Source organism: Styela clava, chromosome 3 (assembly GCF_964204865.1).
Source record: "Styela clava chromosome 3, kaStyClav1.hap1.2, whole genome shotgun sequence".
Taxonomy (NCBI): Eukaryota; Metazoa; Chordata; class Ascidiacea; order Stolidobranchia; family Styelidae; genus Styela; species Styela clava.
The window spans coordinates 5,948,233-6,012,300 of NC_135252.1; the positions used below are offsets into that span (position 1 = coordinate 5,948,233).

General features: G+C 35.1%; 4 protein-coding genes across 6 annotated transcripts; 2 read left to right on the top strand and 2 right to left on the bottom strand.

Moving 5' to 3' along the window:
* Positions 1–2,377: 2,377 nt before the first annotated feature.
* LOC144421030 (uncharacterized) lies at positions 2,378–4,708 on the bottom strand. Its single transcript, XM_078111096.1, has 4 exons — positions 4,619–4,708; positions 3,918–3,982; positions 3,753–3,830; positions 2,378–3,200 (listed from the first exon to the last, which is right to left on the bottom strand). Exons 1-4 carry the CDS (start codon positions 4,619–4,621, stop codon positions 2,987–2,989), a joined length of 360 nt encoding a protein of 119 aa, XP_077967222.1. The 5' UTR covers positions 4,622–4,708; the 3' UTR covers positions 2,378–2,986.
* A 15,098-nt stretch (positions 4,709–19,806) lies between these two features.
* LOC120343489 (prelamin-A/C) lies at positions 19,807–35,596 on the top strand. Of its 3 annotated transcripts, none has more exons than XM_039412681.2 (12): positions 19,807–19,948; positions 20,179–20,374; positions 25,685–25,821; positions 29,456–29,586; positions 30,091–30,242; positions 30,879–31,049; positions 31,438–31,563; positions 31,799–31,903; positions 32,248–32,363; positions 32,603–32,726; positions 33,399–33,527; positions 34,317–35,596. In XM_039412681.2, exons 1-12 carry the CDS (start codon positions 19,917–19,919, stop codon positions 34,359–34,361), a joined length of 1,464 nt encoding a protein of 487 aa, XP_039268615.2. In that variant the 5' UTR covers positions 19,807–19,916; the 3' UTR covers positions 34,362–35,596. The 3 variants fall into 3 exon arrangements, with proteins under 3 accessions (XP_039268615.2, XP_039268616.2, XP_077966717.1); XM_039412682.2 differs by having other exon boundaries at positions 33,399–33,497; XM_078110591.1 differs by lacking the exons at positions 19,807–19,948; positions 20,179–20,374 and adding an exon at positions 25,140–25,284.
* Positions 35,597–36,976: 1,380 nt separating this feature from the next.
* Positions 36,977–49,494, top strand: LOC120343475 (uncharacterized). Its single transcript, XM_039412664.2, has 20 exons — positions 36,977–37,764; positions 38,362–38,435; positions 38,696–38,945; positions 39,397–39,528; positions 39,634–39,746; positions 40,242–40,363; positions 40,778–40,812; positions 41,201–41,326; positions 41,401–41,451; positions 41,738–41,849; positions 42,226–42,275; positions 42,510–42,584; positions 43,027–43,227; positions 43,545–43,632; positions 44,026–44,292; positions 44,861–45,831; positions 46,125–46,377; positions 46,924–47,087; positions 47,708–47,771; positions 48,721–49,494. Exons 1-20 carry the CDS (start codon positions 37,048–37,050, stop codon positions 48,957–48,959), a joined length of 4,104 nt encoding a protein of 1,367 aa, XP_039268598.2. The 5' UTR covers positions 36,977–37,047; the 3' UTR covers positions 48,960–49,494.
* A 1,108-nt stretch (positions 49,495–50,602) lies between these two features.
* On the bottom strand, positions 50,603–57,106 carry LOC120343482 (ABC-type oligopeptide transporter ABCB9-like). Its single transcript, XM_039412673.2, has 12 exons — positions 56,290–57,106; positions 55,516–55,719; positions 54,875–55,080; positions 53,964–54,161; positions 53,571–53,721; positions 53,286–53,455; positions 52,864–53,037; positions 52,526–52,691; positions 52,287–52,423; positions 51,909–51,967; positions 51,450–51,572; positions 50,603–51,280 (listed from the first exon to the last, which is right to left on the bottom strand). Exons 1-12 carry the CDS (start codon positions 57,077–57,079, stop codon positions 51,223–51,225), a joined length of 2,436 nt encoding a protein of 811 aa, XP_039268607.2. The 5' UTR covers positions 57,080–57,106; the 3' UTR covers positions 50,603–51,222.
* Positions 57,107–64,068: the final 6,962 nt, after the last annotated feature.

The following is a 64,068-nucleotide window of genomic DNA, read 5'->3' on the forward strand; positions in this document are numbered from 1 at the left end:
AGCAAGGGTTTGCCTCAAAATTAGATAGCAGTTATTGGAAATACACAAATAGTATTCAATATATAAATATGAATAAATAAACTATTATTTGACTTAGCAAGGGTTTACCCCAAAATTAGATGGCAGTTACAGTGGATTATGGCAGAACAGTGGATTCATTTTAATGTTTTTTATTATCGTGTGGACAATTTCTTAATCTCAGGGTAATTAATAGTAGGCTACCACCCCATATTACTGCATAGTTTGTATTGCAGTGAATTCTTTCGGTAGAATATGATTTTGAAAGCGTCACCTACTATGCCAATTCCAATATAATACCAGATGGTAACTTTTCACGGGAACTTCTTTTCAAAATAAAACTGGCATAATGCCGATGTTAATTCCCCAAATAACGACGCGGCTCGGAAGAAAACGATCGGCGATGATAACAAAATTAGCCTGTAATATTCGACTGTCTTTATTAGTGGCGTTTTCGAAAATTTTAAAAAGAGAAGGGGGAAGGGCTGTTATTACATTTATGGTTTCCATGGAACTTTCCCAAAACAATTTGTTTGCAAGATGGTCCATAATATTTCAGCAAAGTTTAATTTGACAGACTTTGTATGGTGTCATGTTTTCCATTTACTCACCTAGGGTGATAAGTAAAGTTGTTCAAAAACTGGTGCACCATTGTTTTGGCTCTGTTAATTTAGTTTAAAAGGTGTTCGAATGGAAAAAGATTTGAGGTTGCGGCCTAGTTAGTACAAACGTGAGAATATTTACAGTGACATGTTAAATAAGTGAAGTTTTCAAATTAGAAGAAATTTCTGACTAGTTCGGTTTTTTCAAAACCATCATTTTTCTTTGTTATTAAAAACTTTGTTCAAATTACTAATATTCCCTATACACTTTCACGGTCTTTGTCCCTCCTGTATTCTTTTTTTTTCGGATACTTCTCTCACCGAAATAAAATGCATGATTTTTTGTGTTTATGATTTCATTTATATGTACCGGTATGCTCTTACGGTATATGTGTACAAAGTTTATTTCGTCGTGAAGGAAATCACAAAATAATATAGAACACAAAATACTATACATGACAATAATAAATTTTATTGCAATTGATAGGAAGTTGCGAAGAATCAGAAATGGTCATCGTGAGTCTGCGACACTGAAATTTACTACGAGTACAAAATTCAAAGAAAAGAGGCTCTAGCTAGACACAAAAAGAAACTTCCAAAAAATTGTAAAAATAAAGTAAGAAATAATATAAATCTTTACATAAGATTTGAATAGGAGCAAATAACGTAGCTGTCGGAAGGAAAGACAATTCACAGTATTTTTTTTAAATGTTTCGTTTCATTATTCCGCTGTACATCGGTACGATCACAGAACTTAAATTATTATTTATTGACACATGCAACATCAAAATACACAATCATTCTTATCAGAGAAAAATATGTGTGTATTCACAATAGAACTGTGTGGTGGTTTATAGTCAATTTACCGCAAAAACCTTGTGAAATAGGTTCACTAAAATTAGCATTGAACATCCGGTTAACCGGATATTTAAAATACGGAATACCCGGATATATCCGTTATCCGGATAGCGAAAATTATAGGTATCCGAACTAACCCTAGTGGGCACACCGCGGCTCGCGAGCCGCATGCGGATGGATAAATTATTATCCAAATTTTAACTAAGAGAAAAACTCTATTGTAAACTTTTTTAATTTATTAAAAGTCGTAAAGAAGTTTTCGTCAATGATTAAGACAAATTATGTTTTCGTCACAATGGTCGATGTTTATTGATGCGTCGGCGGTATTGCAGCTTGATTGCGGTTAGTTAGTCCAAGTTACTGTGCGATATGTCCTCAATTAAAAAACGAAAGTACGAAGAGTTGTCAAGTCAGAATGGGAAGAAGAATACGCATTTACCAGTCAGGAGAATAAACCTTTGTGCTTAATCTGCCATAAGCTACTAAGTGAGAATAAAGTCAGCAATGTTAAACGGCACCATGAAACGAATCATGAAGACTTCTTACGAGACTACCCTCGTAAATCAGCTATAAGGAAACACAAATTAAATGAGCTCAAATTGTGCATATATTTGAGCATAGCTGCCTGGTATATCCATTTATTGTTATTAGACTCTTGTGTGAATTTCTTTCTGTTCATGGTATTTTGGTAATATTAATAAATTCACAAATTCTGCGGCTCTTTTAAAATTCTGACTTGCAGCATGCGGCTCTCATACTAAAAAATTGTACCCACCCCTGCCTTAGACGATGCGGAAAATATTTTTCATATAATTTTATTACGAATTCTATTGTATCACAAAACTATAATATATAAGTTAGTTTTCAATTTTATGCATAATTAAATATAAATAAAAAAGGTTTTGGAACCAATTGGGGTTAATTCGGTCAACAGTAGAAACTGAGCTAGTTTTCAAATAGTAAAAAACACTATAATTTTCCCAAGAAAAGGAAAGCCGGAAAATTTTATCATATTTCGAACCAATTTCTCTGGTCGGTTACCATGTAAGATCGGGCATGGGAATTGTTATCAATTTATAAGTTTTTCGTTCCAGATGAATGGACTTGGATGGGGGAGAAGCTGTGTGACCGACCAGCCGCCGTACGACGGCGAGGAACTAAACAATCCTCTAGAATTTTTTTTCTATTTCCCGCTGTAATCGAGACAGCGAGCATGCGAAAAGTAATAATAGATTGCAGAGTACAATGACAAGCGTGTTTCTAACGATTAGCACGGTGCCCAGGATGGATACGAGGTTACTGCTCTAGAATTCTCCTATGGTATCATAAAAAAAAAAATAAACGGAAAAGTTCACGGCATCAAACATTAAAAAAGCACGCGAAAAATCAAGTGCCACGTAAGTTGAAAAATTAATATTTTTTAAATCAAGGGTGAAAACGCTGAACACCACTCAAGAGCGAAGATATGGCATAAATTCGGGCAAGAACTTGCAAGCATATCGTTCATATCACTTTTTTGTACAAACGTAGGCAATAGGAACGTCCATTCTTTTGTACCCATGTTTTCTTTGTTTAAACTGTACAGAAACATCTACAGATCGTATTTCGTAGAAGTTTTCGTTCAAAAAAATCCCTGTTGCAGGATGTTGGCAAACACCAAGTCTGGCACACTCGAGAACATCTGGACCTTCGTAGCTGTAGTTTTTCTTGGGACATCGGAATCTAAAACATTTAAGTATTTGACTCAATCAATGTAAGTTACAGTATATTCTGAAACAACGACATTTATCTCGTGTACTTCATATTACTATCTAGGAGGCGCACAGACCGAATTTCCAATTATAGATGGCGCCATACATTACGTGATATTCATAGCATTTATATATTAAATCTGCAAAATGAAGATAGATATTTTTTAATCTGTTATGCTCTTAATAGAACGTCTCAAGAACGAACTAATAAACGAGACGTCAAATTATCAAAAAAGATATGACAACACTTTTCGATTCCCTCATTCATCTGAATTCTAAAGCCTATTATACGATAGCCACGAAGGTGACATTCGATGAATTTAAAATACAGCAGCCCGTATATCTGAATTGACCTCACCTTATTTTTGTTGTGCTATTGGAGTTTGATATATACAGAATCAATGAGCCATTATTATTAATGAGCTGTTGTTTGCGTTCCCAGCATCTCAGTCACAAAAATATGCTATTTTTTCAAATATTCGCGGCGGATCGCATCAGTAGCAGAAGATAATAAAACACATACCTTAATAATTCGTATGATACAAAACCATCTAGTTGCATGGAAGCTCCGATAGGCTTGCAATATTTCAACAAACGATCACTTGAAAAAAATAATAAAAAGGGAAGAATAGAATTTGTGAATTATTTGTATTATATATTTATCACATTATTTTAAAAATCTGCTCACCAGTGATCCTTCCGTCCTTGGCAAAATATTGGCAGCAATAGAAGAAATAAGTAACCTGTTCGTACCTAATATATATAAAATATAACATAAAGATATGAGAATTGAAATAAATAGAGAAATTTTCGAAGAGAATTCAAAACGTTGATATTTTATATCAAAAGAAAATCTCTACTATACTTATCGTTAGTGGGAAACAGGAGTATGAAGTTAGAGACGATTCACACAAAACGATAGGACTCGAGCTCTAATTCCGAGATAATAAAAATTTAACTTCGAAAACCTTGCTGTAACAAGCTACTATATCAGTTTTAAATTTTTACTAGGCTATCTGGTCTTGATTGATCAATATTTTGAATTCCGAATGCGAGGAGGGGAATAATTTTGACTTCTAACTCCAATTTCAGAACCGTATTTACAATATCTTAAATGTCCACAAGTTTATGCAGATTCAAGTCACCTTGAATTGACCTAGAATATCTGTTGATTCTAGTCAGAGTAGAACACAATAAGAAAGAAAATGCTACAAAGAATTGATGAATTGGCACGTAGCATAAAACAAACAATTAAATAATACTAGAACGAGGTGTCATTACTTTGAGCCAATAGACGCGAGTGTTCATACGCCGAAAATCAAATTGTAGAATATATTTCGCAAAGTAAGCGTACGAAATACGAGGCCGGAATCATTAACGTCTACTTACCATTTTGTAAATATAATTAATGTTCTTATTAATTCGACCAGTTGCAACTTAATGAAGTGCATCGAATCTAAGTCCATTTATATGTCCCTATACCCTTGATATATATACAGAAACCAAAAGTGAAAAAGCAATTATGTAAGATATAGATATGAACCGAAAGGAAAACAGGGAATTTTTCATTTTTGTGCTATTTATGATCGACATATGTTAAATGAATTTGAATGCAAAAGCCGTAACCGTTCGCCGTGATTGGATTTGAACGCAGTTGATTCACAACACATCAAATATTCAAGCACTTTTTATTCACATTAATTGAATGAATGGGCAACGAATTCTATTTTTGTAAATGTGATTTATTAAAGAGGAAACAAGTTGCCCTGATAAATGGATCGGGCTGAGGGGGGGGGGGGGGGGGGGTTAGTACTTTATATACATCTTTCTCAATAGATAAGTTTCGACGTGTATGAAAAATTGATCTTTGGGAATATATACGCCATTGTCATGCAACGTTATATTTCTTTCTGGGCTATTTTAAAATCAAGCATAAAGTTTTGCCGCGCAGAAAATAAGAAAATTTTTCAATTATATAAAGACTAATTCAATGTCAAACTATCTATAGAGTTGGTCATGGTATAGAGCCTGGGGCTGATTTGTCATAAGGCCAATTCAATATTATTCTCGTGTATGTTGGAATTTTCAGTAATATTTGAAGTTTCCAGTAATATATTTGAATATGGATAAAAAAACACAAAAATTTAATCCTTATTGAGAAAATACTTACAGGCCCAGAATACTATTTTAATAATAACTGTTAATAAATTCGTTAAATATTCCTCGCGATATCGTCCAGACAAATGTGACGTTTAGAGAGATAGAGAGATTTTATTTCCACAAAGCAATGCTAAAAAAGAACATAGTACAGTACAGTTTTTTATATAAATACAGTGCAGTGAATATTTAAATATTGAATCGTGTTGGTCAGTATGCATGACCTTTACAAGTCACCGAGGCTCCTGACCATTTTATTTACGCTGTGATCAAAAAATCACCTGCGATTTTAATTGTCCCTTCACCTAGCACAGTGGTTCTCAAAATTTTTGAAATATTATGCATAACGGTCCCCATTCAATTTTTCCAATGACTCGCGGTCCACTAAAGAAATGGAAGCAAACAGCAACGCGGTATATAAAGCATTCATATATTGAATGACATTGACACAGTTCAATGAGATGGGTGCGCCTGCTTGGCTTCTACTTAGGCTTACCATAAATCTGAAACAAAAAACCGGGACGGTGAGATTTGGCAAACATTCGGTTGATTGCCAGTCTTTGTAATATTGAAACGTCTACCATGCCATTGTGGGTATATACGGCTGTAAATCTCTATACTGATCATTGAATTAGAAAAAACACAAAAAAATAGTTTGTATTATTTATTTAGACCAAAAGTATTTGTTCGCAGATGGAACCCTTCTCAAAAATTCTTGTTTTGATTTTGTCATAAAACTGATAACAAGAGACATCAACATTAAATTTGCAGGTTACGAGTGCTTTTATATTTTCTTCTGGCATTCTGAACCTGCTTTCAGACCAGAAAATTTTACCAATGGAGAAAATCTGTTCAACAGATGCCGATGTTCCGGCAAACAAAATCAACGAGTTTCTGCAAATTCGAAATGCTAATATTTCTGTTAGAAAAAACGTTAAACATCTCTGTCCACTTAAATTCAACCGCAAAGTAAGCCAAATTGCATTTGAACCGTGCTCAGATAAATATCTCTTTATCAGTAGTCGTCGAAATGTGCATCTCTATTCAAAGCCTGACTAGCTAACCGAACATATCATTTATCAATTTTGCAAACCAAACACTTTAGACCAGTTTAAATCACCCTTCGAATTTGTCCATATGTGGGGCCTGGGGAGCATTGTAGGCTTCATCATGCAGCTCTATATACCGCAAACATTCTTTTTAAATACAGTTACGTCGATTTCGCCAAAGCGTTCCAAGGATTCCACAGGCTTGCAAATCCGCGCCCGAAAACGAGAGTCTAGGCATACTCTCGTCGACCTCCTAACGGAATTCGAAAGTTTCAATGACGTCATAGTGACGTCACATATACTCCCGTCCCAGGAAAATGTTACGCGAGTCAGGTGCGAGTCAATCAATGTGTCTAATTATATCTACGCACACACTATCTACACACCTACTTTCGCTCGATAAACACTACGTCGGTACCCTCGTTCTGCGATATTGCTACTTGCGAGCGTCTCGTTAAATACTAATAAAGATAGCTGCGTGCTCTGCGACGCCGTTTTCCCCGCACGTCGTAAATGACCTAATTATATATCGGGGTAATCAACCATTTTGCAGGTTTTGCTGCAAACTGTGGACTGTGAATAACTCTCAACATGTTACCCTACAAAGAAAATAATAACTCTAGTTTTGCAAAATAAAGGGAGGAACTTTAATAAACGGCAGTCGTCGTTGCCATCGCCTGTTTTTTTTTTTTTTTCAATAAACAAAACCATTCATGCAGTCTGACATTTGCCGTACAAACTGAAATCTATAAAATAAGTTCGCATGTAGCAGATGAGTTCATGCAAAATAAACATCGCACAGAAAGAACGAAATTGAATATTAAACGCTAATCGCCGCCCGTCGACTTCGCATCATTTAAAATGTATAAAAAGAAAGGTTAGAAATTATGTCGACGAACAAAGAAATGCGTGAGACGCTTTCAGGTTCACATATCACAATTTTAGTCTTCTTCCGACGAGCTATCATCGATGTTTATTAGTTGAGGCTGTACCAAGCTGGGCTTTGCTGTTTCCAACCCCCCTAAAATTGAATTTATACGTCGTTTCACGAGACCTCGTTCAGACGTCCCATCGCTTCCCATAAATCGGGCGGAAGCCTTGTTGACCAGATTTTCTCGAATGGCCCCGTCTTCGAACTGTTCTTTACGCGTGGCAATTAATAGAAGATCTTTTATCATATTGTGTCCGAGATGTGATCGCCAATCAGTGAGAATTCGCCGTAAACAACTGAACCCTCTTTCGACAACAGCATTTGAGAATGGTAAGCAAAGCACTAACTCGACAACGATCAACAAATTTTTATACGCCTCCTTCTTTCGCTGGTGCAACTTGTGCCAAAAGTCGGTAGTGCTCAAATCTTTGTAAACCTCATTTCCCTGGACGTCATACTTCAAATCATCCCATTCTTTCAAGCATGCACCCTTCTCGCACCCAGCTGCGTGTAGAGGTACTTTGAAGTACTCAAAGACTTGTGAAAGATCTTGATTGCCATATTCAGGGACGGACGCATTAATCCCGCCATCCGACATCAAGATTTCAGGGTTCAGCCATGATAACTTACTCAAAATGTTTTCTTGTTCTTCTATTTCTGTAAATCGCTCGTCCAGGCAATCACGCAGATTTCTTATGCATTGCGATCTTGTTGTTTGGGATCTCTGGATGATGGTTTCCTCTGCAAAATGAAAAACCACGCTTTCCTCGTGTTCCAGGAGTCTGGCGGTCGGTGTTTCACGCCTTTTACAAGTAATGCGTATTGCCTTCGTTTGTCCACCATCTTCGTGTCTGGTAAAACGAAACGGAAGCGGAGTGCAATTTAGGTCGCCCCTGTCATAAGCATCGAGTGCTTCTCGCTCTGCAGGACCGCCGCGAAGTTCCATAGAAGTTAATTTCATTTTCAACCGTTTTATCTGCTTGGTAGCGTCAATAATGGATGACCCGTCATGATCTGATTGTATTGCGATTGACGTGGCAGATACCCAATTTACGATATCCTCGTATTGGCGAAATAGGATATAGAACTTGGGGCTGTGAAGATTAACGAGAAATTTCTCAGCCTTCATATCTGACTCAGCCTCCCTCTGGTTAGTGAAATGATGTATGTAAACAATCCAATTTGTTTTTAGCGCATGGAGTGCGTTGAGTGTGTGTGCCACAAATCTTGTGCCTTGCGACTTTGGTACACTAACAACCGCGGTCTGCAACTTTTCTGCCGCATTACATACGGCGGCCCATTCTTTAGGGCTATTCCGAAAATGATAATATATGTCAATAGGAAGTCAATAACTTGTTTGAAATGGGGGGTCAATGCGTCTTTCGATGCTAGTTCAATTCGATGTGAATAGCAATGTACTTTGATTAGCCGACCAGGGCACACGTCCTCCCATTTTTTAAGTAAACCCGTTTTACGCCCAAAGTTAACAGCAGCGCCATCGGCGCCGGCCCCGATAATTTTTGAAGAAAAAGGCTTAATAAGTTCCACAAGATATTCAATAGGTGTCTCACAATTTGTTGTTATATCGGGAATCAGGAAACTCAACAGAGAGCGCAATGTAGCGTGGTACAAATTGTTAGCGTCCACTCGAACATATTCCTTCATTGAAATCAAGTCAATTTCGTGTACAGCTGGTTTGCATTCGTGCGCTATTCTTATGTAAATTAGTTCCGACTCGTACGATAACTTGCGCTTGGCGACTGTTGACCCATCCACCATCCAGCTAAAAAAATTTACTTTTTTGTGCACTTCATTTCTTATTGAGGACAATATCTCCTCCGCTAGAATATGTATAAAGGCTTTACAACCTTCTCTGTTGCCATATGACGTGGTTATTTTGCCGCCATTGTCTGCGCACAGTTGTAATAAGTCCGCAAACGCATTGAAAGGCAGTTCCTTCCTAGAGACATACAGTGCAGTACGAACAAGAGGTTTTATGGCGTTCTCCGCCCTCTGTTTTTGGCAGCCCCATAAGCGAGCGATACTTGTTTGCGTCGGGAGCTTCCCATTCTCAATTTCGACACACTTCAAGTGGCCCTCGGAATTGAGGTGTCGTTCTAAATTATATCTTAAAATCCAGTTGGTGCCATTCTCCCCGTAAGTCGTCACATCATTAACAACTTTGCCTCCATAGCCGCGCTGTATTCTGTCACAATGTTTTTTGCATACAATGTATGCTGCATGTACGACTTTGGTATTATCTTCGTTGAAACCGAACGTCAAACTGTCCTTTAATCTGTTTGGCCAAAACTTCCAGGCCGCTACAGAGACGGACCTTGATTTTTCCTCCATTTACTCTGATCATACAAATTATAATATCTCCTGTGGTATTTTTAAACAAAAAAAAAACGGTGTTACGCAAAGATACCCTTTTACCGGTAATTTACAACAAAACAGCCGTTAATATAACTAATTAATTACACTAGCCCTAATCTTACCGACATCTCATCTTTGTTAGTCTGCAACACTTCTATTAAATTCATAATACGCATTCGCAGTCTGCCTTATTACAAGGGAACATTCTGCATTCGCCAACGCCAAGTCGTCCGGAGGCGTGCCCGTGCTTGATTCCTCGCTTTTCGCTCTTATGTACTATTGTGACATCATAAACCATCGCCCGCAAACGATTTTACGTCACTAAAGAATAAAGAGAGAGAGGCGGCGGAAAAAATCGCCTCGGACTCTCGTGTACTGCTGGACGCGAGTAATGACGTTTTTTACGGGAGTAATAGCTAGACTCGGGTAGGGCAAAATACGCGAGTCTAGACTAGAGTATGACTCGCGTACTCGCGTAGATTGCATGCAAGCCTGATTCCAGAAGTACAAGTGATTGCGACGGAATTAACAGTCTTCACCCTTTTTCCTTCAAATTTAGCTTCACCTCTACATCTACGGCAGGGATCAGCAACCTTTTGTCGCCGTACGTACATATTTTTAGAAAGCTGAAACCGAACGGATGATACTTTTTATAATAAAAATCAAGCAGTAATACATCTTTCGAATAGAATATAGATTTATTTCCTCATTGCATCGCAAAAAAATTGCATTTGAATATTTTCAGCGCCATTGAACCCTTTGCACTTCGCATCATTTTTTTGCGTTTTGTTGCCATTTGTCTAATTATAATTAAATTATAGGCTCATTAAACGAGTAGTTGTGAAGTATATACTTGTTAGGTTATAATATAATTAAAATAAAAAAATATAATCGTCAAAACGGCTGTTTTGTTACTATAATTTAGTTAAGCGTCACGAGCCGGATTATAAGATTCTGCGGGCCGGATCCGGCCCTGGAACCGTAAGTTGCCGACCCCCTGATCTACGGCATTAGTATTATCTTTTTTCAAAATTAAAATAATTTTGTTGAAGTAGGTGAGCTGGCCAAGGACAAATTTCAAGTGAAGTTCGTACGCTGGAACATTTAAGCATAAGAGTAAGACATCCTTCTTGAGAATTTGAATAACTTATCAAGCTTTCAAACAGTTCCGTAATCCTTTGCAAAGCAGGTAATAAAGGGAAAACCCGAGTGTTGCCATGCTGTAATAGCCGTTGATACTCACTATCAACAAAATCGCAGAATGATTTCTCCTCTGTTACTCGGACAGTGTAAATGTAATAATATTTATACATTTTGACAACAACACAAACAGGCAAAGTATCTACGACATGTTGAAAATGGCATCGCAGTGCACTGTTGAACTACATGGACGCACAATCTATACCGGTTATATTTCTTTTAATTTGAAAAAAAAAGCATTATTTGTTTTTCGTCTTTTTACGCCTCCAAAGTTGATGTTGCAATTATCCGCACAGAATCCAACAACTTTTCCGAGAAAAGAGAGCAAGTATTCAGTAAAAGTTTTGGCGGTTTCCCTGGGTAAAGATTTGAATTCTAAGAGTTTTATCTTCACATTAACATCAGGTAAAAAAATAACGAACCACAACTGGAACAAGCTTTAAATTCTTTCTGTTTGATGCATCGAAGGTTACTGATACGAAACTGGTTTAAAGTAAATCATCATTAGGTTCAGAGGAAGACAGCGGAGCAATTCAATTAAAAATTACCGACTCTCATTTATTTCTGGCTAAACGTGCAAAATCAGCGAATCCGCTTATCAGACAGCGGATATCAGAAATTCTAACTGTGTATATTTACAAGTTAATGCAAATTTAGGCTAAAAAAATTAAAATCAATTCAGAGGTGCAGTCGAAACTTTGTGTGATAAGAAAATGTCGGCTGCCAACGACAAACAATCATCCGAATTTGTTATCGCAAAAAATTGGTCAGTCGAGGTGATGCCTCAATTAATGTTTTGTGTTTCCTGCTTTGGATAAGACCGTTGACATCAGAACGACCGTCTTGACTGATAGAAAAACAGATCTGCAATGCGTACAGTGTACCTTTCCTTCTTCAGTTTGCGCAAAATAAGGAAAATCTCCTTTCAACTCATTAGAAAATTTGTACTTTTTTATGGCATTTCGACAACTTAACGGCATTGTAGTTAACGCCAGAAAACGCATTAAAACATATACCGATTGTGACATAACAATAGAGCAATTTTTTACTCTCTGAGCTAGCGAAGTGTGTCACAAAACAGTGGTAAATGGGCTGCCACCGTTAAAAAAATTTTAACAATGAGGAATATGAATTTTTCATCCATGACAGCCGTGCTGACAAACCGGGTCATTTGAGTCGACCGGCCGGGACAGCTCGTCAAAACCGGGACTGTCCCGGCTAAACCGGGACGTATGGTAAGCCTACTTCTACTAGTTCTTCAATCTTGCAGTGGCGGCGCGTGGTCATTTTGACAACCGGGGAAAGCTACTGCGGGAACCCAGTCACCCCCATCTACGGGGACAGGATGAGCGCTGTAAGTTCTCCCATCATTTTATGAGTATAAAAACCATTCCATCGGTAACAACCAATCGGCAAAAGCGACATTTTTTAACGATAAGAAAGTGTCTTTAAAACCGGTCCAAGTCAAGGGATTAATAAATATAGACATAGTTTATTTTGAAACCTCTTTCAAAAGGAAAGGCAATATTTATCCAGATAAATACAATGCCATATTAACAGAAACTTCGGGAAAGCAGACAAAACCTAAAATAAGGTTTAAAACGTTACTATGAAGAAAGGAAAGTTAATGCAAAGATAAGGACATGCGTCGCTCACTCATAGATATATATGCTGCTAGACTTCTACTGCTTGAACATATATGCAACACGCCGCGGTTTCTTGGAAGCAAAATGCTCAATAACGCGCTGATTAAAGTCATGCATCCCAGAAATAACGTCTCTGTGAATGGATAAAACAGCCAAGGAATTTAATCTATCTTGCTTCATTGTGTTTCTGAGATACGTTTTAATACGCTTCAGCGTGCTGAATGTTCGCTCTGCGTCGGCGGAAGAAATAGGAGTCGTCAAAATGATGTCCAGAAATTTGATGTGATGTTCAAAAAAGTTTGATTGGTGCATATACATCGCAATTCATTTTCCAATTTAACCACGTTTATCATGGGGTAAAATTTGGAGACAGTAGCCAACAAATGGATGGGAAATTGACGTGCAAATTTTGAAAAATTTTTGGGGTTCATCAAAGAGAACGCGGCAAGGTGTTCAGTGCGCAGACGATCGCCTATTTGATTCACCAGAATGTCACAGCATTTCTTTGCAGACAAAATCAAACGCTGCGTTGTTTGCCCGCGGCGTAAAGAAGCACTCCATGTGTCGTCGTATTTTATTGTTTCCCGGATACGAGATACAGCATCGCAGAAGTCTGAAATACACGACTGCACAGACGCTCCATCCATTAGCCTTGACTGCAATGCGCCGTATAATACATCCACTTGATAGAATATTGTGGAGAAAAAATGAAAACTCACCATCTTCTAGCAGACGCTTTAGACCTGCCGCCTCCCTCACAGAGCGTTCGTCCCAAACCGGAGAGCTCTGAATGCCATTGGAACACTCAATGAGCTCAGACCTAATTTCGGACACGCCCTGCACCACGCATGATTGGAAGTTCCAACGTGTTGGTGCACAAGCTGGGATACGGCGGCTACATATCTGGCAAAGGAGGTCAGAGCGCTTCGGCGAAACGGAAAAAAATGAAGAAAACCCCGAAACATTTGCAAAAAATATACGGACGAGAGGGGTATCAAGACACATATTTTTAATAACGAGGTTGAATTGGTGTGCATAACAATGTAAAAAATGCGCATGAGGAAAATCTTCTTTTATATAAACTTGAACACATGTTTCGACCCACTCATGACAGCATGACTGCCGCGCCGTCATAAGTTTGAGCTATCAATTTTGACTTCGCGTTGTAAGGCTGTAACACTTCTTTCAGTACAGAAGATATCCCGCAAGCCGTGCGATCAACGATTGGTACAAAGCTGTGAAATATCTCGGTAGGTTTACCATCTTTCACAAACCGAAAAATCACAGCCAGTTGGGAAACGCACGTGATGTCAGTTGTCTCGTCAGACTGAATCGAAAGGAACTGGCAATTCTCAATTTCCAGAGCCAAATGTTGTAAATAAATTTTATACATTGAGTCGAGCAAATCATTTTGGATATCCTTAGATGTCCCTTTCGAAACAGTTGCGACATCAAGATGATCTCTCAATACTGTATCTAGGGATGCGGTGTATTCCACCATATCCAAAAATACCCCTCTATTAGAAGAGCCAGCCCGTTCATCGTGCCCACGGAGGGACAGCTCGTGACAACTAATGGACTTCAAAACATCTATCAATCGACCGAGAACATGGCGGTTTTTCTCGACGTTTTGGTTGTGCCGACGAATAGAAACCGCGCGTCCTTCATCCAACTGTGCTGCAATATTAACATTTCCGAATGTTCGGTATTTTACTGCATTGTCCAGATGCTCCATAGAAGATTGATGATCCCTGGCACGCTCGGAAAGATGTTTAAGATCTCTAAAACCAAATTTACACCAACGTGAGTCACGGGCGGTAGCAAAAAGTAGGCAATAAAAACAAAAAAGTGCATTTTTGTCCTCGCTGTAACACAACCTTTCGTGTTTTTTATACCAAGTTTCTGCGCAGAATGTACGCCGACGCTTTCCTCCGTCATGGGATTGTTCCAGTGAACAATTTTTTGGTTGATAAGGCCCAAGACGTTGTGCCTCTAATTTTTGTTCCAGCGGCAGCTGCGAAAACGGAGTGCGAAGTAGTGCATCAACCTTATTCATTATGAGGTCTAAGGCTAAGAAATGCGAAGCCGGAAAGAAGTGAGGAGCTCAAAAGGAATGTGGGAAAACGAAAGCAAATGGACTAAAGGTCTCTAACTGATTCAAATAGCGAAACAAGCGACAAAAACGAAGGCGAGGAAACTATCAACTCTTCAAGCAACCAACGAACGAGAAGGAATGCGTGAATATGTCAACACGTTGTTGTAAGAAACGTCGGCATTGTGTCGTCATAATTTCGGGGCTAGCCCCGATCGGCCCCGATGATTTAGTAAAAGAAACAGAAAACAAACGAGACAAACGCGGCGAGTGGAAGATAAAAGAGAGAATACGATATACAATGAGCAACCGGGGCAAAATCGGCGTCGCCCCGTCGACGTTCGGCGAAGGCTTTGCGAGCGAAAAAGGAACCATGTCGGGAGAATATGGCTAGTGTAGACAGTCTGTGCACCGATATTGAGGTATTTTTCCGAAAAAACAACCGGGGCATTGCCCCGGTTGGCCCTATTGACGCGCCGCCACTGCGTATCTTGGGTTCTGTTTTGTATAATGCACTCTCATATCGTAACTCACGTCCATTCTGTTTCAACATTCATTTTCAATTTCAAATTGAATTTCAATTGAAATTCAAATTCTCATTTTCAAATAACCACGAGAACATTTAGAAATCAGATGCACACGCCTTCCATAAACAATACGCTCTGATCTTCTGACGTGCCACGTTTACCATCGTTTGTTACGTAATAATGTCTTCTTTAGAGCGTGTCTTGCTTTGGACAAACACTGTAAAAGCATGACATCAAAATTTTACTTCAAATCAAAGTGCTTCTGCGTCGAGGTTAAAGTTGTCTCTCGTTCCCCCTAAAATCGCCCTGCAGACCCCTAAGCAACCGCGGACCCCAGTTTGAGAACCAATGACCTACCATGATGCAACATCCAATCGATTGAATAATACAAAACAATATTATTCGTTACGAACTTTTGTGTAGTAACTGCTCGGTGGTGAATTTCAGTTTCACATTACAGTTATTCCTCGCTGAAGGCTGATTGAGCCTCACTGCTGTGAGTTTTTTTTTAGTTCGTATTGATTTTCGTATGTTATTAATATTCGGTATCCGTATGCCAAGATTTTATATTTATACCGTAGTTCTTTGACCAATTTTGAGTTACACATTATTTTAATTTCAATTATGTAGTTTTAATTCATTCAAGTTACAATTAAATATTTCACCAAATATTAGCTTATTCGTGTGAACTAGTGTTGAAGGCTGTTCTACTACTTTAGTCACACAAAACCATGTTCGTAGTCCCTGATGCCGGCGTTACCATTATCCTGCCAATACCATTATTAATGAGATTTTCAATATATACCTAATAATGGGTGGATCTAAACGTGAATTCGACAGACCATCTACCTCGAAAGCAGAAATATGTATACAGCACTTCAATGTTGGAATAAACTTGATAAAAACTAGTTTTCCTTTAACAGATGTTTTAACGTTTAGGGGTCTTCTGTAGAATTTTAGACCTCTCTGCATCGGCGAACCGATAAAATGTACCGGCGGGCGGCGACATAATATTGAAACGAATACAACAAAAAATATGAATCTGTTATTACGTAATATAATGTATAATTTTGACACAGACAGTGCATACAAAACAAAATTTTAGCGAATTGCAAAAAAAAAATAATCTAAACACCAAGCTTTCATTTAGAGAATTACTCTCTAATGTGCTTTTACATTCACATTGTAACATCGTTTTCCTGACTCCGTCTGACCGCCAGATCGTAACGATCTTGAATGCGGCTCCACACCAATGTTTTTGATTTTGGCGACATCATCACACTAAAATTCAGATTGGAAGAAGAATCCCATAGCCAGTGGTGGGATTCAGTCGGTGCGCTCCGGTTCTATAGAACCATCGCGCGGAATTTTATGAGATCAGCAAACTGGTTAGCATTACTAAAAAACATATAACAGAACCTGCCGAAAAATATGACTTCTATGATGGAACCGGCTGACAAAAAATTTGAATCCCACCACTGGCCATAGCCCATAGCGCGCATGCGACAACAACAATCTTTAGCGGCTGAAAATTTTTAAGTAATTGATCCAGTAGTTGAGAGAAATGGGATTTTTCACAACAACAAAAAGAACAAGAGAGCTACGCCCAAATATATGGACACGTCTGTTCGCAGTACAGTACGGTTTATCGTACCATCAGATCACGATCTACAAATATATTCACACCAAGCGAAGTAGTACAGTCGGACCCAAAATGGCGTCCGATGTCCACAGAACGTTCGGTGAAATCATAGCAAACAAAAACAAATCTCACAGAGCTAACAGAAATATTTTAAATAAATAAAAGTAATAGCCTTCTGGAGAAAAATTTTATTTGTAACCACTGAAAATTTCAGAGCAATTGGTCCAGTAATCAAAGAGAAATGCGACTTTTTAGATTTTCCACTAGGTGTTCAAAAAGTGTCAAAGAACAACAACAACAACAACATAATACTAAAACGATCGCTATGTCCACTACGTGTCCAATAACAAAACGATTCTGAGAACCTTTCGTGTCCATAAAAGAAAACCTGCGCATGACTTGCAAAAATGACTGGGCAGTTAGGAACTCTCCACGGGGCGGCGATAGTACACAGCGGAATGTTACGCCAGTATTTATAATAGTTCCAACCAATGGACGCGTGAATGCGGCTCTCTTCGCGCCTTTGCACGAGGCGGCGCCGAGGAATAATCTCTACAAGCAGGGTAAATGACAGCATTAATTGGACAGAATAGTGTAAGTGTAACCAATAAAAAATTATAGGAAGAAGCACTGGTAGCTTTTAGAGCAGTAAAGCCAGGACAGTATCCACGGTTCAGCAATTTGATGTATTTATGGCGCGGTTCTGTGACTACAGAACACGGTCAACCAATTCTGCAATTGCAGAATTGATACCGTATTCTGTCAAATTGCGTGCGTTATTGGGTTACGTTTTGCTATGGGGCCTACAGGAATAAATGGTTTTATAGTGTATAGTTTATTTAAAAAATAAATGAGAATTCAACTAACTGGTATATTTTCGATAGGCCTAACTGCCTAAGGTTACAATATATGCTTAAATAGTTTGTAATGTAACACAGTAACATGATATGACCAAACGTCAGAACGTTTTAAAGGCGGCGAAACGTTCTCAAACCTTTATTTAATCGTGTCGGCTATTATTGTTTTTTTGGGTCTAGTATAGTTTAGTACCACAAGTACTTCCAGTGGGCGTATCATACCGAATTTTACATATGTTATTCCTAATCCCACCTTACTATGCGATCTAAAAATTCCGTCACAAAATTACCGGTAACTCGTTTGCTAGATTTCAGGTGATCCAGTGATCATCTACGCATGTGGACGACCATTCGCATAATTTGATAGGCCTTATTACGCCACTGTGACGTCGTGATGACATAATTTTTTGGTGGCGTAGTCAGGTGGGGGTTAGGAACGTTAGTTATAGAACGTTGAAACCTCAATTCTTACAGAACAGGAAATGTATTATTTGATAAAATGGTAATGGTGTTTTCTCACAACAACAATCTATTATACATTACAGCAGAGGTCGGGAACCCATGGCTCGCGAGCCGTATATGGCTCTTTTGGTGACGGCATATGGCTCCCAAAAAATACTCGAAATGACCTTGTAGCATGCAGTAAACAAAGCATGAACATAGTAACGAATCAGCATCCTCATAGTAACCCTCATAGTAACGAATGAAAATGAATTACAAACTCTATTTTATTATCTCAGACAAATTCAAAATTTTCAGGTACATCCCTACTGCTAAGGTTTTATTTATCAATCACAATTAATCAATCTTTAGTTAGAATCTTAAAGCACCCAAGTACTTTTAGTTAAAGTTGAAAAAGCATAATAGCATATGGTATGAAATGAGGCACACACCCCAAAAATTCAATAAATGATATGTTTTATTACAATACTAGCACAAAATAAAATTGCATATCAAATTACTTACAGCTTTATTGGATATTATTAATTAAATCAGGGTGGTCCAAGGTGGTCTGCTTCGAGGGCCACAAAATTATTTTTGCATTGTTCGCGGGCCACAACATAAAACATGCAAAAACCACCAAAAAACGTACTGAAACTAGCACAAAAGTGAGATATATCTACATTTAGTGTAAGATTTCAAACTCTTAATAACGGAAAATGTGCTTCTGCAAATGTAAGGACTTTCGAACGTCTATAAGATTTCCAAAACAAAATCCTAAAATTGAAAATTTGTTTGAATTCGTCAGATTTCAAATTCACGTTTACAAATTACCTGCAGATTGATTGATTACCAAATTTGATGTACAGGAGGGTAATTATCAAATTTTGTGACATATAGGCAGCATTTTTTGTAATGCTGTTCTGGCTGATTGCAAAAAACACCCGGCATAAATTGTATTGGTAGGCTATAACATTGTTATTTAGTTATCTGGCATAGCCAACCTATGCTAATAGAATCCGCATTCGATTTTTAGGTTTCTATCGATGCCAAAAATGTTTGCACATATTCCCGACCAAAAAAATAGAAAGCCAGATAACAATTTGAACTGCCAAGCACATCATTCAACTTCGCTAGTTGGCTCAGATAACCAGAGCACTAACCATAACACTAATCAATTCAGGGACATCAGTGGTGTAACAATATATCAAAAGATTTCTCTGGTTAATTTTATGACGAAATAACAGCAAATGCGATTTTTTGATTACTCCTTGAAAGCGATGCTGGCCGCAGATAATGAAGCCGCGGGCCACTCTGGGTTTGGACCACCCTGAATTAAATATATCATTGCTGAAAGCGACAAATAAATAAATTTGTATTGTTCAAAGGTCAAAACTTACATATTTTGAATTAACAATATTCGGGTTACTGCTGTTTTATTAAACATTTTCGATGATGTATTTGGTAAAGTATCCAGTATATCCATTTTGTACCATTACGTTTTACTCAAATATTTTTGGTTTGGCGGTCTCAATATCGTATGTTGTGAAGAGTAGTGTAGAAAGGTGCATAGTTGGACCAATACTATTTAAGCCAACATTAGTTTGCTTTTGCCCTTGACCTATTGGTATTTCCTCTGTTTTGTTTGAACAACTTTATTTTTATAAGCATTCTTTTATTGTTCCAGTTTACCTAAATTTGTAGGTTATATACATTTGTAGCAAATATCTTTTTTACCTGACAACGGTACAACACAAGACAGCATCAATATGAGTACACCAAGACAACAAAGCCGCAGGAAGTAAGTTTTAATCTTGAGTGAAATATTCTAATATAATTATTTATTAGAATACACCAGCTTTGTAATATTTGAATAACAAAATATTTACAAATGAGTTCAACTTTGCTGGTGTGTATTTATGAAAAATATTTAGCTTTAAAAAAGTGATTCTCATGTGTTTCTATCTGGATCTTATATTACGGTAGTTATATTTTTCACTCGTATTTTTAATGCTTCCTTGAATTTAATAGAGAGCAGAGTCGTCAACAGGGGTCACCGTCTACCCCATTGAGTCCTTCTGTTACAAGCAGAAGAGAAGAGAAAGATCAGATGATTAATTTGAACAATCGTCTTGCTGCATATATCGAAAAAATTCGTTCACTTGAAACTGAAAACAGAAGACTGCAGATCCAAGTTACAAGTCATGAAGAGACGAGCAGCAGAGAGGTTTGATAATTTTAATATTATGATGCCAGATCAACCATCTTATTTAGCATTAAATTTTTGCTGTACCTCTTTATGTATTTATCATGCGTGTAGTTTTTTAGGAAATTTCTATGCTTCCTTCATTGGAAGTATTCCTTTTTTGGAATACCACTGAGATAATTTGATAGTAAGAATGTACGGTCAACATGGAAGTGTTGAATGAATCACACAATTGATGTCAGCAAATAAAATAGCAAATTCTAACATATTGAAAAAATTTATTCAAAATTGGAAGTTGCATGCTGTAACTACTGCCTCATTATCAAAAAGCAAATCGAATACTTTTGTAATTGTTTTCAACTTGCATATATGTGTCGTAAAAACTACAACGATCTCTTAAAATCAAATAGCAACATTTAACAGCTGTGTTCAAATTTAAGTTTTCACATTTATTGCACCTGTCTTATTTTATACCATTCATAATGTTATTTACGATATAGTTTATGATCGCACGGACTCTAGGGAATAGAAATCTTGAAATTTTTATAGTTGTTCCCTAGACAAAATGATGCTATTGTTAATTTTATCTTCGATCAAATCAGTTGAATATCAATTGATATGGTATTATATCCATATATGGACATGTTGATGATTTGACTCATCTCCATTTGTCATTTGACTATTTCTATTTCTGAATATTGGTTTATGATCACTTAAATGCCGATTTGACATCCATTCCCTCATAGCCAGGCCACTCACTCCTGTTCCTGAATTGTGATAATCATGAATGTATGAGCGTATCTAGAACACACACATATGCTATTTAATATTCTTTTTCTATATCTTGGTTAAATGACTTTATATTAAATTCATGTTAGCTATTTATCAGAAAAGGTTAAGGATACACCTCACTGCAAAGTTGGAATTTTATGGTTTTGCGACACACAATAGATCTAGTTGTCGGGTATATGGTCAATTGGTCACACCCTTTCATGTCGGAATGATATTTCAGGTCCTCAATAATGCTACTCTTATACATTTACACATATCCTGCTTGTAAGCTTATAATATGAATGTAACTTGGTAAACACAAACCTTTTTATTATTATGATAGAAAGCCATAGAATTAATTGACGGAGAAATGTTAAAAATTACCACAATGGAAAGGGAATTTGAGTGTAAAAGCCTTAATAATTGTAGTGTGTTTAACATCTTATCTAGAGGAAAGATGGGAATGGAACACTTTATATAAACGACTCATTCCATTATAGTACTTGATAAAATAAATGAGTTACCATCATGCTGAATTATATGAATATATATCAGAAGAAAGGCCAATTACTGACATTTGTTGGATTTTGATAATTTACATTATTACTCATATAGTCATATGTACCGGTAATATATTTTGTCAAATAAAAGAATGAGGAATTTTAGCACCCTTGGATGTGGGCAAACCGCCAATCGGGAGCTCTTCTCGCTAGCATTAATTATTAACCAAATTTAACTAATAGAAACTGTACTGTAGCACTTTAGCGGTAGAAAAAGTTTTCATCAATGATTAAGACAAATTATGTTTCAGTATGAAAATTGTTGTAGCGTGGAATTTTAAATCAAGTCAAGCGACAAAACTTATGTCACAATGGCTAAATGTTTGTTGCTGCATTGGCGGTGCCGGTATTGCAGCTTGTTTGCAGTTAGTGTCAGTTACAGTGCAATATGTCCTCAAGTAAGAAGTGAAAATACGAATATGAGAACAGAGTTGTTGAGTCAGAATGGGAAGAAAAATACGCATTCACTAGTCGAGAAAATAAACGTTTGTGCTTAATCTCCCATAAGCTGCTAAGTCAGAATAAAGTCAGCAATGCTAAATGGCACCACGAAACGAATCACAAAAATATCTTACGAGACTACTCTCGTAAATCAACAAGGAAACACAGATTAAATGAGTTTAAATTATTAACAAAACGACAGCAGGAATTTATGATATCAATTGGCAAGGAATCCGATGTCACTGAAGCTAGTTTTGTTATATTATGGAATATTACTCGTGCTAAACACCCATACTAGAACTATGATTTTGTGAAGAAAAAAATATCGCTGATGCTGACGCTGTCAATAACCCAAACGCCAGTTTCGTGTCGCACTACGCAAAGGCGCATCTCCCAAATTATCAATGTAACAGTTACAATGCAAAATGATTTAATGATAATAATAATTTCAAGAATTATGCAGTTCTCACATATTTCTGACTTGCTGCATGCGGCTCTTATTGAATTCCAAGCTCTTTATTTCACATCCTCAATCTCATTTCTAGGCTTGCACGTAATTGACAAAAATCAATTCCGTAATTACGGCAAAATCAATTACGTAATGACCCCGTAATTGCGATATTTTTCCATGCATTTAAACCTATCATAACAACCAATTGAATCCACTTCTTTTCCGAATGGGACATTGAAGTTGGGTTTTCATATTCTTGGCAGTACTACACGCCGTCGGCAGATGTTAAAGGCAAATATCAAGGAGTGAATTCAAATTAATTTTATTCTGATTTTTATCTTTTGTGTTAGCTTTGGTTTTCCTTTATCACCTTCGCAAATTAACCGTCCCATTTTTATGCGATCAATTTTATTTTATTATTACCGACACTGGTATACGGATATTTATGGAAACGATAGTTTTTTAAAACCACCTTAGTGCTGAATAAAAATTACGGGTTTCTAATTTATTAACTAACGACGAGCGTATTCTCTCGTTTGATTATACTTGCGATTTCCTCGCGACGAAGACTTGTTTTTGCAGCGTCTTCTGCATTATCCGATATTACTGCCTTGGTAGCATTTTATAATAATAATTATTGATGTCGACTTATTGACGATATTCCGATTACCATGCTTCATTTTACATTCAATCATTTCGCGGACTGAATGTTTATAACATTATTTGCGATAAATTTAAGATCAAATATTATTTATTTGAGTATAATTTAAATATGGAGCTTATATGAAATGCCTTCTCCGAAAACACAAAGTTATATCGCAAAACAATGCATTTTGTGACATTTATTTTACACTCACGACATTTATTTGCTAACTCAAGTCGTCGATCCTATCGGCCAAGATTGACACAAGTTTGGTCAAGTGCCGGTGGTATTCAAGTCGACGATAAATCAAATTAAGTTGCCGCATTTGGTAAGACAGTTAATCATATATGGCCGAAATATTGAGAGGAATTGTGAAAAACATCATGAGCAAGGCCAAGTCCGGACTGATATATAACGATAAAACCGTTAACAGAACATCAAGATTTTGTAATAGAAAATGGATCTCGCACAGAATAAACACACTGGCTCATATTTGATTATATATGACCCGTCGTTTTGCTGTTTCTCTGCCGTCTCAATCGCTTTACCGATGCCGAGAAGACGAAGTTGCGTTGGTTCATTACGCAATCTCTCTTTTGTCGTCATATTGCTATTTGATAAGCGCGACATTAATTATCACGGCGAGGTATTGGCGCGAGTGATCAATCGCTCTTTTCGCTTATTCGGTTCCAATTCGTCGCGAAATCTCTTCGTTAAATTTCACAAGATCGTCGTGCTGAAATGTTATGGATATTTTCCTGTTTATACCCAAAGTCTGAAATAAAACAGCCAAAAACAGTATGATATTCCATGTTCATATATCAAGTGTTCATGTTAACAATAAAGAATGGTTAAGCATTGCTAATCCACACTTGGTGGGGAATTCCCACTATTTAAACGCGTGACTATAAAATAGAAACGGAACATATATATTATATACCATAAGTAACGGAAAACTGGAACAAGTAAATAATAAATAAAAGTAAAATGGATACAAATGTTTGATAGACCATGTTTGAAAGATTGCGTTCATTAGTCATTTCACCCGAAGAAGTTGAAACCGGGCGTGTTAACGTCCATCAGTCTTAACACAATTCTTCCCCCTATCTACGGTTATTATGTACATTGGCCATGGCCATGCTAGATAAGAAGCGAGAGAAGTTGAAACCAGGTGTGTTGGCTTCAATAGGCCTCAACGCAATTCTATCCCTTATCTACGGTTAAGTTACGGGAGAAGTTAAAACCAGGTGTGTTGGCGTCAAACGGCCCTACTCAGTTTTTCCCCCCTAACTACGTTAATAATTTACATTGGCCATGCCAGAGAAGTTGATAATAGGTTAGTAAATGGCAACGCGTCAGGCCTTCCTTCATCTACGTAACAAGAGAGAGAAAAACGGCTGCGAATACCGGAACTCTCTTCTACTTGTTGAGCTTTCATTTTTCGCAATCGACGAAATTGACTGCTTTGAAAAAAGCTCGTTTCAATGCAATAATTACGACTTTACGTAATTCGTAACTTCCCTTCCGTAACTCCAAATAATTACGTAATTCCGTAAATCCGTAAATTACGTGCAAGCCTACTCATTTCTAATATATTTTATAATATTTTATACAATTACTGCACATAAAAAAAGCTTTATTCTACTCATTGTTCTTACTTAAAACAGTGCTGTCATAAAAATTTCTTTTGGAAATACTAAATAAACTTTTTCTGATGCATGCTACATGCATTGTGTACTATCACTGAACTACAGTAGCATACGGTTACTATATTTCGGAACCACTGATTCACGTCATGCTTTCCGGGCTTTTAAACTCGAAACATTTCACGATTCAATGTACTCTCAATACTGCTAGGCCTAACAAATTTACTTTGTTGAATACGAGTTGTAAATGAATTGCTCCTAGTTGCTTGAAGCACAATTGGCTGCGTCATGTCATATTGGCATCTGTAATTCTATGCTATTGAATTCCATCTTCATACTACGAGCTGGTGATAGCAATTTAAAAAAAAAACATGAACAAGATAAAAGGTAGAAAGGGCGTCAGTAGAAATAATAAAGAGGTAATTGGTATGGTAGATTATTTAGTAAATGAAAAATATTTGGTAGCTGAATTCTAAACTCCATTATTTGAGGTATTTCTACCATAGGTAAACTCAAAGAATATGTATTTTTGTCTTGGGAGCCCGCTCCTTTTCAGCCGGGAAATAGTGATTCCAAGGCAGAAAACACTATTGATAAAAATGTAAATAGGAATACAGTATCTAAATTGCTATCATGGTATATTATATGACCATCACATCTTAGTAATGTTTATTGAGAAATAATAGTTTTAATAATATTATTAAAATTTCCACTCTTTTTTTTTTTTATTGACAATATAATGTGACCTTCCAATGTAATATACATATGCTATGTGCCCAAATAGATTGATTGATCAATTATTCATTCATCCAATTTTAGGTTTCAAATATCAAGGAGATGTATGAAACGGAAATCAAGGAAGCAAGACGTTTACTTGATGAAGTTGCAAAGGAAAGAGCTCAACTTCAACTTGAAGTTGCATCATTACAAGATCGTTCTGATTCTGAAAAGATCAGGTAGATTTTCTGTTTGTATTTAAACACTTTGACTAGTTAATACTGGTTGAGCTAACTCATTGTTAATTTGGCTACGAGTTTGTTTACCTTGTGTTATAGAAAATGGTTTTCTAATCGAAAGAACTTGACAAACCAAACAAGGAAGCCATTGGTCCAACTTGATTTCTATAGTTATATCTGTTAATGTTTAATGATTTTTATATGTCACCATGAACAATATTGTGCTTTTTTGAACCTTCAACTTTCATATAGAGATCCTATATAGGTAGTTTAACAGTAGGGGTCGATGTTTTAATTATTATATATTTGTGTTATTATGCCTGGAACTGGAAGTCTGACAAATCATAAATTTTGAATATGACTTGGTGTGAATTAATTTTAGCAAAATGTGAGTGTGAATTTATCCACACATTTCCGCAGCAACATCTGCCAGCTTAGTTAAAGAAACATCAGGTTGTGGATATCGAAATAATTTATTTATCAATATTTGTGCCTTCATATTTGATGTTATTTAATAAGAATGACAATTTCAATGAAATTTTATCATTATAAACTAGAAAAAGACTTTTTATTGTCCAGCTATCTCTAAACACATTTTATATATAGAATATAGCTTGTTTGATATTGTACGCTCTTTTCTGATAAGTTTTTAAATTCTATGGAAAGAATTCTGATGAACGAATTCAAATAATATTGTTATAAATCAATCTATGGCTGAATCATCCGCTTTATCGAATTTTTTTTTTGAAAAACTTGGGCGGAACTTGCTTTTGAGTTTTATGGTGTTAACTGGTCAGAGTGTAGTTCAGAGAAAGATAAAGTTCTTCAATGACAGTTTGGAGCTTTAGTGTCGGTTGATTTCAATATTAAATTTCTACAATGTAGGTGAGCGTTTCAGGCGTAATTAATTTGAATTTATTATTGTCGCTGCAATACAGAAATTTGATTCCTATATGTTGATGAATAAGCACTCGAGTAGTCTGGCATTGTTCAGATTTTCAATAGTTCTGTGAATTGTAAATGTGTTATCCCACTTGCTTCAATAAAGTTTACTTCGGCGCTTGTTATATTAAGATCAAATTGATGTTTGTAACTAAGGAATTTATATGTCATGTTTAATTTGATTGATTTATAAAAAATTCGCTATGTAATATCTTCGCAATCTTCTAATTCATTACTATTAACATGATCATTATGCAGCGCATTATAAGCATGTGGTGAACATTTTTGTTTTAATTAATCTCTCTATGATATTGTGGTTACAATATGCTTTTCAGTTATAATTTTGCTTATTGCCCATATTTTAAATAACCAAATTCCCATAAATGCCCTTCATGCTTGGTCCTAACCTCTGCAACATAGCATTTGACCTATATTAATAAGTAAGGCATCATGGTCATTAAAATTGCTTTGTGGATACAATTGAGTTAATCTCTTTCAATTAAGGTTGCTCCAATTCAATGTGGGAATGTGTCAAAGTATTGTTTCGCACCTAATAAAATTAGTTAATCTCTGACGCCGTTTGCGTGAGCCTTATGTGATTGATCATTTCTATTCTTAGTAGTACTTGAAACGAAGGTACTCAAATGCGTGTTTGCATTGTATTAACTTATACTACAATCCGGACAACGACGTTGAGTTAAGACGGCCCACAGACGTCCATTTATGATTGCTATGTGGCTGGTGTTCGTTTCGGCGGGAAGATTATTCGGTGTCGTAAACACGAGGGAGAATTTTTATTGGGTCGATTTTGTAATAAATTCACGGACTGCTGAACACCGATGCCTACGGGGCGTTGGTTGTGCGAAATTATTCGCTTGAGTGCTCATCGCGTTGCTAGAACGGGTAAATATGAGTTTTTGATGTTACGTTGTCGTCGTGGAAAATTACTCTCACAAATGCACATGAACACGATTTTGAATATAAATACCTATAATGATATAAATAGTATCTATCATTCAACTTTCCACGGTCATCCGTTTTGACCATTTGTAGTTTCTTATTCGGCAATTTTTCTCATATGTCTTGGGTCTAAAAAAGCAAAACGATAATGATTACACATGTCCAATTATGGATCATGGATAGAATGTGTCGTGAGGGCAAGGCCTGTCGATGACTTCCGCTTGACGTCTTCGATTTTTGATTGAGTCTAAGGTGGGCGTTCCATACGGGAGTACTGTCGTTGTATGCGCTCATTTATCGAGATTATATTTTCTCACAATTTGTTATATACCGGTAACTACTAACTAGTATAGTGACCTAAATATTCATTCCGTCATCCAATCACGTTGGGATAATACGCAAGCGTTTTAGGCATTCCGTTATGCAATATTTCTTTAAATTACGCGATGTACCCGATGAACTGGTGCGGATAAATTGCCGTGTTATTATCGCTCGCGAAAAATGTCATGTGCGTAAGTTTGAACTGTTTGTTGCATTGAACCGTAAAAGAGGCTTCCGGACAACTTGCGTTCTCTGACCATTCTATTTAAGAGCATCAAATTTTGAGGACAATTTAGATCCACGTACCTAGTGTAGTATAATGTAAATGAAATATATTGTATAGTATATCATGTTACACAATCATGTTACGATTAGTATAAGTTGCATAGTAAAATGTAATGCGATGTTATTGGGTCGAATCGGCAAACGAGAGAGGAAATGTAATATAAACGTTGGCAAGATCTGTAACATCGATTTCACCGGCCGGCGGCGGGAAAATGTACAATCACACGCTTCCTTTTTCTCTCCTTATTATTATTATTGCCCACTCTTTCCCGCCGCCTGCTATCGCTACGTTAGGTGTATGCCGAAGGGTATTTGATCGCTTCTAGATATTTGTGTTTTTATTTTATCTCGATTGAAGCGATTTCCACCCGGTTGCACTGGTGTTTTGCCGATACTATCGCGTATATTTGCGTCAATCCTATGACGCTAAAGAAGATATTTTATAAACTGGATGGTATGCTAGCCTATCCACGTTTGGGAATTTGAGCCCAGTCAACACCCACAAAACTAAATAAACTATTCCACGCCGAAACACCTCAAATAGTAAATAATATTTTTTTATTGTATGGCATAAGCATACTTTAAACTACCAAAACTATATTTATTAGTAAATATTGATGGAGGTAAAATATATTTATTTAAATAAAGAGTAACAGTTTGTCTACTAGCGCAATGACAAATGGATGTAACATTTAGCCTTAGTTTATTGGCATTTTTTGAGTTTTTTTTTAAATAAAAATGAAAAATATTTGTTAGATTTCATATTGTTCGCCTGATTATTTTGAATATTTACATTTCTTTATTATGTGCACATACTTTCAATATGTTTTTTGAATATAACATACTCTCGCCTTACCATCTGTTGTTTGTAGCTTATTGATCCCTAGTTGACAAATTCTCGAATGGGGGCACAGCTTGCCTATAGTCTTTCACAGCCAATTCTTGAATGTGACTAATTAATTGCCACAATTACTACAATATTTAAATGTTCTTTGCTAAGATAATTTAAACTGATATTCACCATTTTTCTTCATTAAATGATATGAATGAAAAATATAAAGTAATTGTATTATTACATAGAAGTCAAGGCATAAAATTTATCAAATCATTTATATATTTTTTTCAGAGCTGATAGTTTGGAACATGATAATTCAGTGCTTGAAGGAAAATTGAAAGATGCAAGTAAGAGATTGCGAGCCAAAGAAGCACAAACTGCAAATGCATTGAAAGAAAGAGATGATGCTGTTGCTCAACTGGGTATGTTAAGCATTAAAGCTCCTAAATATGATAGTGTTGAGAAGAATATATGAGGACCCCAGTATAAAATCCGACTATGTGACATTATTATGTTATTGGTAATTTAAAAGTACTAATTGTCATCAAGTAAATTAGGAAATATGATTGTTTAACCATGAATTGCCTTTTCGAAATTATTTAATCATTAGAATAAGCCTTATGCTCAAATGAAACACAGCAGTTACGCTGATAAGCTCGGGCAATCGGGCTTCTGCAATATCAAATATTACAATTCAAGAATTTAAGATAATATGTATATTATTCAGAACATAGTATATATGAATATATTATCACTATTCTAATTTAATTGATAATTGAGAGTCTAAAAATGCAAAAGAATTTTTATTATTGATTTGTACTTTGATTAATGATAATTATTTGTCAGAGAGAACAATTGATATGTACAGATGTTGAAAAGGGCTTGCAATTATTCAATTTCAAAGTACTGTTGAATTTATCTTGCAGATTCTTTCAAAGCTAAAGTGAATGACTTGGCCCAGGAATTGGAAACTACAAGGAAAACTCTGGAATCGGAAACATTGCAAAGAATCGAATATCAAAACAAACTTCAATCACTACAAGAAGATTTGCAATTTAAAGAGAAGCTGTGGAAGGAGGTAGGCTTGTTTTCAGTAGAAAATCACATAATTTATATTACGATTTTATGTAGATTCTTTGTGGTCATGGTTTTCTATGATAAAATAATTTATTAATATTTATGTGTAATTTTAAAACTGTCATGATTATATTGAGTGTCTATGGAATTGAGAAATGAAATATTTGTAATACTCATAATTCATTGAAATTTGTATGTGTGTGTTGCTATTCACATTTAATGCTGTCAGCATTATATCCAGTATCTATTGAATTTTGAAATGCAATATTTGTAATGCTGTATTCATGTTGAGTCATGGTGCACCTCGATTCTTCGCCCAGGAAAATTCTCTAAGATGAGTCTTTTTCACGTCTAAGTGAGTGTGTGTGGCCTTGATTGGAACGAATTTTCTTAAAAAAATTTTTCATCAATTTTGGCTTGTATGAAATAAAAGTTTATAAAAGCATATTTCATATATATGATAACACCTCTTCTGTAATAAATTATGGAAGGTCTTTGTGCATGTAAAGAATGATTGAGGTTTATAATTATATCTATGACTACTATGATGACTAAATTTTATATATGTGTATTTAAATTAAATTTCTAACTGACTTGTATAATCCTGAATGCTGGAAATCTCAAATTTTATTTCCAGGAAGTTCGAGAATCTCGTAGACGTCATGATGTTAGTGTGACAGAAATTGATGAAAATATTAAAGTGGATTATGAAAGTCGATTGGAAGCGGCGATTGCCGATCTTCGTGACCAGCAAAATTATGAAATCGACCAAATGAGAGATGATTTGGAAGGTCAATACAAAGCGAAGGTTCGATTTTGGTATAATCTATACCAGTATGTCTCACAGCAATACTTTCTTTCATCAAAAAACCACCATCTGCCAAAATATAAATTGGCTTTGTTAACAGCCAAGTATTTTGAAATAAGTCTAATGTTTTTGGAATATAATTTTCTTGCATTATCATATTTCTTGGTGAATGGAACATAAATCTTTTGCTTTATTAAAGCTTAAGATTATGTTCCAAGTTGGTAATTATTTTTATAATTATATTTTATCGAATTTAGTACGAATTTTTTATTGATTTTTGTCAGAAATGATATAATTTGTTGATAAATAAATTGTGCATTATACATGAAGTTTAGAAACAGTCTTTCTTTTTTTTTGCCTTGATTGTAATTTTTTCATTCTTTCTCAGATTGAATCAGCAAGGGCACAAGTTGATTCAACTCGCAAATTATTGACACAATTGCAGGAAGGATCAAAATCATCTCAAATGAAAATTGATCGTTTCCAGACTACTATTCGTAGCTTGGAAAGCGAGGTAAAATACATTTTTATTGTGATGTAAAAGATAGGGAAATAAGATTCATATATTTTGTTACCCATATCATGTTTTTATACCATGACAGACTTTACTGCCATGCAAATAATTGCCTGGTACTTCTATTTACTCAGCATCTACTCAAAGCACAGAGATTTCATACCTAGATTGACTTTCAACTAAATGAAGAAATTGAATGCTTACTAGTTAAACTAAAAACACTGTTCTTTTTCAGAATAAGAAACTTTCGCACAGAATTGGAGATTTGGAAGGACAACTGGAAGCTGCCATTGAATTGAAGAGAGCAGCTGTGGCAGTGGTGGAAGAGGAAAGAGATGAGGTATTGTTTAATGTGTTGCTCTAATATTGCTCACAAGGAAAGAATTTGAGTCATAAAGCTTTAGAACTTCGTTCTGGTTTAGTGACACTTTCTAATAGCACCTCAGATTACAAATAAATTATAAAGGCATCTGAAACTTTCAATATAATATTTGAATCTAAATACTTAGAGATAGTGCATAGTGCATCACTTAGATAGGAATAATAAAACCAAAGGGAAAAATTTAACTGATGAACTGTCGACCCATAATGCTGCGAAATAGCCTGTACTTTAAAAGGGAAATAATACTGTATGAGTTAAAAAGGTATGCCTCTATATTAGTTAAATTTTTGTCCTTTTTTTAGCTTCGTTCAAGACTCGATGAAATGGAAACTGAGTATGCTGAACTATTGAATCTGAAGTTGCAACTTGACATGGAAATTAGCACATATCGTAAATTACTGGAAGAAGAAGAGGCTAGGTAGGATTGCTGTGTAGATTATTTACTGTTACCATCATTTAAACTATCTATCTCTCCTTTCCTATTAATATGAATGAATAATAAAAATCTTTTAATATAGACCACATTTTTTTCACCTTTCATAGCTTTTCCGATGTAATAAAATCAGTCATTTCCCAAGTCTTCTTATTTGTTGGAGAAATAATATTGATTATAGTTCAAATGATTGGCTCTGGTTAAAAAATTTGTTTTGTTCTCAGATTGAACATCAGTCCAGGACAGACTGAAAGCGACTCAAAGCTGAGAACTCGTGCTGCCCGCAGAAAGCGCAAGCGTGTTGGACAAACTGAGAGTCAAGAAATATCAATGAAGCAACAGAAGCAGGTAATCAAAGGTTTTTCATTAACATAATATTGTTTAGAATTATGCCATACTGATATTCGGAGCAAGATTGCTTCCTGTCAAACCAGAAAAAGATTACTATTGGAAATATTTAGCAATATCTTTCATGACGTCAAAAATCAGAAACATTGCAATTACACGCTACTCCATTAGTCTGACGGTTAGGAATAGATAGCAGGTTATAAATAGGATAAATTGTATATTTTGAACTTGAAAATACCAGAAATTGTACATTCAACTCAATGATATTAAGTTAGCCGAAAAAGCAGAATTGTGTCATAAACAGGTGTCTTGATTTATAAAAAAAAAAAACTTTCCTTATTGAGTTATGATGTGCTGCAATGTTGCATTTCAGGTCTTTTTGGGTTTATCTTAATTATATAAGGAAGTTAACATGATGCATACTTCTATGTGTCAACATTTGCTTGCCAATGTATAAACAAGGAAGTTGGATTTATAGAAATTCCATATGTAGCTAAAAAATGAGAGAAGTAACAATTTTTGTGTGGGAAATCTGGCAATATTATTAAATTGTCAACATTCATTTTTAATTCAACATTGAGTCATTATGGGGTAGCTCTGATTTTCAATTGTTCTTGCAATATTTATGTCACTAATTATTATATATTCTTTTCTTTGTTACCCTTGGAACAGGATACTTCTTCTAGTGCAAGTGCATCTGCTGGTACGACGACCATCACACGGGAGACGGTCAGTGTTGAACAGACTACTCGCCAACGCAGCACACTTGAGGTAGGGAAGGAAGATTTATTTCATGAACAGGTAGTTAGATATTATGCGAGGCAAAATGGGAGTCGCATTGAAAGGGTCTCACTCCCAATCATATGTGTCTCTTGATCCCTTACAAATCCCTTCAAGATTTTTTTTTTATGACGTAATAGATTCTGCACAACAGGACCAAAAAAGTTCATACTTCACCATATGATGGTCACCAGTCTAACTTATACTTGGGGCTCATATTGCCATCTCAACTTCTAAAACATATATTTTCACCCTCAACCTAAGACTGAATTTATGGACAACCGGAATTACGCTTGTGTTTTGCAAGTACCGTATTTTGAAGACCATACGGTTTTCACAGTATGAGGCACACAGCCAATAAGTTGCTAAATTAGCCTATACATACTATTGAGCTTGGGCTATGAGGTGCACCATACAACGCTTATTAAACAAACAAAAAACTCAATATTTTTTATGGGTATTGTAATTTATACAAAGAAAACTTAAAATGGCGTTTATGGTTTGTTTATAAATTTATAGTAAAGGTACTGGTCTTGAGTGTAGGCGTCTAGGTGATAAACCATAAAGCACCACCCGATCCATACACTAGGCGCACTGGCTTATAAGGCTCTTGATAGATTTTGAGTAAAAAATGGGATTTGAATGTTCCATAAAATACGGTAAGCTAAAACTGCAAGCATTGATCTGCAAACAATTAATTTTAAAACCTACCACCTGGTGACATTCTGGCTTTCATAGTTTCAGCCCCTGTTCAATTTGTATTTTTCTTTATTATATTCATATTGTAATTGTATATAATAAATTTAACAGGGAGAACCACAGTCAGAAGGAGAAAAGTCATGTGTAGTGATGTGAGCGAAATGAGAAGTATTGAACATTCCTGAATTTGTGTAAGAAGAAGTGACATTTGTAAACCCATTTTGCAGTGATATTAACTCACTGCCAAAGATATATACTCACTGCGAACGGAGAAGAAAGCAACTGATGTTGGACTCTTGGGATTGCTGACAATTTTTATCGTGCTAATGCTTTTGTATTTGTAATACTTATATCATGTATAATAGAGTGATAATTGAGATTTTGGTTACTGGCGTTTTTACTTAGGAAATGTGTGTTACCACTCTGTTTTGTACCATCACAAGTTTTTCGTATTGTCATTGTTTTCCACCAATTTGTTACAGCATGGATTGAATCGACTATTCTGCACACTTCGGCCCTTGTAAAATAATTTGACTAGCAAATATAGAGTAATTTTTCATTTGCATGCTTGTTTTTATTTTTTGTATCATAGTGTCATTCTGTGCAAATTTATTTACCATCAATCAAAAGATAATTGCTGAAGCCATACCCAAAAATTAATGTCGTAAGAGTTAATGCGATTCATTGGTAACTTTTTGCATATTTTAACTTTTCAGAATGTAGTGCACAGCTTTTCTTTTCCAATGACACATGTTATTAGCATTTGTATTTTTGTAATTGTAAGTGGGCATGTCAGAGTTACCTAATCCAAGAGAACGATGTATCTGCTACCTGTATTGGTTAGCAATGTCGTGATGTCCTTGCAATTTCGTTTTTTTTTTTGCTTTTCACTCATGTAATCTTATAATAGATGTCATGCATGTATCATTTTGTATAATGTAAATAAGTTTGTTGGCTAGAAATTGGTGGCCTTCGCAATGTATTGCTGCAGTTTAGCATATTGAATCTATTCTTTGGTTAAATATGGATATGGCTGACAAACATCATGGAAAAAAAGTTTATCTCATTAGAAAGGAAACTCATTCAAAATTTTTTGTATAAATATATAAGAGCTGAAATGAAGAGACTACCAATTTTTCTTTGTTTTCCTGCTAATATTTTGCATTTGCCCTTGCTTTAAAGCTCATTCATTCATGGTGCCAATCATGACCAATGCTTCTGGTGGAACATGGTTTGAGGTTCAAAAGCTTGTTCTGAAATGACTGCAAATTTTTTACACAATTTGTCTTAATTTAAGTGTAGGAATATTGTTTTGATTAAGCACATAACATGTGTTTAGTGTCTTTCCTGGCTGATATATTTGATTCTGAAATAAATGGTTTCATAGAAAATAGTTGTCTCTGCTTCAGATGATCCTAAAAGACATATCTAAGCAACAGCCAAGCTATACAATTAAGGAAAATAACGGGACGACAGTGGTGTTGTAGTCGGTGGTTTCTGGTGGCTCCAGGACAAAAGTGATTTCGATATTCCGGACGGTGTTATCTTTCATATCTTAGTGGCTGATGTGTAAAATCAGGATTTTATGCTTGGTCCGCCTTTTTAATGTCCCATGTTGTATCAGTGGCGAGATGGCATGCGTTCCATTTGAGATTAGTGATTATCAGTATTTTAATTAGGTATATATGTTATCCGAAGATGATAGGAAAGTTGGTTAAAATAAATTGGTTATAAAGTATGCGGCCGGCAGGTTCAAATGTCACGAGGCATAATTGCCCGTATGTACTGGATTCCACTTGTTATAGGTTTTTTTACCCACCATCGAGTTCATGCATCTGAAACGCATAAAACCGTAAATATATACTACTACTACTACTACTATAAAACTGGTTAATCATTCTTCTTTCCCACGGATATATATACGGATATCTCAAATTCAACTGTGTGACTTCTGGTACGTGACGTCATAATACATTTATAGTGCGCGAGGGTCCGCCGGACCCGAGGACAAAATAATACAGTACGTACTCACGGTGCGTACGTCTATTCAGTTTGCAATAACTTATTATTTTGAAGCGCAATAAGGCAATACGAATGGTGGTTCATGATTTTTTTGTGGACACTGAATAGAAACATTCAAAAATAGACTTGTCGCAATGTGCTATTTTTAATTACGGAAGAGAAATCAAATGAAAACGAGACTGTAGGCTACTTTATAATAAACTAACCTATAACGTGATTTAACGTTAGTTAGTAAATTGGACTAGACTGGCGTTATGGGTGTACCCATGTGAGTATGAACAGAAACCTAATACAGCATTATGAGAGCTTGTAAGTTTTTCTATTACGTGAATGCCAATCTGCAATACGATACCGGTACAGTTTTATGTGTCGACTGTTGTGTTGTTGTTATTTCATTACCGGTACTGTATTAGTTTGTATGGTGATTGAGACTCGGCAAGAAAAATTTTCAACGACCAATAGAGATTGATTTTTCATCCCAGTAGGCTATTTATGTGCAGATTATTTGGCAGCATATTATATAAAAACAGTTTAAAATGCGGTACCGGTACCATAGTTCTGTAGTAAAGTCAATAAAAGGTACAATACATACACCAAAATCCACTGAAATGATTTCCACAATTTATGTATTCAAGAACCTATCATTCATTAATTTTTTCAACATGAAAACTTGGACTTTGCCATATTTATAACATCCTTGGCAGTTGTTTGAAACTCAACAGTTGAACATTTTTTTTTTCAACTAAGATATGAATCATACAAAATGTAGCATTGAAAAACTCTAGAATTTTTATATTGTTCAATAGCAATCACCAAGAATATGGGATCTGTGTGTTCACATTCTCGTAGTCACCTTGCACTGCAGCAAAACATGCTAACAGCTGCACCTATGCCTAGTGCAGGAAGGACACAAAAATGTAGTGCCACATTGGAAAACGAGCCATCTGAATTGCCCTTAAGCAATCAACTAGATGGAAGCTTATGTGAGCTTAATTCGCAAGATCATTCGTTCCATGCATTGCAAACCCCATCCAAATCTAATAGAAAAGCTTCATCAAAAGGAAATGAAAAAAAATCTCCTATGAGGAAAAAATTTTTATGGATGTTCAAAAAGAAGCGAAAGAGAGATGAATATGACGATGAAGAGGAGATGGTGGAAGAGGAAAGACAAGAAGATGAAAATTTTTTTGATTCTAAAGATCACACTGAAAATGAAAATTCAGTAAATGCCTTATCTAAAAAACAATCATCCCCTAAAGTTGAAAAACCTGTTATTATTGAAAATAACAATAAACCCAGAATTCGTGATGACATAATGGACGAAAAGAAAGTTGCTTTGGATAGTGGTTATAAAAACAATCTTGCATCTGATGCCGTTTTATTGGAATTTGTAAACAACGATGCAGTAAAAGATTATACAAGTACTTGCGCTGGCGATTCTGAGTTGGATACTGTTGATTTCATTTCACCTATTAAAAATAAAAATAAAAGTCATTTATTAGCAAAAGAAGGATTAAGCAATGTCATCAAGCAAAAGGTAATTTTATTATGTTCATTTTTTGTGTATATTCCCTATCCAGTGTGAATTGTCATATAAAATCTCGGAATTTCAGGGAATAGTACCGTCTATCATTAATGATATTATTAAATCCTATTACTATTTCCTATTTTCATCATCTAACCAATTTTACATATTACAATTTCCCTTTTTCTGCAAACTTTTTTGCACGGGTGAATGACCCATCCATGTTTGAGATACCGAGATTATCCATTAAACATTATTCAATATCTGACATTTTTCTGTCCCAGCTTGAATATAGGCATTCAATGAATAAAGCTTGTTAAATCTCAATGATTTCATTGATAACAGGTTGGGCACATTTATAAAACAGTATTTTACACCAATGAAATTGTTGAATCATGGCTCACAACCTTATGTTTCATTTTTTTTACTTTTGGAGCTAAAGTTATTGCTTAGTCTAATTTTAGACTGTTGCTTTGCTGTTTATGTGTTTGCAAATTATTGCTAGCAAACAGGTAAAACATGGTTGTTCGGATCGAATTTGAGAATGTATACTTTCTACTTTAAATTCAATACCTCGTTCAAGATTAAATATGCGCCTAATATTCCTAGGAGCCTTCCTTTCACTATCAAAGTCCAGTGGAAGAAAGTGAAAATGGTGGTTTCTATGGCTTATCAGCATCTGAGTAAGTTTTTTAAACTTTTTAAAGTAAATAACAACAAGAAATCGTAGAAGAAAACTTTTTATATTTGTAATATTTGAATATATCCAGCTAATTTCCACTATTAAACACGTTAGACTGCGTTTACAGCTCTGTATTATGGCCTACTCTGTACTACAGCCCAATATGCTGTCTATTCAATATTCTGATCTACTGCATCTTAGATTATATAATCAGGACTTCAGTTTTTCAAATAATGTCCGTTATACTTTTGTTAATATTAGGAGCCAACAATCAAGCGTCATTTCAACGCGTGTAGCACAGCAACTAGATGCGGCTCTTGACAGTGAGGAATTTTTTCTTCCTGAACCGTCTCAGAAATCGCATTGTAATGTCCAAGATTGGCGGACTCATTCCTTAAATGTTGAAGTTGTTTATCAAGGACGTAGACTCAGTTCTGCAGAAAAAGATTGGTTAGGAGAGCAAGTCGCTGGACTTGTTAACATTTTACTAAATAAAGGAAAGATTCCTGAGGTAAACCTGTGTTTGATTATAAAGTCTGTTTTTCTGATACAAAATTTTTTACACATCTTGTAGTTAAAATTGATAATATTTAATTGGATAATGCGAAGCAACTAATATTGAACTGTGTAGCAATTGAAACAAGGATGATTACTCAGCATTTCATATTAGGATATTTCACTCATTTATACCATTTATATACTGTACATGTTATATATTCCGATTGTGTAAATTATCCTACCTTATGCTTGCACAGAAGTTTATAAATCTCGGATTCAAACTGCATTAGTTAAGATATTACCGGTAGTTCATATCATAGAAAACAAGAACATCAATATTGAAATATATGTTATTAGTGCAAAATGTAGTTGAGATTGGAAACAATATCTTAACTATCTCTTCGCTAGTGCACAATCAAATAGAATCTGTAATGACATACTTTAAGTTTTATTTTAAATTTTAGAATCTCTCACTGATAAATGAAGAAATACAGGAAGCTAAGATGGTTGAATATCAAAACGCAAGTCTGGAAGTTGATAACCAAAATGGAGGTTTCAGGGAACAGTATATCGCACCTCACAAAAATGATCATGAGGTACTCTTTGTTTCTTAGATTGCATCATACAAATTTTTGTGCATGGAAAGATACCACTACTAGTCTTTTTCAAATCTCATATTTTCTATTTTTTTCAACTATCAGAGGTGGGAGCAAGACCATGAAGATTCTGATGATATTTCTGAACATGATTTGTCTTATGATCCATATGGATTGAAACAACAAAAATATGAAAGAAGGGAAAAGAAACGTGCAAGGTCTGTTCGGCTAGTTATAAACAATAGTGTACTGTAGTGTACAAGTGATTTTGCTCATTCTTTCACACTTTATATAAAGTTGAAAATTCTGTACATGATGATGTATCTTAGTTTGAATGGTGTTTGTAATTTACTATAATATGTCACGATAAATGAACAAACAATGTAGGTTGCTGGGCTGTATGTCAGCGATTGGCTGCCTGCGGCTAAACTTTTTCTGTGCATTTTACAAGTTCTTTTCATTTTGTCTGAATTATTGCATCATTCATGTTTGATTTGACTTCTTCTTAGTAAGAACTAGATTATTGCATCATAGGCGTTTTTTCGAGAGTATTAATACTTAATAGGCACTGGCATTAGAATAGATGTTGCGACTCCGAGAAGCTTGAGATTGATGGAAAGGATGCTGAATGGCTCTTTCAATGCTCAAGGTTGCCAACTCGTGCTATATGTTGTCTTGTCATCTGACATGCTTTTACTATTTATTTGTTAAAGAAAAAAATATGGGAGTGTAATACAAGAATTAACAAGAAAAATATCTCAAGAAACGATGAAAAATTCTGATTCAACTTCCTCTGCAAATACTTTCCATACTGCAACTGAGTTTACAAATGAAAGTGAGTGATTTTCTAGATTTATAAGAATTTCTGGTACTCCCGTAGCATGTGTACCAGATTGCTGTTAAGCCATAATTTTATTCCAATTTTCCTTAATTTAGTTCTATCACAAATTCGGGGACTGTCTGTGTTAGCCAAGCGAATATACCCTGTCCAGGTTTCAGTCCCTTTACACAACTTTATGTGAAATAGGCGAGCAAAATTAGTCGCCTCCATAATGGTACACATACTTATTGAGAGCCGAAATTCCTATATAAGCAGAGATGGGTTGTTTCTACTTGCATTAAGAATTTCTAGAATAGTTAATATTTATGAACTTTTTAAAGTGTTTATGAGCTTGGATTGGACAAAAATGTTATTTGATGTTAATCAACATCAATAAAACAAAACACAATATTAAATTTATTTTCTCAGACAATAGACTACCTAATCCTGCAGCAGCTTCGAAGGTATGTATGTGCATTTGGTATATTAAAACAAAAACTTTAGTTGATTTATTTCATCATTACTGGTCAAAATATTGATTTCAAAATGAGTATAATAATGAATGTTATATTGTCACAGATAAAAATGGATGCGGAACTATATTTTCCATCGACTTGGCTATAAGTCATTGTTGACAGCATTCGGTGGTCTGTAAACTTTTGAGACACAGTCTTGTTATTTTGCCAATGTATTGGCATGTTGATGTTATCTTGCTTTTGCAGATGCTGCCATATTTACAGTTTTTGTAATTATCAAAACATACTAAATAATATTTGAACTGTCAGTGTCATTAATAATATTATTCTTCTAGTTGTTATACATTATTTTATGATATTTTTCTATTTTGCTCAGGGTAAATCTCTATTTGTTCGTGTGTGTGTTAATGAAGTAGGTGGTGATCCAAATTCCACAAGTCCGAAGATTGAATTCCACAGCAAAAGTGAACCCTTTATTTATGCAGGACATATGGATGAAAAGGTATTTTTTTTTAAATATCTATTTTTTAATATCAGGCTTAAACATAGATATAATATTTCTATAAAAATATTCAGGTTGCCAATGATGACAAATCATACCTGCAAAACCAAATGTTTCAACAAACTGTATGTATCTATTTAAAATATAATTTGCCATTTGTCATTTATATACCCCTACCTTCCATGTTACAGTATGAATAGTATTACTTATATCTATGACAAACAATAAAAATCGCAACATATTGTCAAATAGTAATAGAATATTCAAAAGTCACATATACATGTCTTAAAAATCTTGTACAAATCCTAATTAAGACTTGCTTAACATATGATAGTTGTAACTATAATGTTACAAAAACATTATCTTCTTGACTTTTAAGACATTTTATTGTTAGTATCATTATTTTTGAAGACAATATCAGCATCATCACCTCATGTATTTCGTATTGAAGAAGAAAAAACAAAACAGAAACAAAGCCACCTGGATTCATACAGGAATTCCAAGAATATTGCAAATACTAAAGGTGATAAGTTAGTAAGATATTATTCGAGGTCTATGAGCAGCTTTTTCTATGGTTTTGGCAATAGGATGTCATGTTTCTGATGGTTTAAAACTATATTTGAAAGTTTGGCTGTTGCACTTTTATAAAGCAATATGGTTCTTTGAATATGCTAAAAGTGTTTTTTCACATCTTTCACACCCAAAAATTCAGAATTGAGTACACAATTTATTACTCTTTGGGTAAAGTGGTGTAATTGAGCTGAAGTTCTACTACTTGTGATATTAACATAGTTATAGGCAGTCGGTTTCTGCACAGGATGTGAGCAAGAATATTACATACATATTGCAATTAATTTGAATATATTTTGAAAGAAGATAACCAATGTTTTTTTTTTCAGATCACTCTCCAAAATATTCAGCACAGCAATTCAATCAAATTCAGACTAAGGTATCACATTCTAATATTTATAAACAATTTCGCTCACATACTGCTGAAGCAAAAAAACATCCACAATCAAAAGTGTAAGAAACATCACTGAGATATTCATTACTTGGTCTGAGCTTATAAGTGCTGATGTGATTTTAATTTTGTCTAATAAAGAATATAATTTTGTTGTTAACAATTCCCATGCCCATACAGTTGATGTGTTTCCATTTCAAAACAACAGTTTTTTATGTTTAGATATCAGATAGCAGTAGTTCTTCATCTGCTTCTTCGGTTATTGAATTATCGAAACTAAGACATTTGAAACAAGATGTATGTAGTATTTTCCTTCCTATTTGTAACATCTGATTTTTGCTGACAATATTGATGATTGCTGTAATAATATTAACACCATTGTTTTCCGTTTTCATTTCATATTATAGTCAAATACTCAATTCAATCTTTTTGAATCATTAGCACATGCGCTTGAGTCATTTATTAACTCTTAAGAGTGTAATACAATTATTTTATTATTCATTATTTTATCGGTAGTTTTACCGGCCATTCAACTTCAGTATTTGTTTGTGTTTGTATGACATTATATTTCTGCTTCATGATGAGTCCACAGGGATGTTACTTATGTCTCATATTGAACCTGGCAAAACATAGCACAAGATAAAATTTTCTTCATTTATTTTATGTGTGCAATATATTTTACATGTTTAGGTCATGTTAATTTATGATTTTCTTGTTAATGAACATTATGTTGATTTAGTTTACCAAGGTTCCTCGATCACATTCAAGGAGAAGTGCACGAACACCAACACCGGTGGGGGCCAAATCAATTTATCACAAAATCGAACGATTTGGAGCAGTTCATGAATCAGTAAAAAATCGTAAACATACACCATCACCAAAACATGACAGCTCTCCACGCCGTCGACATCGTAGATCAAGAAACAACACACCTATACAGGTGAGAGCTTTATGTAGCATAGATCTGTTCTTTTGAATTTGATTCTTTTGTATTTATAATTGCCTGTGCTATGTTTATTCTCTCTTGATGATGTGACTTTCATTTATTTGTATTGAAGTGTTAGCATTAGATATTTGGGGTTGTCTAAGAGTTGTGATTGTGAATCTATAATATTGATCTGATACACTTTTTTGTGATTTGACGACACTGCACCCTTGTTGCTACCGGTATGTATAAAAACCTTGACAAAATCATCTATTCAAACATGTAATGATAGTGTTCTAATACTGTTTTGGCAATTGCTGTGGCTAATCTAGGATTCGAGTAAACATGAAAACTGCGAAGATCCAACATCGCCTATCACAATTGTAAATGAAAGAAGAACTCCACTCGTATTTCAGAGAGGTTAGTATGAAATTCAATTATTTAGTTTTAGTAAAATCATTAATGTTCTGGTCGTATAGTCATTTAAATACCAAAAGAATTGACTGAGTTCTACAATGCAATAATTTTACGGGGGAAGGGCATTATTATTTTTCGCAGGTTGTGCGCCATGTATTTTGGTGGTATAAGTTACGGTAAGCTGAGAATTACTCCTCACCAATATTTGCTAGTCTGAAATATTTGTAGACTTTCGCAAGTTTGTTTTTTTGCAAAACTAAAGAAAACTAAACAGTTAAGGAGATTGAAACTGATTTTAAATGCTTGTAATAGTGAATATGTTTTATTCACAATTTTAATTCATGATACCTGAGCTACACTCTATTTTTAAATTTAACATGCTCTGAACATTTCTAGTCAGTACTACATCACCTGTTGCATTGAGGCCTGAGCCTCTGAGTTTTACAAATATGGCTGAAAGAAATATAAAAAGCGAAAAGGTACTTCGTAAAGTGCTAGTACCAACACCTGTTTATGCCAATAAATATGAGGTTGCAGTCAGAGAAGAGATGAATCATCCACCAGTTCCTAAACCAAGAACAAGAATAACTTGTCGTCCTGTTCCAGCTCCTAGAATAAGGAAACAGCAAAGAAGACAGTCTACACCTAATGAGCTGCTTGAAGGTAAGAATGGGTAGAATTTTCTCAACCTTGAGTGTCGAGTCTAAGTTTAAAGCTGAGTCAAACACTGAGTTGAGTCTTACTGGCAGTCAGTTGAAGTCAAAACAGCTATAGTTTTATAAATGGTGACTCCAGTCTAACTCCAGTTGTTATTGACTTGAACCACCCCAATACTGCTATTTACATAACATTGGTATATTGTACAGTACAGTATACTTTTTAAAAACTGGTGCAGTTGTCAGAATTGGGAATAATTAGTATTTTTGTACAGAGATAGCCAAGGTAAATATGAGTAACTAGTATTGGTTTATATGCAGACACTTAAGTGAAGGTTTTTCCTAATGTGACCTTATACTTGTTTAAAAGTTATTTTTGATTTAATTCGAGTACCTTTTGAGGTAATTCAACTGAATTTAGCTTACTATTAAGAATTCAAATTGCCCTATGTTTATACCTTGGTTGGTATGTGTGTCAATCAAAAATTGATCATTAACATATTTATGTGGAAATATGATGAAATAACTTGCTTACGTATAGGCGATGAAGTTAATAAAAAAAACATAACTTACAGGCAATATATCCCCTCGTCCTATAGAAGGAGAGCAGATAGATATTCCCAAAGTACATCATGGCTCTTCAAGACATAGAGATAGAAAATTATTGAGTCCTACATTTCATGATGCTCAGCATGTAAAACCAACAAAACTACCATCTGAAATGGGAAACAGAAAAGAAAAAGAAAATAAAAGAAGTTTACATCAGAGAAAAGTCATTCGTAAAGATGATAGAAATGAAGTTCCTCAGAATATGGTACCGTTAACTAGAACTCCATCTAATAAGAAATATACCACGCGACAGAAATCTTGCAAGTCACCAAATCAGGTTTGTGACCAGGTACAAGATCATAGAAAAGTTTGGGGAAACGTTAAGCCAGACAGGCAAGAAGATGAACATTGTGTTGAGAAAAGTAGCACAAACAGACACAGGCAAAAACCTCACTCTGGAAATGTAAGCATTACACGCAAACCAGCTGTGACAGATGATAATCAAGTATATTCCAGTTCATCTCGTGTTTTGAATAAAACGACACCAGAGAAAAAGAAAACATCCACAAGAAAAACAATTTTACATCCGCCAAAACAAGCTATCACGAAAGGACTGTGTCCCCCACAATTTATACAAACAGAAAGTGGTTTTAGGTCTACTACAAAAAAGCATTCACGTGTGACATTTGAAGATGAACTTTGCTATGAAGATCGTGATCCTCAGTCCGACCATCCATCCCATAATGATCCTGTTACTGAAACATATGATCCACTAAGCAAGATTAATACTCAAACTGACCAGGTTAACATGTCAATGCAGGATAGAAACATTCCTATGTTACTGTCAAATGAAAAATCTGAATCTCCTGCATTTAACCAAGTTCAACAACAAGGTTATCCATACTCGAATTATCAACAACCGGTTTTCTGTGTAAATTCTGCAATACCTCAAAGGCAGCTGTTCCAATTTGCGGAAACAAATGTCTCGAATCCATGGGTGAGTGGTAATATTATGAATGTGTTTTAACAAATGATCCATAGCTTGCTGTAATATAAAGTTACATTAATATTTAATACAAGATTTTTTTAATTTTAGTTTAAAAATTATAATATACAATATACACTTTGATTTTAACATTGTTGGTATAAGATGACTTCGGTTACCATGTGTCATTTACTCACTACGCTCTAATTATGTTGGTATTGTAGGACAAACTTCTCCTCAAACATTTTAACTTCATTTTGTAAGACAATGCAAGTTTTTTAAACCATGCTATATTTGCGTTACAGTCTTCGCCCCATTTTCAACCATATCTTTCGCCTGGTGTGATGACTTCCCAGATTGCAAGCCAACAACAAATATTTCCTTCACCAACACCATCAAGAATTAATATTTCAGGATGTTATTTTCCAACTCCTCCGAATATAATGAATGATCAGGTGTTCACTCCCGCTCAACCATACCAATATGTACAAAATACTACACAACAATCCAGTATGGCAGGAGTTTATAGTACCCTGCCTGTGACCCATACCTTATCAGGTAAGCTTCCTTAGGTTTCGTAATTATTCTAGTTGAGAAATGTTCACCTAGAGGTTATAAATATGCTGGAATGTAGTCTTTAACCGAGTTGCCAAATTGGGTTTGCGATTAATGAGCTAATTTAATCAGGGCATGGCGGTGGTGGAAGCTGTGACCAATAATGATGACTCATCCCATATTTTTCATCAACTTTTCTATCAATATTTATTCATAAGTGTGTCTGTAGAACTTTGTTAATTCATGCAAGTATTGAAAAGTGATTAACCCATTTTTTCCAATGATATAGTGAGAGTGTCAAAATCTTGATTAATATATTTGTTTAAATTTCCTAATTTTTGATAGTATAAGAATCTGTTTAATTAATTTTGTAGAAATAAATTACACAACGAAACGTTGCTTTGTAAAAGTTTCAGAAAAACATCGTACCGTACTTCCCAGAAGATGGAGTGTTTACTTTTATATCATTTCTCTTTCATCAATTTATATCCTTTTGAGCAAACCATGTTTTCATTGAATTTAATAAGAGTTTCAATTAAATGCACTCAGGAACTGCAAGTAATATCAGGAATACAGGTTTCATGAATCCGATTTCACCAACAACTGTTTTGGAAACTTTTAATGCTGCTGGTACACTGAGTGCTCCAACAACACCTAGAAATTCAAATCAAATGGAATTTCCTTCAAATCTTAATTCAGGCAAAAAGACAAAGGTAATCAAATACAGATTCAGAATAAGTCTTCAAAATCTATGACGATAGCGAGGTTGTTGACAGTGTGGGGTACCCCTAATCCTCAGATTGCAGTTCAAGATGAGCCATGAGTCATCTGAGTCTTTAACTTAAATCATAGTACAAGCTCATTTTAAACTTTGACTGCCAAGTCTAGTCACCGCACGCTCAGAGTCACAAGCTAAGTTGATGTTCTTTGAGTTACAAGTCTTGTCAGGGTCATTTGAGATTTCGTAAGCAATTGTTATATATATATTAACACTTTAAACTGCCATCCTACGCTAAACCAAACTTTTATGGAAAATCAAACCAAAAATAAGTTTTGTAGTGACTTACCTCAACAGCAACAAGGCAAATCAAATTATTACTGCAATTTTTATTTTTTCAATACATATTAATCAACATGCAAAATCATATTTCATCCGAATTATTCATATTTCAAGGACTATCATTTCATTCATTTCATGTAGACTAAATGATTCGAGTCACTTTGGCTTTTTGAAAAAGGTGATTTGAGTCAATTGCTCTAAACAAGCTCTGCATGTGAAATTTAATGTTGTTTCCCGGAAATCATCTAATGTATTTTCATGTTCTGTTTATAGTCTGAGGATAGATTATTCCAAGATATGAATAGTAGATTGTCATCAAATCAGCATGCATCAAGTGGTGAGTATCTATTCTGAGTATCTCAAAATGGTAAACTGATTTCAATGTTCCAGTCTAGTCTGAAAATTTATCAAACATTTGCCAAATTTACTGTCTTATCCTTAGAGGAAGAAAAAAACAATGTTATTGAATCGTACAGGCTAAACAATTTTAAACAGGCCAAAACTACTTCCTCTACGAAATATTTTTATGACTTTTGCTCAGAAGAAGGGTCTGCATAAGTAGTTACTGCTAAATAATGAGCTAATATGGTTTTTGAAGGACCGGCCAGCAATGCACGTCTAATTTGTTGCACCCAGGGTGGGCATGAAATTTGAGGATTTTAACTTGTGATGCGTTCATAGTTAATAACACTTTAACCCCTAGACCAGACATGGGCAAAGTACGGCCCGCGGGCCAAATCTGGTCTGTTGGGTAATTCAATCTGAACCACCTGATTCTGCCACAACCAAAATACAACCAGATTTTGATGTTTTTAGCAAAAAATACCTCAAGGAAGTTGTTGAGATTGCGGTTAAATTTAGTTTTCGCACGAGGCTTATTGTTTTCCACCTTTGCTTTGTAACACTGTAAATATTGTTCATAAGATGTAACTTTTTACATCACACTTACATGCCCGCCAGACTAGTAGGAATTTGAACTTACAAATGATAGTATTTTATGGTACACAGCACAAGCAGTTTTCTGTGACATGCAACGATGGTAATATGGATGATCATGACGATAGCGAGTTAGGTTGTGAACAGTGTTGGGGACCCCCTAATCCTTGGATTGCAGTTCAAGATAAGCCATGAGTCATCAGAGTTTAAATTCAAATCATAGTACAAGCACATTCAAGTCTAGTCACCGCCCCCAGACTAGGTGGGCAACCTTGCCCACCCCTGTCCTAGACAGTTGCACTAATTTGCATATATATTAATCAACCTTGATTGTAATAACATTTTTACAGACTGTTCACTGGACAAATCACATAAAACACGAAAATGGCGGCAAATAGTCAGGGAAAGGGATGAGGTAAATGCGTGGTGGATGCCCAAAGACTGGGCAAAAGAACGAGGGATTGGCAATTATGGAAAAAATCAACGGGATTCTGACAAGGATTGTGAAGCTAAGAAAGAAAAAGAACTGGAGATTGCAAAAGATGCAAATGTTGAACAAATCCGAATGAGTAAATTTGTTCCACTGTGAAATAGTAAAATAAGCACAGCATCTTGCTTTCACGGCTTGAAGTTGAATTTCACTCGGGCTCTTTTCACGTTCTGCTCAAAATCATACAACTTGAGATGACGACGTACAATTCTGACAAAAATATCTTACTGAATAGTTTCACATTTAAAATTGAAAGATTAGTTGAAATAGTCATCCTATTTTGTGAGGAGTTTTTACCAGTTGTGTATAGTTCTTACTTTTTAGCAGAGAGTTTTTAGACATGTTCGTGTACCGGGTGTATTTCAATTATTTGATGCTGAAAGATAGTAAAAGCTGCTTTCATTAGTAGACAGTTTGGAATAACACAGTCAGATGTGGTATCCAAAAAGCTAGGAGGGAAGGTTAAAGTGCAGCAAAATTCAAGTGTTGGCTTACCGAGAAAGTTTATGTAGTGTAGGCCTATTTCTTTTCACAGTATTTGTTAGTAATTAGTGTCATTTTTTTTAATATTGTTGCTTTCTTTGAATGTTGTTTTTGCTTGTTTTCGATTAAATGAAGAATCTTTCAATATCAAGTTTGTATCGCACTGCGAGTTGCGACCAATGTTAAAAGCTGTATTGGAACTAAGATAAATTTAACAGTATGTAAGCCTATATATGTTTTATGCTGCTGTTATGATAGTATGAAGTGCCGCCTATTTTTGGATGCTAAACTCAAAGAAGATGATACCAGCATTTGTTGTCTGTTCGGCTAGTGACACCATCGTGAAAACCTTATTTGAAACTTGGAGCCAGTACACAGTGTTGTACCCACGGTGGTGGGATATTCAATAGATCAGAAACCTGCCACTCCTTGTGGATTTTTCTTGCATTCGCCGTCTTTTATTTCGATAATACATGAGGCGCTAAAAAAGAACTAAAAACATCTCGTATTACCAGTTAACAACGGTGAACTCACGCGGTCCTCGAGTATCGGCGGAGATCCATACTGCGCGCCTATCCATTTGTCCTTTTAGTGCAGAGCTAGGCGGCTGTACATTACAACTTGCAAGGGGTACACTAGATTAAGTATAAGGGTATTCTTACCCTAACTTCCTAATCTGACCTAAACAAAAATTTATCACTTGATGTTGATAATGATTTGAATACCTGAGTCCAAGAACGAACTCCTTTGGAAGGCACATTTCCACCCCAGCAGAAGCTCTAGCTTCAACTACAGTTTCATTTCTCAGTTCACATGACTTATTTTGTCCAACCCAAAGTGACTAATAGTTTATAGTCACTTTGGTCCAATCATGTGCATCAGAGCAAAGTGAACTCAGCAGCCAGAAATATGAGGAAATTTTCTGGGTACACGAGCGAATCTATTATAAATTGTCCAATAGATACCGAGGAAGTCAAGATTTTGGGAACTTTATTGATAAAACATGTTTCTCATTGCGTGTGACAACTCAGCAAACTGACTGAATTATGAATTCAATGTTTTGAGTAATTCAATTGTCTGGTGGACAATAAAAAAAGACACGTACAATTACACCGTTGTATCAATTTTAATATCTTTCAATTAATCGAGAATAATCATCCGAGAGAATTTCATTAATTACAGAATTAGGGGAATTTTTTCCGCTCCAAAAACTTTTAACAAATACAACAACAAGACTAACAATATTGCCTATACGGCCACCCTGTGTTCAATTGCTTCCGTCACATTGGGCACAGGTTCCCGCGACATATTTGTCTTTTTGGCCGAATTAAAAAGAGTTTTAAAGATGATCGGCCTAACACTATGTTTGCGAAATCTTGCAAACATGGTCTCAGTAAACCTAACGGACTTGTTCGTCCTAACTTTATCTGTCTGTATCATGTCCCTCTTCCGTGCTTTCTGCTATATATATATATTACAAATTTTCCTGTCAACAAATACACAATTATACCAAATAAAATTAAACTCTTCATCACATCAAACAATTATCAACGTTATGAACATTAAATTTCACATGAATATCTATAGGCGACCACATAGAGCACAATTTGCTTAAAATGCAAAAATAAGAGGTATCCAGTTATCATTATAGCACAGGACACAAATTGAACATATTACCATCCTAAGTGGGTTTTCATTCTTGTACACATTACGTACATTGTACGGGATGAATATTTAAAATATAAAAAAATATTCAAAATTCAGACATCTAGAATTGTACTTTGCAATCTCGCATATATTTGATTTTACAAACAACGGTTTTGGGTGCTTTATAACGTCGTTGATTGCTTGGTCTATGCATAGCTATGCAACATTTACGTTATTCTTTATGGATCTTCTCGCTTGCTTTGCGTCTTCTTTTGGGGCTGTGCATTTGTCTGTATATAAAAATTACATAATACGTTGTCGAATTTACCGTTCAAACTGATACATTAGAGTTAATAGATATGTTTCTTTAAAGTGTTTTACGAATTTACCAGTCAGGTACATTGGTAAAAATGATTGAGTAACTAGGATGCTTATCCATTGTATATATAATACACTTGCCTTTTCACAAGTTTGTAATAAAGTCCTGAAGACTTCTTCATGAGTTCAGCGGGAGGACCTTCCTCTACAACTTCACCTTTATCGATGACAACTATTTTATCAGCTGATTCAACCGTGGTTAATCTGTAAAATAAAAAAACGAGTATTTAAATTTATGGTTTTTGCTACAGAGTTGTCCGCAATTTATATTGAAGCAAAAATCCCAGTTAAATCAGCGATTTAGCGCCTGATTACCTTCCAATAAATTTCATAACGAGATTATTTATTATCGTTTTCATTTTTATGTGTGAGTTTGTGCTATATTTCTATAATTTGGGTGTTGTCGCTTGTTGCCTAGGACAGCGTAATCGAAAAAATATTTATAAAAAAAGCTTTAAAATGAATAAGATCAGGAATGCATGTAGACAGACTTTAATAAATATAGAAACAATATAGACAGGAAATGAAAATAGAATATACCTATGCGCAATCACTATTACTGTACGATCCTTCATTGTGTTCTGCAATGCTTGTTGTACCTAAAATGAATTAATCAATATTAGCCCAATTAGCCCGAATTCTTGGAGATGATGCAACAAATGTCAAGTTTTGTTTCTTCTCTCAAGGAAGTATTTTGCATTCAATATAGGAAGTGGAAGGCGGGGAGGCAAACTGCCAAACATAAATACAGTGTGTCGCGCATCAGAACGTGCTTACATTAGGCTGCACATTCATTTTATTTAGATTTGGAGGATGGTATCTTGCTCTGTTAGTAATCCAAGTGATACAAAAACATTTAACATAAGACTCGATATTTTGTTAGTCCATCTGCCCAAAGTTATCAAATCTCCAACTCACCAAATACTCGCTTTCGGCATCTAGTGCACTTGTCGCTTCGTCGAGAATCAGAATTTTTGGATTTCTTATTAAAGCTCTCGCAATTGCAACTCTTTGCTTCTGACCTCCCGATAATTGTGTTCCTTTTTCTCCCGTTTCTACATAATGAGCATTTGTTTTAATTTACGAATAAAACACATTATATAAACAAATATCCAACAACAAAACTTCAAATAAAATACAACACGTCAACTATATACCAGTTAAATATTGTTGAGTTAATTCTGTAATGAATGAATGGGCATTGGCTTTTCTGGCAGCTTCAACCACATCTCCCATCGCGTATTCGCTGTCATTCAAACCATATGCGATGTTTTCTTTTATTGAACGGGCGTACAGTACTGGCTCCTGTCCCACCATTGATACCTGAAGAGAAGATGAGTAAACTTAACTGATTTCCCTTCCAAATATAAAAAGTACAAGTAATCATTTTATTTGTTGAACACCAGGTGAACCTATTAATAGTTTTTTGTTTTTCTTTTGTATTCTTATGAATTATTAATTTAAAATTTTCAATTATTATAACAATAACATTTACCTTCTTGTGAAAATACTTGTGGCTGTATTTTTCTATTGCAGTTCCATCAACTTTTATATTGCCAGACATACACTCATAGAAATGTTGAAGTAAATTAACACATGATGATTTCCCTCCTCCACTGGGTCCAACTAATGCGGTAACCTTGCCAGCAGGAGCTTCAAAGGATACATTCTGGAAAGCAATTTGAAATATATAATAAATCAGTGTCAATTGGGTAATCTAAAAACAAAAATCTATTTTTGGAAGTGGAGACGGGAATGTGGAATTTTTGTATTATATATAAACCGGATATAGGATTTTCTTTAGAAGTTAACAACAATTATGGTAGAACAAAAATCTAGACAGAGTAATGCGGAGGCAACACTTAAGCTTAGTTTTAATTTTTAATCTTAAAAGCCCAACATGGATAATAAACTTACTTTTAAAATGGGTTGTCCTGGTCTAGATGGGTATGCGAAAGTGACATTTTCGAAAGAAATATGTCCCTCGAAATTATTTGGCGCATAATCTCCTTTTTTAATATCTATCTTTGGTTCTCTTTCAATCATTTGAAAAACCTTTTCTGCTGCTCCGAGTGCTTGCATTAGACCTGATACAATATACATATTATATTAAATAAGGTAGCAATGTACAGTGTTTTCCGATTGAATTTTTCATTCAACATCAGCAATTTGTAAAATTTTAATTACTTACAAACATCTCACCTGAAAACACATTTCCAATGCTGGACATACAAGTACCCAAAGTGATTTGATAGAGAATGAAGGAGATAAGATCACCACTGTTCATCAAATCAGTCAAAACGAGGTGGCCACCGTACCACAGGGTTAACGTCACGAGAGCAAGTTTATTCAACTGTTGGGTAGAACGTAGAACAGAAAACGTTAGCATTTAGTTTAATTATAAAGACCGTGTTTTTATTAAACGCGGTGGTATGTAATCAAGTGTGCCAATGTCAATTGGTTCAGCGAACTGAAAATTTTCATTTAAAATCGAGCTTGGAGATACACGGCCGATTGCAACTAAATGGACTGAATCTGTGGCATTCAATATCACATTGATTAGGAATAAACACAAAATAAGTAGGAAAGAGTAACCTCTGATGATAACATGAATCCGCCATATGCCAATGCCTGTTTTTGTCGAATTCTGTAAACCAAATCCATTCTTTCATTGTAGCGAATGTTTTCCCCTGATTCGTTAGCAAAACTTCGCACAGTTTTTATTGTTGATATTACTTCTTCTGCAACTTCATTAGCGTAAGCGTAAGCATCTTGAACGTGACGTTGTAATTTCTGAAAGAAATGAGTCGAAAAACAGCCATTTGAAAGTAAATTGCCAATAAAACAAACACACTGCGAATTGTTACATGTGTGCAATTCAAAGACTCATTTTTACTTTCGAGCATACAACAGGAAATTATAAATAAACAACGGATGTAATTCTTTAAAAAACAAGAGCATATATGCGTGCTTCATTCTATGAGTAATTAAAGTGACTTAGATCAGCATATATTTGCTATGAAAAAGCGTTCGAAGATATTCTACATGAAAACAAAAATCGACATCGAATTACTTTCGATTCAGACACGAAAGTTGTCTGTGCAGGCTTTTAATTTTTGAATTTGGTGAGTAATTGTTTCCGGTTAAAACAAAATCAGTATTTGCTGCTAACACAAATATAAATAAAATATGTTTTCAGATTGGATAAAGGCGAAATTTGGTAAAGGTATATTAAAGATAAGAATGACTAATAATCTTTGCACAATTTTTTTTCAGGGCATTTAAAAAATATTTTAATCTAGAAAAATAGTTTTCTAACCGCTATAAAGCCGAATAGACAGACAATAAGCAGGCGATGGCGTTTGTGTACAAAGTATTACCAAATTACATTTTATTCTGTGTCTACAAATCTTGCATGTCAGGGCAAACAAATGCTCCGAGCAAATTTGTGAAATATTTCACATAAGCTCGGGTTATATATAATATAAATTGATTTATCAAGTTACCTTATAATAACTTCCGTATAACCTCGCTATTCCAACCACTATAGGCAATACGATAAATGTGATAAGTGAAAGTCGCCATGATAAAGAGAACATGAAGACGCAAGTCCCTATGCCTTTCACGACATTTCTTAAAAATATATTCACATTTGAACCAATCATATTGCTCATTGTTGTAGTGTCCGACGTAAGACGAGACAGAATTTCACCTGTATAAAAACGACAAGAAACGCGATAATTATTCGTTGGTTATTTTGTTTGAATACGATTTAATCAAAAATTATACATCTGATCATGATAAATTCGAATAAATCTTTCAACATTGATACAAACACAAACGCATTAAAATTTACTGCAGTTTTGAAGGCGAACAAGCGACTACTGAACAGAAATATCCTAAGTCAATTTCACCTACATGGCAAAACTAAAAATGCTCTATTTTCTACACATGAAAAACGATCTAATCTGCTTCTAATAGGCTTTAGTGTGAATAAATAAACTGACAAGTATTTGAGAGTTTGTATCCGAATAAATAGAAAATATCATTAGATGGAAGTCGTACAATTTTGCATGCTCGCACAGCATATTCTATGGTATAGGGTAGGCAACTCCCTTGCATTATCTAGAAACGAAGTGAAACTTACCAGTTCTTGTCACTTCAAAAAATCCAACTTCTTGTTTCACAAGTGAAGTGAAAAGAAGATTTCTGATTCTCATATTGAACCTGGTATTGGCCAAAACCATGAGACCGCCCCTCATCCCTGCACACGTGGACGCTATGACCGTAATCCCAATCATTATAATTATATTTTGTGTAAATTTTTCTTGGTTGTGTTCAATGGCGATAACTGAAAGAAAAATGCATGTAACAGTTTAAATACCAAGTGAGCGATGCTAAAATATATGGACAAGAAGCAATATATCACGGTAGCCTACCGATACCGTATCGCAGCTTTAAAATCACGCTGAAGCGGAACCGCCCCAAGTAGTGCAATTTTTTAATTTTGATGACGTCATCGCACACAAAAAACGAATCACATAGTAGCCACAGAAATATGTTGAAATAAATAAAAATAATAGTCTTCTAGCGAAAATTACAAGCTTTATCTCCTAAAAATTTCAAAGCAAAAGCGGTAGTTAATGAGAATGTTATATACATTTTTCTACAAGTTATGATACGGGTTGTGTATTCTAAAAACAGTAACTGATTTTTTGATCGTTTAGTTCTCTGAAAACTAATGATCGTTTACAAGAACCTCGGTGGCGTAGTTCGAGATTATAACTGTAATACGCACTTTAATGGGAATTCATTTCAAAACCAATTTATAAAAGTGTTAAATATTAATTCACACAACATAGGTGTAGCAGGATGGATAAAGTCTAACACCAGTGCGAGAAGCTTGAAGGTAAAATTTTACCTGAAATTACTCTTCCAGTGAAAAGAGGAATGAACGTTTCAGCCAATGCAGCACTGATAAGAAATATAAAAGCCAAAAAGAGAACTGGCATATCCTTTTTAGCATATGACAACATCTTTGAAGCAGTTGCCTTGCGCGCATGTTCAGAGAATCCCTTTTTCTTCTTCTTTTTCTCTTTCGTACTAGATGTATCTTCGGAATCGCTTGGATCCTTTGATGATTTTCCGCTGGAACTAGAATCTTGCTTGTCCGCACTTAATGGGTCAGCGTCAACAGTCCAGTTTATAAGAGGAACACTTTCTTCATTTTTGCCTTTCTTCGAAAATTTAAATTCGTCCTCGAGGTCTATAATGCACTTGGTTCCATTCATTAACTTTCTAAATATGAAGCTAGTTATCCCCGTTGCAAATATAGACCAACCAAATTGCAGCCAAAACCATTGTACGTTGCCTAAATTTTTCAGAAAATCCTCAGTTTCGGAATATATCAGCAGTTTTATGAGAAGATATGCTACCGACATAACAGAAGCAATGTGAATGTAACTTTCCGGATTATTGATTCGTTTTTTTCTTGAGCTTGTACTGATAATGATTATTGTTATAATCAAAACCATTGCTCGTAGAATGGAGAGTATGAAGAAATCCAATCCAGTTGTGGCAAATTTTACATCACCCAATCGGTTTAGCAGTTCATATTTATAAAAGTTGATTCCATGTCCAAGAATAAAACAGATTGCTGCCACATCAAGTAGTGCAAAGGTTCCGGCAAAGACTTGCTTCAGAGCCATCATTTTTAAAAATAAGTTCACCAATCTCAACTAACTGCGAAAACATATATATATTTATATAAATATTGCTGTGCAAAATCGTAAACACCGACTTGGTTTAAAATTACTATTTGTACCTCACTTTCAAGACTCAAATTTAACTCAAACATGCAATACAATTGTAAAATAGCAATATTATATGAATATAATATCGTCGATAATACTGTTTTGCAATCTTTTCGTTTTCGACTCTGCGTGTAAAATATGTGGAATTCCCAAGATATTAGTATTTGCCATTATTATTATTATTCGCTGGAAAATGGACTGCAATGTATTTACTGAACCTAACTTTTATCAACGTTATATTTCCTTCTTAAATATGATGTTAATCTGATATTTATTAATTTATTACACAGTCAATCTATTGAAATGTATATAGATCAATAACATTACACCGATGCGAATTAGGTAATATGAACTTCCGTCGGAACTGGCGTAACTTTATAAGCGACTTCAACGTATATGATGAACTATAATATTGCTGCCTTAAGCACAGTATATTATATTCTTCACTGAGTTCGCTTACACTCTCAAAATAAGAACATCCGTAACCAGTTGATCCATTAATTTTTGGATTTTAATTGCATAGATAAAATAATAATAAGGAGAAAAATACCAACCAGAATGACAATAACATAATAACAAAACGATCCATTTCGTTTCCAATTACATTAGCTAACAATTTATAAAACTTAGGATCGGGTGTCCATGAAGCAAGCCAATTGAATGTATTGAATTCCTACATTTTAGACCCGAATAACGTTATGAAAACTGAAAAAGCTAAAACTATCATTTTGAATAACAAATGTTATCTCTTAGCTTTCTTTTGTCGAAAACTTTCTTACCCAAATGTTGGCGTTTTTTACTGTCGTAACACAATTCACCTTGTAATATAAACTCGACCTATGAACGTGCAATATTGTATATTAAACAGACTATTTCCTACCGGTAGAAACATTAGTCATAGTCGGAAATGAAGCACTCTTGACAGCTCATGAAATCAGCCAATTATTTATTATTGTTTTCATCACAAATTATCTTTCTGTTAAGTGTATACACGCAATTTTTTTAGCTCCTTCAGCGATACGAATTTCGCTGCGTATCCCATATTAACTCCGTAACATGACGTTAAGTCTATCTCGCACTATTTATCATGGGAATAATTCTTGAATACAATTTTCAACCATTTGATCATGTTGTTGAGCACAGCGCGATCAATTCGCATTTTCAATGAAAAAAATTACAAATTGATGAAATGCAGTGTCATCCTGCAAATCGTTAAAATTTTATGAAATTGCATTCAAAAACTTAGTATTTATATATTACTGTAGGCCAGTGGTTCCCAAACTTTTTAGAGTTGGGACCCACTATTTATTACCACAGCTTATGGCGACCCGTTTAACTTTTTATGACATAACACAGAACACAGCAATGGCTAATCATCGCAAAACTACCTTGTTTCCTCGAAAATAAGACCTGGCTTGAAAATAATAACTAATTTGAATTTTAAAAATGATTTTAACTAAACCCTACCCTTATGATAAATTCAAAATGTGTGGGAGAGGAAAACTCAATGACCTGAGGTAAGGTGAAGATCACACCACTATTCAATATTGTGTGATATTACAATTATGACATTTGTCACTTGATTTTTGTATAGGACATACAAATAAAAACAATGGAAGTCGGTTTTTATATAATGTTTATTAAAAAATCTCGTGGTTTTCTACAATGTAATTCTATTTTTGATAAATGAACACAAAAGACCTCTTCCAAAAAAACCATAGTGTTATTCTTCAAAAGAAAATAAATCTGAATCCTGTCTAAATTTCGGGCAAACACGGTAAGAAGTGCTGTACAGTGTATAAAACTGGAAACTGCTATGCGCAAAAAAGCCACTTGGTCTCTCTTTGTGTAGCAAATTTTTGTTCCTTTGAGAAGATTGTAAAAAAAGAAACTTTCACAGATTAGAATTCAAATTCAATTTAATTTCCTTTTTTTTTTGAAGATTTACGTATTCGAGTCGCCACCGATCCCAATACCCAGTATAACTAATCAAAACTTTCTACATCTTTTCACGTCTCACTAAGATTCTATTTGCGATCCACCAGTGGGTCGCAACCCATAGTTTGGAAACCGCTGCTGTAGGCTATTGGTTCTTGTTCGCGTAAAATCTAAGGCGGTAATTGCTTAAATCTTGCATCTTTCTTTTCCTAACTGCTGAATAATAAAGGAATAGAGAGAAATATTAAATACGGTATAGATTATAATTTTTATTTCCCCCTACTTAATATACACTAAGCAAAGTTTCAATGTCTCTCCCTTGGCTTGAAAACCTCAAATGTATCTCATCCTAGCCAGATCCATTAATTAATATGCCGACTAGATTACACAGACGTCTGTCTCATAGCGCTCAAATACGTTTCCCCCTACCTAATATACACTAAGCAAAGTTTCAATGGATCTCCCTTGGCTTGAAAACCTCAAATGTATCTCATCCTAGCCAGATCCATTAATTAATATGCTGACTAGATTACACAGACGTCTGTCTCATAGCGCTCAAATACGTCTGCCAACCGCTTCCGCATCCGCCTAATGCATTTTATTGCCGTTGGATTGCCTCGAAGAAGGAATGAATAGTCACAGCTAGGGATGCCACTTTTGGATTTATGAATCGGATCGATTCGAATCGCATCTTTTCCGAATCGATTCGAATCAGATTTACGCGATTCGGAAAAAGAGAGCGATTTACCATTGAACGTTTGTTAACGTTGTTTTCGGCGGCGTTAAATCTGCCGAATGCGTTTATGCGCACTCCAAAAAACACCAGATTACGGGACCGAAAAAAAAACATTGAACGTTTGTTAATTAATCGTTGTTTTTCGGCGGCGTTAAATCTGCTGAATGGCGTTTATGTGACACTCAAAATAACACCAAATTACGGGACCGAAAAAAAATATTGAACGTTTGTTAATCGTTGTTTTTCGGCGGCGTTAAATCTGCTGAATACGTTAATGCGGCACTCACAAAAACACCAAATTACGGGACGGAAATAAATGAAAATGGATTTTCCGTGATTGACTTTTTTACTTATCTGCCGTCATTTGTTTCAAGTTTAGCACAACACACTCTTTCACGCATCACTCTAGATGATGTGTGGCGTAATTTGTCCCCAAACTGCGAGTTCAGTTTTCCACTGAATGGCCTAAGTTTCTATTATGCGCGAATTTAATTGGATCGTATACCCGAAAATTCGTGATAATTTTGATAAAAATTTTCAACAGCACACCTGCGCTGCGAATAAGTTATGGTACGCCCAGGCATGATGGGATAAGGAATCAGCCAACGACGTCTAGATAATATTTAATTTTGATTGAAATTTAATTAAAACTTTGTTCTGAGTGAAATAATTCGCGTACATTTGAAGAGAACTGTTACTGAATGAAATTGAACATAGTCCACGATAATAATAAAGCTCGAGTTTGCCAATAACCAATAACGCTGTTAGCCACTAATAATATTGTCTCTAATATTTATGGAAATTTTTGTTTGCAATCGTAGTCGGTTGAACAATTGTTTTTCTCGAAAATAATTTAATTTAATTGTGGTTAATTTTATCGTCTTCAAGCATATTCTTGCAAGCATTTCCCATTTATAGTAATTCAGAAGCAATTAGAATGTTTTTGTCGTATTACTCAATGCTGCTAGCATAAATATAAAATATTGTACTAAAATTTTGAAGATAAAAAATCTGTAATAAGGCCGGCCTAAATGCAATATAACAAGAAGTGAAATACAACAGTTACATATCATACTGGTGCGAGACAAGGGAAAGCAGTGCTGTTACTGTGTTCATGACATAACAATACAACTGTTCCCTGCTTATTTTGTCATATGAATTCCATCAAATTGCCTCAATCCTGATACAAGAAGTACTGCATGTGTAAAGCTACACAATAATAACTCAGTATTGTAAGACTCACAGATAAGTTGCAACAGCAAGTTTTTCATCAATGCATTTATTGGTGATATATATATAATATATATGACACCTAGACTAGCATATTCCATTTTCAAGTTTTTCTCTTCTAGATTTGAGCTTTTTCTGTGACTTTGAGCAAATATACGCATGCAATAAAAAAAAACTTAATAAAATCAGATTCGGAAAGATTCGATTCGGAAATTTTTGATTCGAGATTCGATTCGAAAAAAAATGTATTCAGAAGTGGCAACCCCAGTCACAGTCGAATATAATTCTACCAAGAGCATTCATACGCTGAATATTAGAATTCAAATATAATATGAGGGTAAGATAAGATTATTATTGGTTAGAGTTTAGACGGCTTAAAACCAGTGGTTCTCAACCGTTTACAGACCGCGTACCACTCTACTGTTTTTTACACTGGCCGGGTACCACCGACGAAGAATTATTTGGGGTGGAGGAAAAGACAGAATAAACGTGCTATGGGAGTATTTTATAATGTGGCACTACACCCTTTGTGGCGTAACACGCAAAACGGACAAAAACATGCCCATATCGCTTCATTTAAGGTGGGCAATAGCTGGCGAGGGTGATCTCTGAAGACAAGGACTGATAGAGCACCAGCGCTATGAACGATTCCTTGACTATTGAACCCGGAAAAATTGCCCTATGCTTAACTATTGCAAACTTTATGCTTATTTTGAGAGTGTTTTGATGTGTTGGCGCATAAAAACTGGTTTACGCGTTTGAAACCATCATTTTTATTAAAATTAATCAACCAGGTGCCGTTTGCAGGTACTGATATACAAAGGTAAAGCTCCGTGGAAGACACTGACAATCAAGTTAATTAATTCACAATTATTTTCTTGAAACACAACTGAAAACTGACAAATATCACTCAAAATTACAAAAAAGAGGCAATGTTTGCAACTTTGCTTGAATATCTCTTTGAGCGACAGAAGTGTCTGAGCGACTGGGTGCAGAAATTGCAATTGTTACGTGTTGCGTCATTATCGACTTATTGCTTTGGTTATGGTTACGGAAATAAACAAGTAAACTGATGCTTGGGGAAACATTCATAAACGCTATTCAGCGATTACATACAGTAAGAAAGAGAAAGCGTTGCCGGCATATTTTAGCCAACTGGAATGTTAATTGTTGCAGTAATTCAAATCTGCTCGCGTACCAATTGAAAAGCTCCCACGTACCACTACTGGTACGCGTACCACAGGCTGTGACCACTTGCTTAATCCTATCGCGTATAGAAGGGGTTGGTAACCTTTCGTCACTCGCGGGCCAAAATTTAAGGTTGCAAGTCATTGGCAGGCCGCATATATTTTTAGAAAGTTAAAAACCGAAATGATGGCCTATGGATCATATTTTTTCACACAGATCAGAAGTTGAATTGTAAGCAGCGCGCGAATATTGACCATTTGGATATTTTCTGCGCCATTAAACCATTTGCACTTAGCATCAACTTTTCTGCGATATGTTGCCATTTGTCTAAATACAATTAAATTATAAGCTAAACATATGAGTAATTGTGAATTATATACTTGTTCGGTTATAATATAATTTAGTCTACACGTGTCTCACAATTAGGGATGGATGAATCGAGTCCGGATTCGATTACAGAATCGATTCTTCGCGGAATCGACTAGAATCTATTCCGATGCACTGTAGTAGTAGTAGTAGTAGTAGTAGTATTTTATTTCGTCAACAATGTCAAAATCAAAATACAACATACAACATTTCAAAATTAATTTCCAAGGCATTGTGACGAGGCTGTGACGAAGCGACCGTTAGGTCATCGAGTCAGTCACAGCCTTTAAAAAAATATAAAATTACCATTTTTTAAACGAAATTGAGCTGAAGTAGCATACACCGAAAATAAATTAACAAAACTAACAGAGAGGAAAACAAAAACAAAAGAAAAAACAAAACTCAATTGAATATGTTCAAACCATACTATGGGGGATGGCATGTACACAGTATAATTCAAGCCTAACCAATTGGAATAATGGTCTTTTACAGTTAATGTTCTATAGTAGAGTCGTATGTTTCACGAAAAAGGGACTCTAGCTTCGCTTTAAATACTAGTTCGATACATTGAGTGGCATGTAAAATCGTTAGAGTGACTCAGACAGGAAACAAATTACAATAAACTGTGCAGTAATAATTAGAGGTATGACATCATCAAAATTGTCAATTGAAGCCTTGAATTTGAAAATTCTGTAAATACAATCGTGAATTTTAGAGTATCCATTCTTGCTATAATAGTGGTTTTGGTGTTGTTCTGTTGGAAAATAACACAAGAAAACGTTGAAATAAAAATTAATTAACCTCTACTAGACACAAAATCTCGCAAGTTCAAGGTTGTTCAATAGAAATTTTGTCGCATAAAAAAATATTATTTTAGGAGTGTGTTTTAAACATACCGGTATATAACTGAATAGAACTCTATTAAAAACACGCTATGAAAAAGTCATTTAGGGCTTAATGGTTGACAATTAAAATAACCCATGTAAAATGGCCACAGAGCGACTGGCGCAGTAGGGTTAAAACACAGTAATTTCTTGTCCTCCTACCAACACTGGAATCGATTCTCGAGGTTAAAACTTGGATTGCTAATAAGGTGTAACGTTTTGTGGCAATTCCTTCACATATATGTATAAACTGCTTCACTGCTATGTTGAGTTGCTACGACGACGCAAACTTCACTATATATATATATATATATATATATATATCACTATAATATTTCGATGAAAGGCTTTAACGTTGATTTATTTTAAAAATCTCTGTGGGTTTTGAGCGATTTTTTTTTGTGTTATTTTGTCTCCTTGACAGATTGAATACCCATACTACTTAGTTCCGGCCTTCTTGGCCGTCCAAAATTTGAACATCGTGGGTTGTGAGCGATTTTTTTTTGTGTTATTTTGTCTCCTTGACAGATTGAATATCCATACTA

What these genes read in the sequence shown, in the direction of transcription:
- LOC120343482 (XM_039412673.2), bottom strand. Translation starts at nt 57,079, where the DNA reads ATGATGGCTCTGAAGCAAGTCTTTGCCGGAACCTTTGCACTACTTGAT. An exon ending in GATTCATGTTATCATCAGAG is followed by an intron (nt 53,722 to 53,963) that starts GTTACTCTTTCC and finishes TCTACCCAACAG; the next exon opens with TTGAATAAACTTGCTCTCGT. An exon ending in TATTACAAACTTGTGAAAAG is followed by an intron (nt 51,281 to 51,449) that starts GCAAGTGTATTA and finishes TTTTATATACAG; the next exon opens with ACAAATGCACAGCCCCAAAA.
- LOC120343489 (XM_039412681.2), top strand. Translation starts at nt 19,917, where the DNA reads ATGAGTACACCAAGACAACAAAGCCGCAGGAA. An exon ending in AGACAACAAAGCCGCAGGAA is followed by an intron (nt 19,949 to 20,178) that starts GTAAGTTTTAAT and finishes TGAATTTAATAG; the next exon opens with AGAGCAGAGTCGTCAACAGG. An exon ending in AAGATTTATTTCATGAACAG is followed by an intron (nt 33,528 to 34,316) that starts GTAGTTAGATAT and finishes TAAATTTAACAG; the next exon opens with GGAGAACCACAGTCAGAAGG.
- LOC120343475 (XM_039412664.2), top strand. Translation starts at nt 37,048, where the DNA reads ATGGGATCTGTGTGTTCACATTCTCGTAGTCACCTTGCACTGCAGCAA. An exon ending in ATCCTGCAGCAGCTTCGAAG is followed by an intron (nt 40,813 to 41,200) that starts GTATGTATGTGC and finishes TATTTTGCTCAG; the next exon opens with GGTAAATCTCTATTTGTTCG. An exon ending in CAGGACATATGGATGAAAAG is followed by an intron (nt 41,327 to 41,400) that starts GTATTTTTTTTT and finishes AAAAATATTCAG; the next exon opens with GTTGCCAATGATGACAAATC.
- LOC144421030 (XM_078111096.1), bottom strand. An exon ending in CAAGGACGGAAGGATCACTG is followed by an intron (nt 3,831 to 3,917) that starts GTGAGCAGATTT and finishes ATTTTTTTCAAG; the next exon opens with TGATCGTTTGTTGAAATATT. An exon ending in GTATCATACGAATTATTAAG is followed by an intron (nt 3,201 to 3,752) that starts GTATGTGTTTTA and finishes TAAATGTTTTAG; the next exon opens with ATTCCGATGTCCCAAGAAAA.